We start from the raw sequence: 72,089 nt of genomic DNA on the forward strand, positions 1-72,089 counted from the left end.
TGTAACATCTAACGGTTCGAAACCAAATTATTCATGACCTTTTGATTATCACACCCTTTTATAGAGATGTGATATTACGACATACGTCGCCTTCTTAATTCGTCACCGAACCAACCAGCCTTTAATATTTTTATAACACAGTTTTTGGTCTCCTGTGTTATAAACCCGCCTCGTCAACTCGCAACACGCTCGACTCAGGAACAGATGGGTACGAGATATTAACTGACAAGTTTGCCGAATTGAAATCGAAAGGTGACATTATAGTTATAGGTGATTTAAACTCGAGGACGGGCGGCTATCTGATATCTATGAAGAAAATATAAGTTTTGGAAAATATAATATCATATAATCGGTATCAGATGTATGACAATGGAACACCTGTCGGTCCACAACATGCTTTTCAATCGTTCAAATCAAAGAGTAAATGAGTGGGGGCAACGACTTGTCAGAATGTGTAAACATGTGATTAACGACTTGGTTGGACTAAAATCTGAATTTAGATCGCTCCCATTAGTGAACTATGAACGGATTACATGGGTTTTAGATATTGATTATTTATCTTGCGTTTTATGTCCTATGTACTGCATTGCATATCTCCAGGACTGTGATTTTATTTTTAAAATGTCTCGATCGTCCTTTTGTCTTCTTATCTATATGTGACCCTACGCCTCAAAGCGGTATTAAGTCGGGATTTGGATACTGAAGAAAACCGGTTTTAAAGTGGGAATGGTCAAAATTATCAAATTTCAGTTTTTGGTTGTGTCAGAAACTACAATCATTTTTCTACATGAAAACATAATAATTAAACATAAATATTGAGGATAAGTGATATAAATTGCGGCTATTTTGTCTAGTGGTATGACACTCGCTTTCTGATCGGAAGGTCCTGGGTTAGAGCCTCGCGCTCGGCGCATAGTTGAGTCCTTAGAAAAGGCTCTTTACTCAAATTCTCTCACCGTACTCAGGTGTAAAATGAGTACCTGGCCATTAACAGCGTTGTCTCTGTTCGAAAAATTGTAATATCGCCCAGCAGGCGTTATGTCCCGTCCTACATGTTAAATGTTGCTGTTGACCAGGGACCCCTTGTAAAGCGCTTTGAGTATGTTTAGTGGATATTGCGCTATATAAAAGCTCAATTTTTTTTAATTTAATAAATTTAAAGTTTAAAAAAGCAACTATCAATGACACATTCAAAACGAGAGTTGACTTTCTCTCAGAGAGCAACCATTTCCAACACTTAGTAATATTAAGTCTTTTCCTCCACCAATACCATGTAAGATACCACAGCAAATGGCGTGTCTTTATTTATCTCAGAGAAAGCATGACTGTTTCCACAATTTCATGGTTCAACCAATAATGAACTTTGAAAACTGTAAACAAGTCTAGGGTATTCCCTGACAACTTTACAAATGAATGATTCTGATTGGTCAACGCTCATCACATGCGCCTGTTGGCCATTAAAATGCCCGGGCAATGTGTCATGACGTCAGCATGCGTGTGTTACACATGTGTGTGTTTGTGCATTGTGATACACACCACGTGCTATATTTCTTTGTCTAGCTGCATTGGTTAATGATCGAGGTGAGGGTCCTTTGTCCCTCTTTGTTTATTCATGAAATTATAGGACATGCTAAGACTTTAATTGGGTGGGGTTCCTGACCTCCTATAGTGGGCAGGGAAGTACCTACTGTCTTCTATCCCCCTATATCTGTTTTCCAACGAGCTTTCTGTCTTTGTCTTGGAATGAGATTACTTGCTTTTGTCATGGCCCTGACCGGATGCCCTTGGTGAGAGGGGAAACAGTCAAATGTATAGTTAGTTTTGGGAGATGATATTTTTGTCCTTGTAAATCATCTCTCTGTTATGTAATGTATTATGTTTTGTTTACATATCATAATATGATTTGTAAACATTTGAGTGTATTCCTCTTAGTGGGGACCTGTGCTTGTGACTGGATAAGACTTTTGGGTGATTCAAACAAAGTACTTCGATAGTGTGCTCTTGGAATCTACATTTGTTCCTATTTGATCCAATTCTTCTTTGTCTTACTTTTTCTTGGATGCTTTAATTGTAATTCTAGAACTTATTACTATCCCATTTTTTCCTTTTTACTGGCGCTGATATGACCTTAATGTGTTGCAATCGCCGTAAAACCCTAAAAAAATAAAAACAAAAGACTTTAATAGGTTGCGGTTGCCTAATCTTCCACTTACAGGGATTGATGTAGGATATGATAAACATTTAATTTTAAGAACAAAAGCAGAATAGTAAATAGAGCCTTCAACAATCAATAAACTGCCGATGTAAATACGTGTAACTAAAAAATGAAAAAGGTTAAATGTATGGATAGACAAACAGAAAGAGAGACAGACATATTAATGGATAAATAGATAGGTAGATAGATAGATAGATGAAAGGGAAAGAGGGACAACAAGAGAGAGAGAGAGAGAGAGAGAGAGAGAGAGAGAGAGAGAGAGAGAGAGAGAGAGAGAGAGATGTTCGTGTTGTCGTGCTTTCTTTGTATACTGAAAGAAGGGGGGGGGGGGGTGGAGTCTTTTTAGACATTCAACAATGTGGGTGAACGCTAAGAAAAACTTTAGAGATTCAATAACATGTTTTCATGTAAGTCATATAAGCCCCAATCCCTCCTCCTCAAGCTGTCATCTGACTCAAAATGGAAACAATGCAATGAATAATTTGACCAGCTATCTCTTTAATTGCAATCTCATTGGTCAATATGTTTCCAGTTTATTGACTATGACTTACTTTGAAACAAATAAATGCTTTCTTAAACTATCCCTACAATTTTTTGCTCCGCCTCCATCCCTTTCTTCATGTCTACCTCACTCTATCCGTCTCCCTTTTGTTTCTTTCACACATATAAACACACACACACACAAACACACAAACAGTTATACAGTCAGGCTTCAATCTTTTCTCTATTTCCCTCCCGCCCTCTTAATGCACAAACAGTCTCTCTCCTCCCTCTCCTCCCTTCGCTCCTCTTCTCTTCTCTCTCTCTCTCTCTCTCTCTCTCTCTCTCTCTCTCTCTCACTCTCTCACGTTGCTACGTGTGTGTGTGTGTGTGTGTGTGTGTGTATTTTACTCTCTCATTCTTTCTCTTCCTCTCCCATCCTGTTTCTTGATATTTCTTTCCCTGCCCACCCGGCTTCACATAGTTTCAAAACTGTACTTTGAAATTATAAACCCTTTTGGCATTTTGGAATCGTATTTTCTCTAATAAATAAGACAAAAATGTCACATCAATAATTCTTATTTCATTGATTCTTTATTTAAATATCAAAAATTCTTCAAAAAGTGAGGAATGTCATAAAATTGACGGCATTCTTTTTTTTTTTTTTTTAGTGTTTTATTTATTTTAAGGACATCTTACATACTAATGAATAACTACAAAAGTAATGATTGGATTATTTCAAACATTTGTATGTACATAATCAAATGTAATATTCTAAGCGCATGACAAATTCAGTGATGCCAAAAGTCCGGTCTCACCTGAAAAAAATCCGGTCTGGAGCAAAAAAATTCGGGTTGCGGGCAAATTCCGGTGAGGTTAAAATGTTGCAAGGATACCCCCCCTCCACTTTCCAGTCACTACTAATACAACCACCACCACATCATCTCCATTACCACTAGTACTAAAACCACCACCACACCATCATCATCGTCATCATCATCATCACCACTGCTACTACTATAACCACAACCACCATCACCACCACATCATCATCACTATTAGTATAACCATCACTACCACTACTACTACGACCACCACCACATCATCATCATCACTACCACTACAACTACAACCACCACATAATCATTACCACTACAGCAACAATCATCAACACCACATCATCATCACTACCACTACTACTACAACCACCACCATCACTACCCCTACTTCTACAACCACCACCACCACACTAGAATCACTATCACTACTACTACAACCACCATCACCACATCATCATCCCTACCTCTCCTACTACAACCACCACCACCACATCATCATCATCATCACTACTGCCAGTACTTCAACTACAACCACCATCACCACCACATCATAGTGATGATGATGACACACACACACACACACACACACACACACACACACACATATCAATAAATTACGCTCACTGGATTAACTTTCATGTTCACCTTCCTGTACTTGCCAATAAAAGCTAATCACATATACTTTAACCTCAAACTTAACCTCAAACTTTAGCCTCGTTAGTTTTTCAAGTTCGTGTTGCTCTACTTATCACTAGATGCACTTTTAGCACTCTCTCTCTCTCTCTCTCTCTCTCTCTCTCTCTCTCTCTCTCTCTCTATCTATCTATCTATCTATCTTTCTCTCTCTTTCTCAAACACACACACACACACACTATAACCATCACCACCACATTTTCATCACGACAACTACTACTACAACAACCACCACCACCACATCATCATTACTACTACAACCACCACCACTACATCATCACTACAACTACAACCACCACCACATCATCATCACTACCACTACTACTACTACTTCAAGAGCCATTATCACATCGTCATCATCACTACTACTACTACTACTACTACTACTACTACTACTACTACTACTACTACTACTACCACCACCACCACCACCACCACTACTACTACTACTACTACTACTACTACTACTACTACTACTACTACTACTACTACAACCACCACCACCACCCCATCATCATCGTCACTACCACTACTACTACAACCACCACCACCACATCATCATTACTACTACAACCACCACCACTACATCATCACTACTACTACAACCACATCCACTACTACAACTACAACCACCACCACATGATCATCACTACCACTACTACTACTACTTCAACAGCCATTATCACATCGTCATCTTCACTACTACAACTACTACTACTACTACTACTACTACTACTACTACTACTACTACTACTACTACTACTACTACTACTACTACTACTACTACTACTACAACCACCAACACAACATCATCCTCACTACCACCATTATTACAATCACTACCATTAGGATTTGGAGCTTTACTTCATTTGAAATAAGGAACTTTGGGACTGTATTTGGCAATGTGTTTATATATCAAAATATAGTTCTAATCAGTTATCTATTTAGATCTATACAATATTTAAACTCGATACCAAATACCATCCAAATTCCCTTTTTGTGTGCGGAAATTCCTCTTTCTGCATTGAACTTCCTCCGAGTGGTGCCTGAAATTCCTGTGAGTCAAATTGAAAATTGACGTCTCTGCAAATTTTACTATTCTCGTCAAATTTCCAATCCAGGTATCTAAGGAGTTATCTTTGCCCATTGATTTGACTGTGCGTGAAAATGGTGCCTCAAGTCGATTTTCTCAAAACTTGGTTTTTACACTCTCCCTACTTCAAACGGTCATATCTCGGCAATGAATTATCAGAATTTTATAAATTTGGTATCAAATTTTAAAGAATAAAATAAGCTATGATTGGGTATCAAAAACCCAAAATTGAAAAATCCGACTTAATACCGTTTCGAGGTGGAGGGTCACATATGAGTACAAGAAAGAGCAAGCTTGTCTGTCTGTGTGTGTTGACTACAAGGAAAACCAGACAGCTATCTGCTCTGCAAATTTTACATTTTTCTCCTTCTGATGAAAGACGTCCAGATTGTTTGTTTTTTTTTTTTTTGTTTTTTTTTTTGCGATTTAGGTCAAATAATATACGATTCTCTCATCTCTTTGTATTTAATAAACGAGTTTTTTTTTATCGTGGCCAATAACACAACGAGCTTTCGAGTATGCGTTATTGCACAAGCTACCTGCGGAGGAGTCGGACTGGACGGCCCCGTTCAGTCCCCGAGAAGTGGGTGCAGCCATTAGCGAAGTGAAGAACGGCAAAGCAGCTGGGATAGATGGTGTATATCCCGATATGGTTACGCATCTGGGCCCCAGGGCACGGGCCTGGCTAGCAGAGGCAATGTCTGACATCCTTGCAAACGGAAAGCTTCCACAAGTGTGGAAGCATGCGAAGATAGTTGCCATCCTGAAGCCAGGGAAGCCGGCGAAGGAGGCAGACAGTTACAGACCCATATCGCTGCTGAGCTGTCTTTACAAACTGTTGGAGCGTGTTCTATTAAACCGATGGGGGCCGGTCCTAGACGCTGCCCTGCCACCTGAGCAGGCAGGCTTCAGGGAAGGGAGGTGCACCACGGAGCAGGTCATTGCCCTTACAGAGCATATTGAGCACGGGTTCGAGAGAAAACAGCAAACAGGTGCTGTGTTTATAGACCTATCAGCGGCGTACGATACGGTCTGGTGCGATGGTTAATGCTCAAACTTGCAAAAATCATAAGGTGCAAAAAGACCTTGAAGTTGTTCTCTTCGATCTTAGGGGAAAGGCAATTCCACGTCGCGCTGGGAGACGCCACGAGCAAAGTTAGGAAATTGAAGAATGGGGTCCCTCAGGGTCGGTACTTGCGCCAATGTTGTTTAACGTTTACATTAGCGATATGCCGAACACTTCCTCCCTGAGGCTGGGATACGCAGACGACTGGGCACTCGTTACTCAGAGTAAAGTGTGGACCCGTCTCGAGAGCGCACTCAGCGAGGACGTCACCAGACTCAAATCCTACTTTGACAAGTGGTACCTGAAGATGAACACTTCAAAAACCGTGGCCACTGCATTTCACTTATGCAGTGGTTGGCACACCCGTAAACTGAATGTCCTAGTCGGGGACCAGCCACTCCCATATGAGCCGCGTCCAAAATACCTAGGGGTGACGCTGGATCGCAGCCTTACCTATCGGGTTCATCTCGAAGGGGTTGCCCGGAAGATAGAGAAGCGGAATAGTCTTCTGAGGAAGCTGGCGGGATCGACTTGGGGCGCTAGCCAAGCGCTCCTGAGAACATCCGCCCTGGCACTATGCTATTCCACCGCGGAGTATTGCGCTCCAGTGTGGGGTAGAAGCAGAAACGTTGAGAAGGTGGATGTAAAACTTCGCAAGTCGATGCACATAGTGTCGGGAACGCTAGCAACAACCCCTAGAGAATGGGGCCCGGTGATGGCAGCGATCCAGCCCCCCGATGTCCGGAGGGAGACCATTACGGGAAACTGGCTGAGTAAGATCAAAGAGAGAGGGAATGGGGATACCCCTCTCATGCGCATAATGAACGGTGCCCCCGTTTCGAGCCGAAATAAGTCCCGGCAACCCTTGTACGCAGAATCCCTGACTACGGACAGAGCTGCACATACGAGATGGAAGTCGGTTTGGACGAATTCAATCCCTCGTGGGGGCGGGGACCTACACTCCTCTAAGCTTGGTGAGAAGTTGCCAGGCTTTGATACCAGTAAGAGGAGACACTGGGTAGCTTCGAATCGGCTTCGGTCGAGGAGCTGCCTAACGGCCGGTGCGTTACATCAGTGGGGTCTAACTTCCTGTCCTTTATGTCCACGCTGTGGGCAAGAACCCGAAACGGCAGAGCATCTAGTCGAAAGGTGTGTTGTGACGATGCTACCGGGCGGGTTCGCGACGGTGCACGAATGCGGACCGGACTTTGCTGATTGGGTCGATCGTCATAACATAATAGTGTGAACCATAAGAAGCTGCTGCACAAGAAAAATCTAACGAGTTTAATAGATATAAAGAACTGAAAAAAATACGTTTATTTTAACCCTCCAAGTACGAATATTAGATATTTTGTGACCAAATAGTGTGGTATTAGAGGAGTATTTCACGAGTTAGGATTTATTAAATGAGTAATTTCTTAATCGCGCCAAATAACTCATGGCACGTTGATTCAAAGATAAGAAAATATATTGTGGATCCCGGAGCCAAACAGGCTGATTTACCTTATATTAAGCAGACCGTGAAACATTGTCTTTCCAGTATAGTGGTGAACATTAGTAAAGTTTATACTGTTATTGTTGTTTGTTTGCTAAATTTGTAGAAGATTGAATGATTATCAATTAAATGTGAAACCCAACCTTTATGTGCCAAAGAACTTCAAAAAACAAAACAAAAACACACAAACAAATGTTTGGTGTTGGAATTAAAAATGCCAAGATGACATCCATATTCCTTTCCAAGACTAATTACTGCGTATTGCATTTCTATCAGTATAAAATGCTCTATTTATAGCAATTACATAAATTCTGTTTTCTAGTAGTAGCACAGTAATAAATTGAAGAATTACAATAGCGAAAGATAGTTTTAATACCTACCCCTATCAGCAACCACCACGACCTTTCTCCACTCTTACAACCATCGTCAACCATCAGAAAACCCCTCCCACCCTGTTTCAAGACCCGCCCCAGTCGCAAACGAAACAACTTCATTGTCATTGTCAATTTCGTCGTCTAAAAATAAACACCGTCAACTCTCACGACATTCAACCGAGTTAATTTTTTTGTGTTGATTGACTCTTTGTCTGCAGAATGTCTGCAGACAAGGGTAGACGGCAAGAGAGGAAGAGGTAGACCAACAAGAAGCTGGGAACAAGATATATGTGAATGGCTGGGAATGACAGCAACTCAAGCAAGTAGACTGGCGGAAAACCGTAATCTGTTTCGCAAGAAAGTTCGGGAAGCAACGTCCTACGCAGGATCAGCTGACTAGATGATGATGATGATGATGATTGACTCTTAACACAAACAATCCAAGTACGAGTCCATCTCACTCAACACAGAAAAAAGATCAACGAAATAATGGTCATTGGTCACAGGAATGCGCGGTCAGTGGGAAACACGACTGCGGTGATAAATAATTATACTATTGAAAACAACTTAGACAATTAATTTATTTCGGAGTCCTGGCTCAAGAAAAATGATAAATATACCAGAAATGGTAAAACACCAAAAGGTTACTCTGAAAAGGGGAAAAAGGAGGTTGAATATTGATAATTTACAAAAGTAATATCGTCATTTAAAAAATGTCGAAAGTGACAAGTACGATTCATTCGAACATCTAACAATCGACGTTACGTTCGATGGTCAACATTATAAAAGTCTCCATACAAGTTGTGTTCTCTACCAGTGACGATCTGGGGACAGGCACGGCTGAAGCAAATCGTAGTGAAATCACACATTTACGTGGGCGACAAGCGGAGGGACGGTCGGTCGCTCGCAAATTCCGCCTTGATTAATATTTTTTTTCGAGGCGATGGCCTATCGGGGGCGTGACAGTATTTTAAAAAAAGTGGACAGTTTTCTCTCTCGGATTTTCTCTCCTTTGACGTCAGATTCATGATTAGCGTCAATTTTACAATTGGTTTGATACCAAGAACTATGTGTTTACTCCAAAATTGTTGAAATTAGAAAAAAAAAATTAATTAATAGTGAGGCTATGTGGTCGACAGAACAGTGCCCCTCTCTGTTCTGTGATGGGGCCTAGTGATATGACTCTCGCTTTCGGATCGGAAGGTCCAGGTTTCGAAATCCGCTCCGAGTGGCGCGGAGTTGAGTCCTTGGAAAAGGCTCTTTACTCACATTCTCTCACCGTACTCAGGTGTAAAATGAATACATGGTCGTTCATTGTCTTTGTCGGAAAGATTATAATATCGCCTGACAGGCGTCATGTCTCGTCCTTCGTGTTTAGTATTACTGTTGGCTTGAGACCCCTTGTAAAGCGCTTTGAGCACGTCTAGTGGATATTGCGCGAAATAAATGCTGTTGTTTTTTAAAATAATTTTTTAAAATAAATTTTGAGTCATCAAGAGGTAGATAAACAAAAGGTTCGTTCTTGATCACTGTAAAATTTATAATGGATTTCATACAAAATAAAAAATAGTTTTCCGATTTTCGTATTTTCCATTGTAATGACATAATACGCGAGTTATTATTATTATTATTATTATTATTATTATTATTATTATTATTATTATTATTATTATTATTATTATTATTATTATTATTATTATTATTATTATTATTATCATCATCATCATCATCAGCATCAGCATCTACTGTATCCGTCAGTTTAACGTTGCAGAGACTCGGATACAACGTTTCTCTAATGGACTTGACAGTATTCTTGATATAAATCCAATATAACAATAACGAAGAAAAATAATAAGGAGGAGGAGGAGGAGGAGGAGGAGGAGGAGGAGGAGGAGGAGGAGGAGGAGGAAGAGGGGGAGGAGGAGCAGAAGAAGAAGAAGAAGAAGAAGAAGAAGAAGAAGAAGAAGAAGAAGAAGAAGAAGAGGAAGAAGAAGAAGAAGAAGAAGAAGAAGAAGAAGAACAACAACAACAACAACAACAACAACAACAACAACAACAACAACAGCAACAACAACAACAACAACAACAACAACAACAACAACAACAACAACAACAAGAGGAAGGAGAACCAGAAGAAGATGAAGACAATTGGTGAAAAATTATAGTATGTTTATTGTCTGTTCCTTACCTCTGTGTAATTGTTTGAGGCAAGATCACAAATGGCTTTTGCATCGACACACATTGTCTTTGAATACTCAGCAAAGGCGAGTTCTAGAATGAAATAAAATACAACAATTACTAGTATTTTCATCAAAGAAACTTTCAGAAAAATTTGGAAATTTGATCAGCCCTCATTTGATCAGCCCTGTGCGGGGAATCCCGAGATGTACCCGCTTAACCTGCCACGGGCGCTGTCGATTTGTTTAATAAATAGTATTAATAATAATAATAATAATAATAATAATAATAATAATAATAATAATAATAATGATGATGATGATGATGATGATGATGATGATGACGACGACGACGATGATGATGATGATGATGATTATGATGATGATGATGATGATGATGATGATGATGATGATGATGCTGATGATGATGATGATGATGCACGCAACCATATTCCACTTTTGATCCAGGAGAAGAACAGACAGTTAAAGTAAATATTGGAAATTGTTGCTTAACAATTAAGACTTGGATGATGGAAAATAAACTAAAGTTAAATGATTCTAAAACAGAACTTTTATTGATTGACACCAATAAAAAAAGGAGAAAAATAAATCTTGATAGAAATGACATAGGCGACTGAAATTTGAATATAGATAGAGCAATATGCAACTATAAGAAATCTTGGCTCATTTTTTGATTCTGATGCTTTAATGCAGAATCACATAACAAAAACCTGCCAATCTTGCTTTGATCACTTAAGAAATATTGGTAAAATTCATCTTCTTGATGAGAGCACAACACAAATTGAAATTGTTCAATCTTTGGTACCCAGTAGGTATGTCTAGTCTACTGCAATTCATTGCTTTTAGGTGTTTCGGCCAAAATGATACAACGTTTGCAAACTTTTCAAAACGGAGCGGGAAAACTGATTAAAAAGTCTAGTGACCATACAAAAGAAATTATATAGTTGATAGTAAGTGAAAGTATTGTTTTTAAATCTTGTAGTATTGTTGAAAAATTCATAAATAATCACGCTCCAGAGCGTATGAATAGTTTCGCTTACAGAATACGCCTTATATCTAAATTTAATTTTAAGTTTATTTTATTCCAGTTTTGATCTTAAGTTCAGACTGACAACTATCATTGTAAAACTTTTTAAATATTATTTCATTTTATTATGGTTTTGTTGTAATTAATCAATTCAAATGTGGCTTTCGTTAGATTAAGTTATTAATATTAGTGAGTTATATTGGTGAAAGTATGTGTGTGTATGTTCGTGTGGAGTGTAAATGTATCTGTGTGTGAGATTGTGTGCATGTGCATGTGTTTGTTTCTTCTTGTGCAACGGCAAATAATGATTGTTTTAATGATAATGAATAGTGTAAAGCGACGCTGAGCGCTTCTGTGTAAATTGGGCGCTATATAAGTAATTTGATATTTATTATTTATTTATTTATTGTTTTGTGTGTTTTATATCCGGCTGGCGCACTTTTGGTAACTAAAGTCTGGCTTAGATAATTTTGTTCTCATGCCATTATACGTATAATATATATATATTATACGTATTGGTGATTAAACCCAGTGATCAGTGCCTAGTGTAATTAAATTACAAGAACTCGTACATTCGAGACTTGTATCCCAATATCGAGGCCTACGATGTTTTAACAGTTGTGTGTATTTAACCAATAGAGTTCTGCCCAATCAAAACTAAGAATGTATGACACACCCTTAAGCCCACTCAGACAGATATAACAAGCTGTTTGCAAACAATAGAATGGAAAAGCTCTGTTTTTGTTATTGTTTCTATTCTATTGTTTCCCCATCGTTTTGTGTTTAGGTAAACACTGTAAGACTGTAAACACATAGTTTTCTGTGATGATGCGATTGATCAGGCGTGTAGAACTTATGAGTATTTTCCTCAAACACTTACCGTCGATGTTAATATCGTGTAGTTTGCTTAATTTAGCACTAACTACCATTTGCTTACATTCGGATGACTGTCCGAGGTTTGTGGTTGTGTTCCTTTCTGCCTGGTGTCTTTACAGAACCCGCTGGACTTTTTTCACGCATCCTCTGCCCCCCCCCCCCCCCCCCCCCCCCATCCAAAAAAAAACAAAAAAAAAAAAAAACAAACAAAAAAAAACACAACAACTAAACATGCCAGAATCCGAGCGTGCCGAAATCCAAGGCACATGGGAGGTAACAACTTATTACGGAGATAAAAATTCGACCTCCCAGCTCCAGCGTACGGCATTGCAAAGCATCCTATAATCCAGTGCTAGAATTCAGCGAGGACTGTAAAGTTTTGCTGCTTTGAAGAAATCATCAAACTCTTTAAATACTGCATTTATATGGATTGTCCTCATTATAGCTTTCATTGTGTTGGGAATGAAGTACACTCGATAAGAAACACATTCCTCTAATATTATTACAGATTACCAACCATGCAGCTTATCATCATAATTCACTTGACCTAAATTAGATTATCTGACACGTGAGAAAAGACGCGTAAAAGTGGCCCCTCCAATTGTCACCAACAATAGCTTGGATTACGCACTCGATTCATGATATGAACTAATGGATGACAAATTTCAAATTGACAAAAACAAAGTTTATTTATGAGTTGAAATCAGTTGTGATTATTTGCAGGACTAGCGGAATCATCATTCATAAATCACAAATTCAATGGCTGGCCAAAAGAAAAAACATGTTGCTATTTGTGGAGGAGGTTTGGTAAGTTAAACAATTTTTGTATTTACTTTGCTTTGATAAGAATGATGACGATGTTGAAGATGACGATGATGATGATGATGATGATGATGATGATGATGATGATGATGATGATGATGATGATGATGACGATGATGTTATTAATAATAATAATGATGATGATAATAATAATGGCGATGATGATGTTGATGATGATGATGATGATGATGATGATGATGATGATGATGATGATGATGATGATGATGATGATGATGAGATCTTATCTTACCTGATGCTGAATATATAGTCATAAACGAGGGTGAATTAAAAAGTATTGGGACTCTGCTTATTATTTTAAAACAAATTGAACAATATCATGTATCATACCTCAACAAATTAAAGCTTATATGCTACTTCTCAACATAGTCTCCGCCTCTCTCGATAGCCACACTCTATCTTTTTGAAAGGCCATGTATTCTGTCCTTGTAAAACTGAGTTGACTGAACATTACGCCAATTTTTCACAACTGTCTTGGCTTCTCTTTCATCTTCAAAGAGATGTCCCCTCATTGCCTCCTTCAGTGGGCCAAATAGATGGAAACCCGAAGGTGTCAAAGACTGGTGAATACAGAGGATGAGACAGCGTTGTCCATCTATTAACTCCATTTTCCCAACACTTGCCAAATCCAGTCTAAATCGTCGAATTCTTGCTTTCAGTCGCTTCAATGTCTATTTGTACCTGCTATCTCATCAGGAGAAGTTCTTCTATCTGTTCTGATCAATGCTTCTGTCTGTATTTGATTCACTGAGTTGACACTGTTTGGACGGAGACCATCACGAGATTGTCTGATAAAGACATGGTTGAGGGGATTTCAGGTTAGTTGTTGGTTGCATTTCATTGTCTTCTAATTTAATTGACGAGATGCATACCAACCTAAAACACCGCCTCTACAAAATGCCCGAGCTTTATAAACTTTCCCAAGGCATTTAAAATGTCACTCGATGTTACTTCTTCGGAAACAAGAAATTCAATGACAGCTTCCAGTCGCTGACGAACATTCGTGGAGGCAGCCATTTTGAACTGCCATAATTTTGTCAAAATTTGGCAGAATTAAAATTTCCAACTTTTGATTTAAAGAGTGCATGTGTAAGTTCAATTGAGCCAAATATGACGACGTGAAAAAGAAATGAACTTAGTATGACATTTGTCCCATTACTTTTTGACTCACCCTCGTATTATCCTTTACATGCTCTATGCAAAGCTCATAACAACAACTATCAAATAGCATGGTGTATAACACAATTTTCATCGATAAGGCGCCAAATACTGCTGTTGCATATATGATAATTGGCAATTTTCTATAGTTTTGGAACTATATTGTCTTTTGAGAGGTTCGCTGATTTAGAATCGGTAAACTTTGCAATATTTGAATTATACGAGTACATTGCACATGTTGCTTTCATTGTCAGGTACTTCATCTGTTTTTCTTACGGAAACAATTAAATAGTTTGGTCTCCTTTTTGAAACGTCAAATTTATTTTTAAAGGGATATATGAGAGTTTTCTGATCTCTTGTATCGAATGCCATTTATAGCCGAGGATAAAGCGAATCATTTTGTTTTTGCAATTGAGTGAGCAGACAATATCTTTTGAACCTTTGAAAGTATTGTATCTGTCCTCCGATCACTTCGGAATGCTGATAGGACACGTTCATGATGTTGTCGGTAGGCTGAGATTGAAGTCAACGACCTTTTAAAGTATTTTAGATAAGAAATTGTAGTGTAAGATAACCCTGTGATGTAGAGACATGTAATATTTACACGTCTGGTATAGTCTATTGAAATTGAAAAACCCTAAAACTAACGCAAAATCTAGATATTTTATTACATATGTTATAAAACAAACCATACTTGTGTTTGGTTGTCAGACCTGCATACATGTGCCTCTTAGGAGGTCTGTAGTTGTCAATACATGTCTATTTGCCACTCGCTGCAGACGGGAAACATGAGTTTTTGTTGGTGTTTTTTTTTTTTACTTTTGACATAATATGCCACTTTCGAGCTATCGACAACTTTGGTTAAAAAGGAATGGTCAATCGTAACTGTCTCTAATTTTCATTGTTCAATCTGTGGTATCGACCAGAGCGTAGATTTTGAATCTAAAAAGGATTGTCATCGATTTTTTTTTACCAACACTCGAATACCTTACAAATTATATTTTACATTGTAAATTGCGCATGATATTAAAATTTAGAACAACATCCGCAGCCATATTACAAAATCTGAATGTATTTCAATTTGTTGCTTGTCTTAACTTTTTAACAAAGGCAAATACACCTAATACTTATTTGAAGCTATTTGAATTAAACTTTCCATAACTTTTTTACACAATAAAATTAACACCGTGTAATTTTGGACTTTGACGAATGACATTTCGAAATCCAATGATTAGATAAAGAGGTGTTCATTTTTAAAAGCAGCTTAGTTGTAAAGCGGAAATTTTCTCTGAGGTCATGTGATGCCATCGATTTATATATAGTAACAGATAGGCTGAGCAGCGGTACGGTAACATAACACACTGGGGACGCACGCCATTAGCTCTCAGACTCCCATTCGCTTCGTTCATGTGCGGCTGTTAGCAGTCTCTCTCTCTTCTCTCTCTCTCTCTCTCTCTCTCTCTCTCTCTCTCTCTCTCTCTATCTATCTATCTCTCTCTCTCTCTCTCTATCTATCTATCTATCTCTCTCTCTTCTTTATCCCTCCTCTCTTTATTTCATTCTTTCTCAATCTCTTTCGTTATCTTTATCTCTCTTTCTCTCTGTCACTCACTCACTCTTTCTCTATCCCTGTCTTTCTTTCTTTCTTTCTCTCTCTCTCTCTCTCTCTCTCTCTCTCTCTCCCCCTCTCTTCTCTCTTTCTTTTTCCTTTCTTTTTTCTCTATCTATCTATCCCCCCTCTCTCTCTCTCTCTCTCTTTCTTTCTACGTTCTTTCTTTGTTTCTATCTCTCCCACTTTTTCTTTCATTCTTTCTCTATTCCTTTCGTTAACAAAAAAACCCATGGGATTAACGAACACAAAAGCTAAAGAGATACGGTAAGCGGCAATGACAAACAAGGGTAATTCCCGAAAGTGGGGGTCTTATCGTCAATGGCGGACACGCGCAGTGAAGTTATGGGATTTGGTAAGAGGTAGAATGGGATGGGCCTATCTTTTTTTTTATACACCTACATCGTGTATGTAATAATTTGTTCTGAATTGTATAAAATGAACTGAATGTTAGTTTAATTGTCGCAACCATTCACTTGTATTTTGTCTTCCAGGTTGGTGCATTATATGCTTGCTTCTTGTCTAAAAGGGGATTCAAGGTTGATTTGTATGAAATGAGACCAGGTAAATTAACCCGATCATTCATACTATGATCCATGTTCATATTATGAAACTACTATTGTTTATGTCAAATATTGTTAATCATAGTAAGTTTATTTTGCATAAGACAATTTACCACCACCTACAATACAAATCCACTGTTTATAGCGTCTCATAACTTAAAAAGAGTAATTGATGAATTACTACAATATATACTATATTAAAATATTCACGATCGGTTATACCGATCTATTCATGCCTACTAATGTTACTATAAAATAGATCTGTACACAATTCAATATCTAAAACGTATTATAAGTTAGTTACAGGATATCAGGTACAACAGTCAGGAATTCTATGAAAAAAATGCATATAACTCTCTTTTCAAATGATGGTGCTTATTTTCATCAAAGATACTCCATGCATTTGTCCTGTTTTGTAAATTCATTCCAAATTAAAGTCCACATTTGTATTCATCTACTAATATTCCTCTGCATAATGCTTAATGATAATTGTGTAACATTTCATAAACATGCTTTGTGAAACATCATCTTATACACACAAGATGCCCAATAATTTAGTGTTAATTTATAAATACTTTTGTTGCAAAAAGTTTAGGAACAAACTCAATATTTTAAGAAAAATGTATCTAAAAGTCAGAAAGGTAGGAAAAAACAACAAATGATAGATTGATGTTAATACCTTTTACGAATAATACATTTCATCATTGTTTAGTATTAGTATTCCCCACTTGACTTCAATGACAGCTTTTTGCGTATTCGAGGGACAGCAAGTTTGGTGGAATCACTGGTCGAACGTAAGAGGCGGGGTTCTGAATATCTTTCAATTAGTTCCGAAAGGTAGGAAGGGGCAGTTCTTTCAAGACATCCATACACTAAAACACAAGCTTTGAATTTAATCCTTTTCTCAACAGGCAGCCAATGCATTTCAGAGGTCTGTTTTAAGTGTTATTTCTATATAGGACGAATTTTATTTCATATTCAGAGGATTTCTTATCACTTTGTGCTGCTTTTGACGAAATTTCGTGGATTTTAAACAATTTATTTATCAATATTTTAAAGTTTTGTAAATTTTTGCAAGGATTTTATCATCTTTTAAGACCATTTTTGTTAAAGTTTTACGATTTTAAGGGGAAAAAATCGAGTGAGCTATTTCAATCTTATTACAACGGTCGATGATGAACATCGAAAATGACAATACCCAATTATTGTTATAACTATTCACCCCTACGAACAATACGACACACAATTGATAATAATAATAATACACCGAATTTAGAAATAGAGCTAGTTAACATTTTGAGATCTTTTGAATTATTCAAGGCATACAGAAAAATAACAAAAAGAGGAAATAAAGTCGGACGGAAACAAAAACGAAAACAAAGAGAAGCCAAAGAAAACATCAAAAACAACTCAGTCAAATTAAACTGCAATAATTCAAGACTCTACTAATAACAATGACGGAAGGCAACTGAAAACCACCGTCACTAACAAACTTCCCAGGACATGAGCTGTCCCGAACACGTTGAACGTTTCAAACTGGTGCGAAATGAAACAATCACATTGGCCACATGGAATATACGTTCATTAAACCATTTAGGAAAATTTGAAAACGTTATTCAAGAAATGAAAATGTACCTAATTAACATCCTTGGAATCTCAGAAACGAAGTGGAAAGGAGAAGGGTAGTTAAAGAAAATGATTTTATATTGTATTGTGCAGGTGGAAAACATCATGAGAAAGGAGTTGGAATTCTTTTAGACAAATCAACATGAAAGTGCTATTTAGATTATGTTGCAATCTCAGAAAGAGTTATTTTAGTAAAGTTGAAAGGAAACCCGTTTAATGTTAATATATACGACCCACCATCAGACAGTGACGAAAACACAATTGAGACATTCTATCGAGATATGGAACAGGCATTAAAACAATGTAAAAAATTTGTGATTTCTATGCAAAGGTTGGTAACGAGAGAGTTGAAAATATCGACTAGGTACTAAAAATGATAGAGGGGAACGACTTGTCGACTGATGCAGATTGGAAAACCTTACTATTGTCAATACATGGTTTACAAACCACGATAGAAAGAAGTGGACATGGATAAGCCCAGGTGACCTTTTAAAAATCTGATAGACTTTATTCTGGTCCAACATCGATTCAGAAATATCGTACGCAACGCAGCAACTATTTCAAGCGCATATTGTAATAGTGACCACCAAGCTGTCAAGGCCACGCTAAAAATAAAACTTAAACAAATAAAGAAAAAGAACGTGGAACCAAAACTGCAATTAGATGTATTGAGAATTAAAGATCAAATAAAAAATTATTACAAAGAATGCGTGAAAGAAAAAAGTGAAAACTTGACCTCAGATATAAACATAGATGAGTACTGGAATCAAGTATCGAACTGCATCACAGAATCTGCAAGAGAAACTATTCCATCTGTGAAAAAACACGAACCAAAACAAAAATGGATGGATGACAAGATCTTGAAAGTGATGAATGAAAAACGAAAACTAGAACGCAACAGAAATGAATATAAAGAAGCTAATAAGATTATAAAACGTGAGTGTAAGAGAGCAAAGGAAGATTATATTATATAAATGAATGTCACAGAAATGAAAGACTAAAACAATCTAACACCAAACAATTCTACCTGACAATACAAGATCTAAGTGGAAAACGACCAGCCATGGCAAGAAAATGCGTTAAAAACGCAATCGTAATATACTTATCGTCAACAACGAAATTTTGGAACGTTGGGCAGTATACATAAAAAAAATATGTACGCGGATGACAAAAGAGGGACGTGCTTGGATAAAGACGACTCTACTGTGAACACGGGTCCCCAGGTTATGCGAGAAGTAGAAGCTGCTTGCAAAGTGCTGGAAAAGGGAAAAGCGGTAAGCCAAGATAATTTCTCAATAGAATTGACTGACGCCCTCGACGATATATGTATAGATATTCTGACAAAAGCCTTTAATGTCATTTACGAAAAGGGTGAACTGCATAATGTTTTAAGACAATCGGTATTCATTACCATTCCAAAAAGCAAGGAACTCTTGACTGTGACCAACACAGCATAATGAGCCAGGCCACGAAAATTATACTAAGAATACTTGTGAAAAGAATGAGGAGCAAGATCTCTCCAGAGATAAGTGTCGAGTAGTTTGGTTTTGTTAAAGAAAAGGGTGCGGTAAATGCAATCTTTACATTGAAAACAATAATGTAACGGTAAATCGAAAAGCAAAAATCACTTTATCTATGCTTCATTGATTATTCCAAAGTTTTTGATTCAGTACAACACGAAACGCTCTTCAAAACCTTAGAAAAGATCGGTGTGGACAGTAAAGACCTTCGACATGTGAAAAACGTATACTGGAATCAAACAGCGTGTGTAAAAACGTGCAAAATTTTTAGATTTTAGACACCTACTGGTGTGCAAAAGTGAAGAAATGGGCCTGAAACTAAATGTAAAAAAACACGAATGCATGGTGGTCTCAAAAAATGACAACAACACGACCTTCCACTTGTCAAGCAAAGGAGAGACCATCAAAGAAGTAAAGAAATTTAAATATTTAGGCAATATCATTACCCATGACGCACGTGACGTAGAGGATATAAAACAAAGAATAGCAATAGCAAAAAACGTGTTCCATAAAATGCGACTAGTTGTGTCAAACAACAACCTAAAGTTGAAGACCAGAATGAAAGTAGTAGAAACGTATGTTATAAGTACCCTTTTATACGGTTATGAAACGTGGACGCTTGACAAAGAATGTACGAGGAGGTTTGAGGCATTTGAGATGGATGTATAGAAGAATGTTGAGGCTATCATGGACAGACAGATATACGAACGAGGAAGTGTTGGAGAAGGTGAGAAAGGGAAGAATGTTGATCGATACCGTCAGAAAGAGGCAGTTACGATTTCTAGGACATGCGTGGAGAAGAGACGGAATAGAAAAGTTGGTAACATCTGGGATGATCGAGGGAAAGAGAGCTAGAGGAAGACAAAGAATGACATATCTAAATAACCTAAGAATGGTTAAATGTGATTTAAAAAGCAACACAGATTTCATGCGCACTGCAGAGGATCGTTATTCGTGGAGACAGCTGACCGGCAACGTGCTCAATAGCACAAACCACAATGGATGGTGATAATCTTTTTTACTTCGTGCTTCAATGGGAATAAAACGCAAAACACAATTAAATTAATGAAGGTCCGAGATTAATTACCAATATTCTAGACAGGTGAAGAGAGAGAATGTTCACTGTCTGTAATGACATGATCTATTGTGTGGCCATGGTTGTTTGTACTACCGCTTACAAGTTGGATAGGGGTGTTTGTATCAACAAGCTCTCGAAATACTTTGGATTCATTTCTGTTTCCGAAATAATCAATGTTAAAATCACCCATAAAAATATTATGCTTTTTGTTTATGGATTGAATAGACATAAATTCACCAAACTCTGATGGAAAATCAGTTGTTGATATTTTATTTTGTTGGCTTGGTGGTGGACGGTAAATACATTGAAACGACTTTTAAAAATTACTTTCATGAATGACAAATCCAGCGTACTCAAAGCTTCTAAAATCATCATGGTGGAATATATTTTTAAAAAGCATCATATTGGAATATATCTTATCAAAGAGTGACATGTTGTAAATGATTGCAATTCCACCACCTTTCTTCCGAATGAGTGGAAATGATTTAACACTAAAGCCTCCGGGTGTAATTGCTTTCAGAACTGGGTCATCATATGGTTAAGCCATGTTCCCAAGATCACAAAAATAGTAATTTTGTGATCTTCATTTATGCCGATTATATCTTGAGTTTTATTATGGCACCATCGAAAATTTAGTTATCCGATTTTTATACTCGTATGATGACTACGGGCAGGTTTTTGTTGTTGTTGTTGTTGTTGCTCGAAGCGGTGCTGTTGCTGCGATTTGTTGTCACGGTAGTTGTTCATTTCATACTGTCTGTCACGGACAGTGTTGACATTTGACAAAATAACAGTGAGGAGTATTTATTGAAGTGATGAAATTTGATGGGGGAAAAGTGTTGATTAATTTAAGTGAGGATCGAGGTCGTGCGGGGAGCGGGCGTGGGGTTGGCCGGTGACCAATGACAGTGGTGATATGATAGGACGTTGTTTTCGTCTGTTCATAAAATTAGTCTTATAAATAGATCTATGTACACGGTAGTTGTTACAAGTTGTAAAATAAAGCATCTTCTTTCGTCACATATCAGGACGGGCCGTTGAAGTCGCCCGCTTATAGGCCCGATATCCGGATGTTCTAAGGGCGGTCAACCGGAATTACTCCTTTACCCCGATATGCCTCAAGCCCCCTACCAATGACAAGGTAGGTGATCAATTGGGGGTGTTAATATGGCCGACCGGAAGTCCAAGCAATTTTTATTGATATCTCTGAAACAAGGTAATATTAATCTGTTGCCGTCTTTCAAAAGACATACAACACGAACATTGTCATGCATTTACTTACAACCACATTCACTTTTGTTTGTTTTTCAGGAAAGAGTAAGTAGGGTGACCATTATGTTGAGCCATATTACTCACAAATAGTTATTACCCCGTGCGTGGTGATACACGAACTCACAACGAAAAGAAATAGATAAGGGAGGGTAAAATACGGCCTATTAGATAATCCGAGTTCAAACCCATTTATTGACATCTTTGTTCCTAAAACTAGAAACTTAACTCCTCTTGCTCACATTATATGAGGTGTACAGAAGAATTAGTTCAGTGGTATAAAATATAGGATTGTGTAATGGGTTACACACGTGTCGTTTTGTGGTCTTATGGTATGACGTTCTCTCTCAGACCTCTAAGTCTCTGGATCTATTCCATTTGTGGGCGGTGCAACGTTGAGCCGTGAAAATGTCTCTTTACATAAACGCTATGACCGAAAAGGTGAAAATGATTATCTGGTCTGTAACAGCTTTGACTTTGTCGAAACACAATGGAAATCGTGACTTGCAGGTGTTTTGTCTCGTCATAAATATTAAGTGTCGTGAGCTTGGAACCCTTTGTGAAGAATTTGGCGTGCATTTAGTTGATATCGCTCTATAAAAAAGTTCAAATTATTTTTAGAGTTCGAATAATCATATATACCAGGTATTTACTATATCAGGTAAGTAGTGCTTGGAAAAATATTTAGGGTTTGCTTGGTGTCTCTTTCTTTCTTAAGGAACAATAAGAATATAAGATCATAACAATTTGGATTGTTTGAGCTTATGATACAAATAGATGAGCTTATTTATTTTTACTCTTTAGATATCAGGAATTCAGAAGTTGTCAAAGGAAGGAGCATCAATCTCACCCTGACACATCGAGGAATTGAAGCTTTAAAAAGTATTGGGATTGAGGATATTGTAGTTGAAAAGTGCATTCCACTGTATGATCGAATGATTCATTACAAGTCTGGAACGAGACGTTCAGTACCATATGGCCTAACACAGGAGGTAAGATGGAAAGTTCAATCTTATCCTTTTCTTTGTTAATAGGAGAAATGTTTATGCCACTTGCTCTGTATGCAAATAAAAGTCGATTGGAAAATCACAAATAGCCCATTTTGATTCTGATGTATATAAAATAATGAAGATGAAATAATCATTAAAAGCATTGATAGAAACCTTCCTTTGCATACGAACTACATTTAGTAAAAAACATTAATGTTTCCACGTTCAGTGTTTTTTTTTTTTTTGGTTTTTGTTTTGTCATAGAAGCCAACGGTCCAAAGTTATCCCATTATATTTAGATAATATATCAAATACAATGAGAATCGAAAATGTTTAATATTAATTTCATTGGTAGTAAAAAGTACTCAAATTTGCAAATTAAAAATTGTATTGAGTAACATATATTATAGAACAAGTTCACGGTCTTTCATATTTTAAAAATATTCATTCATTGAAAAGACTCGCAAAGTCCCAGGGTTTAGAGTTTTTGCCTGATGAGGGTAATTTAAATCGATCGATATTTGAACGGTGAGTTTTCTGAACACATTTTAAATCCAGAGGTTAAAGCTTAAATTGGAGATGTCAAGCGAGATTTGTCACAAATAAATATCATTTATAGAACGTATTCTGTGATAATTCAGAATTAATTCCTAAAGTATGGTTTCTTTTAATTGATACATATCTTGTCCTCAGCATTGCGCATTGTCCATTACACGGAAACTAATTAATGGAATTCTGCTCACCTGTAAGTAACAAATATATGTCAATATTTATTTCAAAGTTAGTATTTTTCTATCTAAATTTGAGACGTGAAATGGTTCAAAACGGGTGTGGATGGTTACAGGCAATGACGAATATTGTATGAGTCATCATCATCATTGCCTTTTTCACCCTGGGTCAGGGTATAGGCCATAGACAAACAGTTTCCATCCTTCTCTATCCTGAGCTATCTTTTTAATCTCATTCCAGGTCTTACCACTTCTCTGTGTATCAGCTTCTTTAATTCTTCTCCATGTTCCTCGTGGCCTTCCCCTTGATCTTCTGCGCTGAGGGTTCCAGTCCAATACTTTCTTTGTTATAGTGGAGTCGTTCTTTCTAAGCGTGTGTCCAATCCACCTCCATCATCTTCTTCCTATTTCCTCTCCCACTAGTTTCTGCTGTGTTCTTTTCCATACTTCTTCATTTTTTATTCTATCCATCCATTTTATTCTGAGTAGCTTACGCATGCACCTGTTTACGAAAATCTGTACCCTCCTTATACATGCCTGTGATGCGTTCCAAGTTTCACATCCATGCAGTAGGACAGACTTCACATTTGAGTTGAAAAGTCTTAGCTTTAGTCGAAGGGAGATATCTTTAGTTCTCCAAACTCTGTTCAAAGATGTGAATGCAACCCGTGCCTTTCCTATTCGTGCTTTCTCCTCTGCTTCCGTGCCTCCATCCTTGTCAATTATACTTCCGAGATAGCAGAAAGTGTCTATTTCTTCGAGTTCCTGATCTTTTACTTTGATCTGCTCCCTTTGACGCGTACCTATCCTCAAGACCTTTGACTTTGCAGGGTGAATTCTTAGACCAATTGATTCCGAGAGGCTGTTTATAATTGTGGTTTTTGCTTGCATCTGGTCCTGGGTGTGGGACAAAAGAGCCAGATCATCTTCAAAATCCAGATCATCCAACTGTGTCCAGGGGTCCACTGTATCCCATGTCTTCGTCCTTTGGAGGTTTCTTTCATTAGCCAATCAATGGCAAGGATGAACAGGAATGGTGAGAGGAAGCATCCCTGCTTGACACCAGTCTTAATTTCAAAGCTGTCAGTAAGCTGATCTCCATGTACAACCCTGCAACTTGATACTTCATACATTTCCTTAATGGAGTCCATAATGTGCCAGAATTTTCCACAATGTTGCTCTGTCAATACTGTCGACAGCCTTCTCGTAATCCAGAAAGTTGACAATAAGAGAAGAGTTCCATTCTATAGACTGTTCCACTATGACTCGCAGAGAGGCAATCTGGTCGGTTGTTGAAGGGTTTTTCCGAAAACCTGCCTGTTCGTCCCGCACTTTAGCATCTGTTGCACTCTTAATTCTCTCTAAAATAATACGGTTGAAAACCTTTCCTGGGATAGAAAGAAGAGTGATACCTCGATAATTATTACAATTACTGAGGTCCCCTTTCTTTGGAAGCTTGATAAGATGTACTTCCTTCCAATCCTTTGGGAATATCCCGTCATTCCAGATACTCTCAAATAGTGGGTGCAGGGCCTCAGCATTTCTTTCAGCATCAACTTTTAGAGCCTCCGGTAGAATCTGGTCTGGTCCAGCAGCTTTCCCCCTTTTCATCTTGTAAATGGCACCCACAATCTCTGCTATCGATGGTGGATCACAGCTAATTGGTAATTCATTCCTTGCAGGCAAAATTTCCGGTTGGTTGTCTGGTGGTGGTCTGTTCAGAAGGCAGTTGAAATGTTCCCTCCATCGATTCCAGCAAGTGTCTTGGTAGTTTGATAAAGGATCCTCATGTATCCTCCTGTCGCTGCTGCTTCTGCTTTCTCTGCAAGTCTGTTCATGAATGCTTCCTTGTCTTTCTTCACAGATCTTTTGACTTCCTTAGCTATGACTCGATACTGCTCTTGTGCATCCAGTCTTGAATTCCTTGTTCGGCTTACGTTCACTTGTTCCTTTCTTGTTCTCCTCTTTTCAATAAGGTCCAAGGTGGTTGGACTTATCCATTCTTTATGTTCCGATTTCTTTACCCCCAATACCTCGTGGCAAGTTGTTATATAGACTTCCTTGATCTTTGCCCAATGTGACTCTACATCTATGTCCTCCTCGAGCTCAGTAAGCGGTTTGAATCTATTACTCAATTGTAGTTTGAATTCCTCATTCTTTTCCCCATCAAGTGCATTCACCTCGAATTTTCCTCTTGTATGTGATCTGATCCCATGTTTTCTGAGTCGGAGCTTAAGCTTTGCCAATAGCAGGTGGTGGTCTGATCCAACATCTCTCCGTACTGTCACATCTTCCAATGAACGTCTGAATCTTCGAGAGATACAAACATGATCGATCTGATTCTCTGTCACACCATCTGGTGAGACCCAAGTTGCTTTGTGGATCCTCTTATGGGGAAAACTGATCCTCCTATCACCAAACTGTTGAATACACAGAAATTTGCAAATCTCTCACCATTATCGTTCATTTCTCCCTGCCATGACGTCCCATGATACCTTCATAACCTACGTTATCCTGTCCCACTTTAGCATTAGCATCTCCCATCAATATGTTGATGTCTTTCTTTGGCAACTTGTCAATGACTTGTTGTAGCAGACAATAAAATGTATCTTTGTCCTCATCTGTTGCATCATTTGTTGGGGCATAGATCTGTACAATGTTCATGCTGATCTTCTTGCTCCGTGTTGTAAAGGACGCCATGATGATCCTTTCTCCGTGTTGTTCCCATCCTCTCAGTGACTTCTGGGCAAACTTGCTTAGAATTATTCCTACTCCCTGTGCATGAATCCCGTCCCCTCTCCCTGAATACAAAATCTTCTCCCCAGACTTGAGGTGTTTCTGTCCGGATTGTATCCAGTGGGTTTCGCTTACTCCAAGTATATGCAGCCTGTATCTTCTCATCTCAGTCACAATTTGAGAGCTTTTTCCTGCTTCATACATGGTGCGAACGTTCCACGACGCAATCCGAAGCTGCTTGTTTGGCGAAGACGTCATCGGGTCAGCAGAGTCCTTTTTTCGGCTTTGTCTGTTGTCCTTCATAAATTCTGTCATTCCAGAAACTCTTCGGTCGCCCAAGCTAAAAAAAAAGGATTTGGTTTGTCTGTCTGCGTTTCTGTAACGGTTTGAGTTTAACGGAAAGGGGTGTTAACCCTTTGCCAACCCCCAACCTGGAGGACCAGGTGACTCAAAGATGGGGGAATCACACACCATTAGTCGCCTTTTACGACAGGCTGGCTTGGCGTTGGGCTATTCTTGACCCTCTCAGTTGAGGGACCCCGGACACCGCACGGGGAAATTGTATGAGTGCCAGTACAAAAGTGAGAACGTCAGGCGACTTGTACTATATGAAATTGAAACTTGTCCCATATAGCTTTCTAGGGGAAGAAGTGAAGCGTTGAGCATTGGACACGTGGAAATTCTCTTTATAAATAATCACATTTAAATTGCGTGACATGGCCTGACTAATGGTAGTTTTGATTCATTGTACTATTTTTTTTCTAATGCGAAGTTAATTTATATTTAATCCCAGTCATACAATAGATTGTAAATTAGATAGTTTAATTAACCATTTGTGCACCAAAATTGGTTTTAAATGTAATGTAACCTATTGTAGACCCTTATTAATTAATGTAGATATTATAATATGACCTGAGCTATAATAATGCAACGTACAAAATGAATTTTGTTTGTGATTTTAAAATAATGATAATTTTAACATCTGTGCTTATATCCTAGGTGCCGAAAAAGAGAGCAACGTCACAATCCACTTTTCTCACAAAGTTGTCTCTTGCGATTTAGAGATGGGAGAGATCGTCTTCCAAAAGTAAGTAATCTTAAAGGTGTATTGTGAATTATAAGAAATGAGAAATTTTAAAGACATGAAAGGCGTGGAAATTAGAGGAATAAATATCCACAATATTTGATAAGCTGATGACAGAGCAGTGATCGTTGAGACTGAAAAAGAATTACATAATATACTGAATATTGTCGCAAGAGACAGTAAAAAGAGTGGACTAAACTTAAATACAAAATAAAAAAACTTCCTGCAAGCTAACATCTAATAGACAATCTGCTCACGTTTGCAAATATTGCATGACAATAATACTCTTCAAATAAAACAAGTCAATAATTCCAATTTTTGGGGGGATATCAATCAATATAATATAATAGAACAAATATCGCAAAGATGATATAAGAATCGCCCTTTTTGAAGATGCTTTAGATAAATTAACCCTAGTCTATCTAGATAAAAACACAAGAGTTAAAATAAATACCAAAATACGTGTATTGAAAACAAGACTTTAACATAATGCGATCAGTCTTCCAATACGGATGTGAGTGTTGGAAAAGCAACAAAGAAATAGAAAGACAGTTGGAAGATGCTGAAAATGGTTTTTAGAAGAATCATGAGAATATTCTGGACAGAAAGAGTGACAAAAGAGGAAGTATAAGATCAATGCGCAATGCTGAGGACGCTATCTCTTCAGAACCATAACAGAAAGACAATTAGAATTCTTAGGTCATAAATATATATACAGAAAAAGCAATAAAGAGATAGATATCTTGTTAGGGAAAGTCGATGGCAAATGAGGCTGAGGTAGACAACGTACAGTTATTACCTCTGAACGCTCGGGAAACGAATGGAGAGATAAATGAAACAAGAATCAACTGTCCTGAGACAGAGGATAGGAAGTATTGGACTACTATGAACGCCAATGTTTATCTCCGGTTCGGCTTGATGATTTGAGCTTGAGCATTTATAGAGCAATACCCACTAAAATTCTCAACGCTGTTTAGAAGAGGCCTCTGGAACAGCGACACATAGCATGTTGGACGAGACTTGACGCTATGAAGCGATATTACAATTGTTCCGACAGAGATAACGCTGTAAACGCCTAGGTACTCCGTTTACACCAGAGTACGGTGAGAGAATTTGATTAAACAGTGTTTTCTCCTAGGACTGAACTATGCGCCGTTCAGAGCGGGATTCGAACCCAGGATCTTCCGATCGAAAGGCAAGTGTAATACCACAAAACCACACAGCCGCACAATAGAACCTTTGTTGTTTGTGCCAAAGCAAGATAAGAGAGAAATCTCAGTTCGAAACTCACCTCTCACCAGGGTGTCATAGCTGTCACAACCTGATGATGGTGATTCAGCGTAGCCACACTTTGAGTAAAATAATGGAATTGAAGCGTTTATGTTATATTGAACGATATGACCATTTTTAGCTTGTATAGCTTTCATTTGATCAAATACGTCTGGATATTTTTGTAATGCCAGGTATATGGAATGAGATGGTCGTTTGGATAAATCATTACACAGGATACAAATTGGAGCCCCTCTGTCATTTTCTTTTTTCAATTGAGCAACTACATCGGCTCACATTTCTGCGCTGGACTGATTGATGCCTAACTTATTAGGTCTCTTGCCGAGATAGATGTCGGCATATATAAGGGAGCTTTACTCTTTATTATTATTCTTTTGTGTTGGAATTAAAATTCTTCTTTAGCCTTACAATGTGCAGGATATAAAGTTGATATCACAATTATCATAATCAGCATCATCATCATCTTTAAGTGGTGCCGAATCAGATCAGACAGTGGCGATCATAGCTCCCCAATCTTCACTATTTTATAAACAAAACATAAAATAGCAGGACTAATTTTGTCCTTTAAATGTCTTTGATATGAAGAATACAAAGTGATTTATCAACAAAATCATCAACGAATCAGCATTAAATCAATGAGAAAGCAAACATTACTGGACAATGCTCTGAGAAAATACGACTCTCGGTCGATCAAAGTTTTACAGCCATCCAGAGAACATGCATTCTTGGTTTCGAATATAATATTATTCCACAACTTAATGGTACGAAACCTTAAAGATTCTTGAATAAATCATTAGTATTGCATCTGGATAAGTAAGGTTTAAGTTTATCTTTTCTTCCAAACGTCACAGTAGAGAAGTGATTGTCTCAGAAAGTCGATATCTTCTGTTTCATTTATCGCTCCAGTTCGTGTTCAGAGACCTGTGATATTACCTGTTCTTTGTGCTTCTTTTTTTCCTAACAAAGTCCTCATTTTAGCTATTACACGAGGAAATTTAATTATGTTTTTGTTATGGTTCTAAGACGTCTGATGCCTGATAGATCCAATACTTTCTCGTTTGTCATTCTTTCTGCCCAGGATGTCCAATGACTCTTCTTAGTGACAATCCCTCAACTTTCTATTTCAATTGTGATATATATTTAAATACAGTAGACTACCGATATAGGATATAGAATCTTTTCAGTGAACGTAGTTTGGGTGTTAATTTTAATATTTCTGTTTTTAATTAATATGTTTCAATTTATTAAATGCATCTTTTGAAAGGGCAATTATTCTTGATATGATATCAACTATCAAATCTACATTTATATCGTATTTCAGCTTAAAACCAGATAAATCCTATTCTTTCCCTTTCCCCCTCAAAGATTAATATGAGACATTGATGCTATGCGTTAGCTAAAATTAAATACTGACAACATCCGCCAGCCGGATATAGTCTGATTGATAGAATTTAGTAAAAACAAAAACAAAGAGCGAGCTGGATGACGTTAATTTCGTTAAATGTATTAATATTTGTCTTCTTTTCTGTCAGTGAAAAAGGCCACACTGTGACAACTCGTGTTGATCTTATCGTGGGCGCAGACGGAGCATATTCTACCATTCGTAAACAGATGATGCGTTCATGCCGAGTTAACTATCAGCAAGAATACAGTCAGCTTGGCTATATGGAGCTCTATTTTCCTCCTGGTCCGGATAACGAGGTAGATCATATATGATTTATTTATAGTAAAGTAGAATCTAAAAGGAACTATCACGAAGCCATGCTGGTACCACCATTCATGTAGCATGTAGATTGTTATCCTATTAAAGTGGACACGGATTACACTCCTTCTAAATGCTTTTCCCCCCATATTTTTCCTTTTCATCTTTCATAAAAGCGGCTGTTTGATTTACATCCAAGCGCCCGAAGTTTTGTCTTGCAAGACATTAAAACCCTCCAAAATTAAATATTGTCTAAAATGGTTTGTTGCTAATGCCATTCTGTATAAAATATGAATAATATAAGTCCAGACTTATAATAACTGGTAGGCGGATATCAGACCAAACAGTTCGTAATGACTTTAAGCTGTTTGCGGTCCCTTTCTTACACAAAGATACAGTGACGCGCGACCTCGCTGAAACAGAGAAAATGTTCTGTTGACACTACGTTATTATTGGAGACGAGTTCTTTTCAGCCATGAGTCTCAATATACGATAGAGGGAGGTGGATATACCGGAGAAGGAATGAACATTATGCTCAAAATCGTATTGATGAAGTTGTTCAGTGAGCAAGGAAGTGGAGGTGCCATCAGTAATTCTAGGCTTCCTATATTCAATATTCAGGGCCGTGTTAATGCTGAACGTTGCATTGGCGAAAACCTTCAACCTCAAGTCTTTCCTCCTCTGAATACTTCACGAGCAATATCCATGCACGACAATTTTTGACCCCACCCATCTTTTGACGCAAAATAACATTGCCTTTAATTCCTGGCCATCAATGTCAACGAATCTGAACTCAATAGAGTAATTATGAAAAAGACGCGTCAGAAAAGTAGTTATTAGTCCTGCCAGCACTGCAGAACTACTTGAGGAATTGCAGGTGAATTGAAACATCTTACAGCTGTTAATTTCAAATCTGTTGCGATCCATGCCAAGACGATTTCAAAGTGTGATTAATACAGAAGAAAGACACACAACATATTTAGTGATTTAAAATGGGGCCGGACAGCTTAATTTGATATTTAAATGTTAAAATACAGAGCTAAAAATTTATCAACTATTTATTTGAATCTCTTTCATACTCATCGGATTATCAAAAATGCATTTCCAAAATCAAAGAAATTGACAATTTATTGAGAGAAAACCAATTGCATCTCTTTAAAATAAAAACAAAAACTGTATAATATATCTACCTTTTGTAAGTACAATATAACAACGTTCACTTGCAATCTATTTATTTATATTCCACGTCCAGTTTCCAATGGAAAAAAATTATTTTCATGTTTGGCCAAGAGGTGAAATCTTGGTAGCTGCTTTCCCCAACCTGGATAAGTCCATTAGTGGAGCGCTGGTTATGCCATTTGAGATATATGACAAAATAAACACAAAAGAAGATGTTATTACTTTTTTTAATGAGATGTTTCCCGACATCGTGCCTATCATTGATAAGTAAGTATAAAATGTTGTTATCGATTTGAATAAATCAACTTTACATAATGCTTTTATCGGTACTGCTACTGTTAAAACCCTTGTGGACAGACTATATTTAAGGCAAAGAAATTATTTCACACCTACAATCTACTGAGTAATGAATGGGTAGCTAGTGGAATGTACATTGAGCAATCAAAAAGTATTGCAAGTTGGAGAAAAGCTCAAATAAAACTTGATATAAAGTGTCGTATATCATGCCTCTAATTAAAACTAAACCTCATAGAAACAACTTTCTATTCCTTAATAAAGTCTTCCTCTTGTTTACTCATTGATGTCTGCCTAAGTCAGTTTACGTATAGATAGGATGAAGATGACCTCACTCTGGTCGTTGTTATTGGTTGTTTTGTTTTATTCTTTGCCATCCATGTTTTTGAGTAATTCTCACTAAACTGTATTAACCAGCCAATAAACGTTCAAGATTACACATAGTTCTGTGGGTTGGTCCGCCATATTTCCGGATGGCGATGTGTTGATTTTCTTCGCCAAGTGCACACTATCAATATCTATATCGGCTTTATAAAAGTTTAAAGGCTTCTTGTAAATTTACGTTATAACAGCGAATTTGACGTCACTGTCTTCTACAAAATGTTAAATCTATCAAGGCGGACGAAAAAAAAGCTACAACAAAAATCTGAAAGTGACATTTTTATGAAGTAGATGTGGCAGAATATACCTGTATAGGGTGAGAGAATGTGATTAAAGAGCCTTATCCAAGGACTCAACAATGCGCCGCTCAAAGTGGGAATCGAGAATGGGACTTTCAGATCCGACGACGAGTGTCGTACCACTAGACAACATAGGCGCAATATATTATTATTATTATTATTTATTATTATTATTATTTTTATTATTATTATTATATTATTATTATTATTATTATTATTATATTATTATTATTATATTATTATATTAATTATATTATTATTTATTATTATATTATTATTATTTAAACTATTATAATATACATGACATTTATAACGCGCATTTTCATCACTGGGTGATGCTCAATGCGCGAAACAATAATACAATGACATTATTATACAAATGAAACATTATACAAACTACATCAACATAATATTATCATTATACAACAATGTAATAACTAAACATAAAGTCATTAATACAAGATATGTTATAATACATCCACATGCTATGTCAAATACGGAAATAATATAAAATAATGATATAATAACATAAACTAAATTAACATTCATATTGGGGTCAAATTACAAAGATGCATTAATCAAGATGTGTTCTAACAAAGAGATTGTGTTTTAACTTTGATTTAAATATTGATAAGGACTGCGCTTCTCTTATTCTTTTACGAAGAGAGTTCCAGATGGAAGGTCCGACGTGACTGAACGATCTGCCGCCGTAAAATTTATATTTATATTTATTTGTAACAATTAATTTTGTAGAATCTAGTGCAGAACGTAGACTCCTCGTTGGCTTATAAGTTTCTAAAAATTCAGTAATATACAATGGTGCTTGATCATTAAGGCACTTATAGCACAATACTGCTAGTTTGAATTCGATTCTCACTTTAACTGGTATTATTATTATTATTATTATTATTATTATTATTATTATTATTATTATTATTATTATTATTATTATTATTATTATTATTATCATTATTATATTTTTTCTTTTAAATATTAGTTATTTATCATCATTATCATTCTTTTTATTATTGTTATTATTATTATTATTATTATTATTATTATTATTATTATTAGTATTATTATTATTATTATTATTATTATTATATTATTATTATTATTATTATTATTATTACTATTATTATTATTATTATTATTATTATTATTATTATTATTATTATTATTATTATTATTATTATTATTATTATTATCGTGGGCTAGCGACTTGTTAACGACACTGCATTAGAACTCTAGGCTCCTGAATTCGATGCTACTTCAGGGAGCTTTTTCTTTTTCTTTGGCAAGACAATCAACCTCAACTGCTCTTGGGTAATTTCCCTCAACATGAAATATAATACTTGAGAATGTATATAGCGCAATATCCATTAAAAGTGATCAAAGCTCTTTAGGGAACTACTAACCAACACCAACACTTAACATGTTAGGACAAGATACGTGAGTTTTCCACATGGTTGATAACTCGTGTCCTTTTTTTAAAAAAAACTCTGCAGAGAATTCTTAACGGAATCCTTCTTGGCAAGAAAAGGCCAACCTTTCTTTTCTATCAAAGTAAGTTAACTATTGTTATTAGACTAGATATTATATATATATATATATATATATATATATATATATATATATATATATATTATATATATATATATATATATATAATATATATATATATATATATATAAAGGTTGTTTTATATGATATATTTTTTACAATGACTGCAACTAATACATGGTTTATTTCTATATTTTACCAGTAAACGCTGGTGATACCCATTGATAAAACGTAAGTTTTATATGATAAATTTTAATTGTCTTAATACAGAAATGGATTCAAATTTCCTATACAATTTTCCATTTCAGTGTTCACCTTATCATTACAAAGACAAAGCAGTTTTAATTGGAGATGCCGCGCACACTATGCTTCCGTTTTATGGACAAGGAATGAATGCTGTAGGTTTTATATGAGTTTATTTCATTTTTCTTTTTAAGCAAGATTTCTTTCTACTAGGATCCTTAAAACCACTTTACAAATCACATGTAAAAAAAAAAGTAACTAATTCTGATTAAATATATATGTTCCAGAAGTTTTAAGAATATAATGAATGATATTGATAATGAATTAAATGATAATCATAACAATAGTAGTAGTAATAGTAGTAGTAGTAGTAGTAGTAGTAGTAGTAGTAGTAGTAGTAGTAGTAGTAGTAGTAGTAGTAGTAGTAGTAGTAGTAGTAGTAGTAGTAGTAGTGGTGGTGGTGGTGGTGGTGATAAAAATACTCCCTTTCGCGCCGTCGCCAATGATTCCATGAAGGAATATAGATAGTCCATCAATAAACTTCTGATGTTAATAGGAATGACCCATGTTGTCTAAACTGTTCAAATTTGGGAGTTAATACGTTTGTTTAGCTTAAACGGCAGAAATTCAGGTTTGTAAAACAATTCTTCACGGATTTTGATGATTGTGTGGAAAAAAATAAATATGCATGAATTGATTTGATGATACCTGTCCATTCGGAAGAATACGTTTTCAACAGAAAACATATGATTTTGGTTATAATTAAGCTCATTTTATCTTATCTGTCCAATTGGAAAAAAAGTTTGTCAACAGACCCTAGATGATTCCAGTCGTCTGCTAAACAAGGATTTGACATCGTTTTTGATTCGACAATCTCATGTAATTTTACTAAATCGATTCTTTTCCCCTATTGTGTTTAGATTTCATAAACTTATATACCACGAATATGACTGACCATCTTTCACTCACTTAACCCGTTGTGTTCAGCTGTTTTTAATTTTGGAACTTCAGTTTTATTTTTAAAGGGCTCACTTTCCCCCACTTTTCTTGCTCTCAAGAATGTCAAAATTAGTAACTAGATCGAACCATGGAGATAAATAGGTAGCAGAATAATGTCAAAAACAGTACCTAGTCTAGATTGTAACAAGATGGTAAATACAACAGCAAAGACAAAACCGTCATCTAGTATCAGACACCGATCGCATCCGTAAGCATTAGTTGTAGGCCGTGAAGTAGAAACTCCCCCCCCCTTCCAGAAATGTTACTGTATTTTATTTTATATTTTTCTTTTATAGCCTTTAAGATAGTCCGTATAACATTAATCATGATAACAACAATAATAATAATAATATTTAATAATAATAATAATAATAATAATAATAATAATAATAATAATAATAATAATAATAATAATAATAATAATAATAATAATAATAATAATAATAATAATAATAATAATATAATGATAATAATAATAATAATAATAATAATAATGATGATGAATAATAATAATAATAATAATAATAATAAATATAATAATAATAATAATAATAATAATAATAATAATAATAATAATAATAATAATAAATAATAATATAATAATAATAATAATAATAATAATAATAATAATAATAATAATAATAATAAAATAATAATAATAATCATGACTTATCATGAGGTTTACATTAGGGTACCAAATCCATCTATAATTATCAGATGTACCAATAACCATAATAACAAACACAATACGAATATTAATAGTGTATTTTATTCATTTCTGTGTGCAATAATTTATAAATTTTATTAATTTGTACTGTTTTCTTTTTCTCTAAGGGATTTGAAGACTGCCTCATTTTAGACGAAATGATGGAGAAATTCGACAATGATTTAGGTGTGTATCAAAATGGAGTTTGGCCTAGATATCTCAAAAACGTACTAATGTAATGTGATAATCAATTTATACAGCGGGCAGAGTCCACAAAATGCTCTAACGCCCTACACATACAAAGACAATAGGAAAAAAAATGCAAATAATATTACTACTCAAAAGCCCGCCTGGATAGGAATATTTTCAAAAGTTTCCTAAACTTACTGAGCTCGGGGGCGTCTTTGATTTCTGTATTTATCTAATTTGTTACATACTATTGGGAGACATTTTTCAGCTAGAGATTTACATAACATGAAAACATTCACATAGACTTAGAACGGATCACTAATCTAGCTGTCCTATTTTGAACTTTCTGCATTCTATCGGTTATACAACTTGGAGCGCCAAAGATAATATTATCATTGTAATTATAAAGTCGGAATATCAGAAGGATATAATTTACTAAAACGTTTGTAGAATTAGGGTTGATCAAATTTCCAAATTTTCTCAAATTTTCTTAGATGAAAATAGTAGTAATTGTTGTATTTTATTTCATTCTAGAACTCGCCTTTGCTGAGTTTTCAAAGACAAGGTGTGTCGATGCAAATGTCATTTGTGATCTTGCCTTAAGAAATTACACAGAGGTAAGGAACAGACAATAAACATACTATAATTTTTCACCAATTGTCTTCATCTTCTTCTGGTTCTCCTTCCTCTTGTTGTTGTTGTTGTTGTTGTTGTTGTTGTTCTTCTTCTTCTTCTTCTTCTTCTTCTTCTTCTTCTTCTTCTTCTTCTTCTTCTTCTTCTTCTTCTTCTTCCCCTCCTCCTCCTCCTCCTCCTCCTTATTCTTCTTCTTCGTTATTGTTATATTGGATTTATATCAAGAATACTGTCAAGTCCATTAGAGAAACGTTGTATCCGGGTCTCTACAACGTTAAACTGACAGATACAGTAGATGCTGATGCTGATGATAATAATAATAATAATAATTATTATTATTATTATTATAATATTATATATAATAATAATAATAATAATAATAATAATAATAATAATAATATATAATATTAATAATAATAGAATAATAATAATAATAATTAAAATAATAATAATAATAATAATAATAATAATAATAATAATAATATAATAATAATAATAATAATAATAATAATACAATAATAATAATAATAATAATACATATATAAAATAATATATAATAATAATAATAATAACAATAATAATAATAATATAATAATAATATAATAATATATAATAAATAATAATAATAATAATAATAATAATAATAATAATAATAATAATAATATAATAATAATAATAATAATAATAATAATAATATATAAATAATAATAATAATAATAATAATAATAATATATAATATATAATAAATAATAATAATATAATAAACCATCATAGAAATAATAATAATAATAATAATAATAATAATAATAATAATAATAATAATAATAAATAATAATAATAATAAAAAAGAAAAAAGAAGAAGAAGAAAAGTAACAATAACAACAATAATAATGTTATATATAAAAAAATAATAATAATAAATATAATAATAATAATAATAATAATAATAATAATAATAATAATATAATATAATAATAATAATAATAATAATAATATATAATAAGATAAAATAATTTTAAAAAAAAATACTAATACTAATACAATAATGATAATAATAATAATAATAATAATAATAATAATAATAATAATAATAACAATAATAATAATAATAATAATAATAATAATAATAATAATAATAATAATAAAATTAATAATAATAATAATAAATAATAATAATAATAATAATAATAAAATAATATAATAATAATAATAATAATAAAATAATAATAATAATAATAATAATAATAATAATAATAATAATAATAATAATAATAATAATAATATAATAATTATAGTAAGTAACATATAATAATAAAAACAATAATGATAATTAATGAATAAATTAATAATAATAATAATAATAATAATTAATAAATAATAATAATAAAATAATAATAATAATAAATAATAATAATAATATTAATAATAATATTATTTATAAAGATAAATACTAATAATAATACTAATAAGTAATAATAATATAATAATAATATTTAAAATAATAATAATATAATAATAATAATAATAATAATAATAATAATTAATAATAATAAATAATAATAATAATAATAATAATAATAATAATCTACTCGTTTTAATAATACCGTTTGGGGTTAACATGTTCCGTACCACCGACTTGTTTTTATGGCTGTATAACCCACGTTAAATGTTTGACAACGAGAGCAGAATTACTGGCAAACCTAAAAAGATTATAAAGCTACCGTTGATTAGATATTGATTTACGAGTAATTTGTAAACCTTTTTACAAATAAGGATACTTCTATCACCCGGTGACATGAGGTTAACAGTTTTAAAAATCCAACTCAAATTGAACAATCGTTTGTTGACGATTATGCAATTCGCCTGTGAGTTCGAAATTCATACATTCGCCATGTTTCGTTCTGCGTATTAATCGTTGTTGTTTGTTAAGGACCCCACGTAAAGCTCTTTACAATCTTATTTTATTTTTACTTTTCTTTTTTTTTTTCAATTCTATAAAATAATGAATCATCGAGACCTCGGAGAATGTATGCAATTGCACTTCAATTTTTAAACTTTTTGTCCCTGACTTTTTTTCAGATCCAATCTAAATCTTACTTCTTGAGAGGAAAGATGAACCAGTTCCTTACGTGGATGTTTCCTCGCACTTGGATTCCTTTGTATACGATGGTATGTATGGATGTTACTATTAAGTGAAGTGTATTTGATCAACTATCAATATTCTGATGTAATTAATGATACAAAACACTTTTATTCCTTTTAGTCTTGAAACTTATTCTTCATGAAATTAAGTTGATCACCAACTTGTCCAGAAGTCTAAACTATTATAATCCTTTTATCAAGTTAACATTTCCCGGCCAAAAAGCTAAATGTATTGTCAGTGGATGACAGTTTGATAGTAAAGATAGAGATGTTTTCATTGCGGCTTTGTGATCTATTGATATGACCTGTAGGTTCCTGGTTCGAGTCCCTCTGTGGGCCACGCAAAGTCAAGTCCTTGGAAAACGTTCGTGACTCTCATTCATTATCTTGCAAAATCGGGTGTAAAACAAGTACTTGGCTGACGATATCCTCTGAAAATAGGCACTGCAGTAATGCCTAACAAACGTCACGTTGAATACTATGTGTTAAGTGTTGCTGTCGGAGTAGGAAATCATGTATAGCGTTTTTAGCATGTTTATTGGATATAGAGTTATAAAATAGATGAAAACAAATGAAATTTTGTTCTTTCGTTCAGGGTTGCGAAGAGTACTAAAATGTATGTTTTAAGATAATTAAATATAATTTTGAAAATATGCTCGTGAAGTATTGCAAAGTTTAAAAAATTCAACCAATTAGAATACGAATTCAGAACAACATGAAACTTGAAAGTTAAAGCAAAGGGCCACTTGATAAGGTAGCATGTGTAAGTATCAGGAGTCTGCCTATTAGGTTATATGGAAATGAATCATGATTTGTTCAAACCCAAAGGGCCTTAGCAGTAAATCAAATCAATACTGATTGAGGAAGCTGTACTCGTGAACCAGGAATAATGTGTAAGGTAAGGTACTAGATAAAAATCTTGAAAATGTTTCCCATATATTAAATTTTGATTTAATCCAATTAAATCCAGCATTGCCACAGCTTCAGTGATGAATTGACCTGAACATTGTAATAATCGACGTGTTTTGTTCGGCTATTCAGATAACTAAGGGAGCTTCTACGAATATTCATCTATTTTTAAATACACACATAAAAGATAATAACTTTTATAGATATATGACTTATATGAATGGTAATGTAACTATAGACAATACCATTTAATTATCATTTTTTAAAAGATGACTACATTATTTTCATCAGGGAAAATATTGTATTTGTACCGTGTTGATAAATAGATGTTAATAATGACGGATTTGTTCAAAGCATCACGTCTGTTTTTTTCTTTATATCTTGTCTAGGTGGTTTTTACCAGGATGCGTTATCATCATTGCGTTGAAAGGGCTATTCGGCAAGACAAGGTTCGTAAATAGTTTTTTTAAATCACAGGGTGTGATATATTAGAACATTATGTTACGACAAGTGACTATGATATCCCATAATAAGCAGAACAATAGATTGTGTTATTCAAATGATCCATGTCATATTCGACGCTGTTTTGGGCATTATTTTCACATCGCCTCATTCAAGTTTGATGTTCTGAACTCGTGCATAAATTATGTAGTGATGGATATAGACGTCTAGATAGAAAGAATGTTGGTACAAAAATAATGCTCATCATAGGTGACATAGACCAAAACATAATGATAATGTTGAAGTAATGGCAATACAGTTTTGTTTTTACTTCGTGCTCTTAACCGGATTGTGGACGAATAGACAAAAAAAATAATAACAAAGTATTCGGAACAAGTTTTCTCTTTTTCTTCCTAGTTCTCTAAAGAAAATAGTTTATAATTATAATCACAATACAGAGTATCTTATGTAATAAACTCAAATTTCTGAGATATCGATTCGAGAGAATATGATTTTTATTGATTAATGTATTGATTAATTGACTTTTGACACTCTTGAGTTTATTTTCCGATCTACCTTTTTGTGTTACAATCGGAATATGCATATTTTATTTCGAAATGTTAATATGTTTTCCAAAGTAATTATGCCTTTTTAAAATTAAAATCATTTCACAGATTCTGTCCGGAATTGCATCAGTGTCTGTCTTGTGTGTTGGCATCATAGCCTATGGTATTTACTCAGGGAAATTAAACATTGGCTCATCTGTCACAAATTATATTACACATACTGCAAGGAGACTGATATGATAGAGGAGAAAATTTAGATGTCTCGACAGTCACTTCGACACCACCATGATCTGATGGAAGTTGAATACGAGATTGAAGGGAGTGCAATTTTTATTATGTTCCTTTTGTTGAAAAGAAAAGCGTATTGAGATAACTTAATCTAATGCCCGAAAATGTCTTGTGCTGTGTTTAAAAGACCCAGAATGATATTTTTAGCTACCAAAAGTGTAAAATGTATAAATTATATTTTTTTTAACAGAATGAAATAAAATATTGGAAGAAACACATTAACAAACGCATAAGTTAACAAATAAAGGCGTGTGCCCACTCATCCAAAGTATTGCGGTTCATGTGTTATTCTGTCCCTGCGGTTTTTTGCCATTTCAAACACCAAATTTTGCCAAAATTTGCCATACAAAATGGTCAAATTTGCCATCAAAATAGCAAAATTTTCCAAAAATTTTCCGCTAGTTCTACAAAAATCAAACAACTAAAACAACATGTACGGTAAAAAATTGACACAAATAGGGCATTTTGTAGAATATTGATGTCACAACATGTCAACATGAATTTATTTACATTTTGAATGGTTTGAAATAATATAATAATAATAATAATATAAAATAATAAATAATAATAATAATAATAATAATAATAATAATAATAATAATAATAATAATAAATATATAATAGCCATAGTAAGTAAGTAAAAAAATAGAAGCAAGTAATCAAAATATTTTATCAACTATTTAGCTTCTTAAAATTTGGGAAATCAAAGTGAACAATCGCATAAAAAAAATTCAAAATTTGAAAAACTAATTAAGGAGAGGATAAAAAATAACTATTCACAAGGAAAGAGAAACAAAATCCATTTACCAATGGGAGCACATTAAATTTGTATTCTCTACTTACTATCCAATTTTGAGCATTACTATTATTGCTTTATATTTGAATTTAGGCCTAATGGGTTTTTTAAATTGAAAAACATGGAAAATATCATGAAAAATCATACTCATATCATGAAAACTAAGTGCAACTTGTGGCTAAAAATGAAATTGCATTTCATGAAAAATATTTTAATAGAACACATTTTGTGTACATAAATGATAAATAGGATAAATTTCTTAGGATTGCCAATTTTGGATGCTAGCGTTGAAAGTCGCCGTCTTTTCACTATTTTTCATAGCTTTTGTTTTGTTTTTTTTTAAACAAAAAATCGTCAATTTAGCCTAAAAACGGCGGAAATTGCGGCTTTTTGCGCCCAAATAAAAATTTGCCGCTTTTTGCGGTCAAGGGTGAAATTTGCGGCCGCGAAAAACTGCGGGGACAGGTTATTTAAGGAAATTTACAAGATAATTATGGAATCACACGTATTTGTAAGGGATCTATGAGTACTTGATTTTTGTGGAGGCACAGCCTAACACAAATAAATATGGAGGGACATAAAATTATGGAATAATGCTTAAATAATAAAAGACAACACATCAAAATAATAACAAGAAAAAAAAATAATACACAATTTATACGAAACTTATAAGAGGAACAGGAATGTTGGCCTCAATTTCCTATATTTCACACCCTATTTCTGAGGTTGGGATGTAAACACACCCAAGGGGAATGTTTTTAATTCGTAAAAAATCGAGTTTTTGGAATAGAAAGCTGATTTTTGGTGAATTTTTCTAAAATAGTAACAACATATTCAACAATCATGCATCTCAGGTGCATATTTTACGCACAAAATTAGACTACCCCTGGAATTTGAGATTTCATGGCTCTGGGGGGGGGGGGGTGTTTATGCCCCATAACATCCATATAAAAAATATGTGGAAACTCCCATTTCTTAATTTGGGGTGTGTTTACATCCCAGTGTATTTACTTAGGGAATGATGTTAAAATCACTATAGGTATGTCATATATGAATTAATGATATACTATTACCAGATTAGATATTAAGAATCTTTCTTCTTTTTCTCAATTTTCCATCCCTGTTCCAATGCTATAATATCAATGAAGGAAAATGCGGTATTATTTTGGCTCTAGTTAAGACTTTGCTGGAGATGGCTCAAAGCCTTTCCCCATTTCATGCGCTGCTGGCAAAACTATCAGGATCACTTGCTATCTAAATAAACTATTATCGCGTGAAATTGATTAGATCGCAGTGCAAAGTTTGAGAGATGGCTTTGGTTTGGGATAATTTTTTTATATCGATGAAACCCTACTTTTATAATGTCAGACTTTTTCCCCTCTTTCAACAATAGATATAGTACCACATGCCAATGTCAATGGTAAAAACAATGATATCAATGAATGAACTTAATAAAACATTCTTTTTGACAATCTGTATTTATAGTTTGGTTTTTCATATTTTTGAATTTGTACACATAAATATCAGTCAGTATTATTTCAGGAGATAATGATCTGTATTTATTTTTACAATGAATACATACCAGTTGGATGTGATGTGTGCAGAGTAATACTCCAATTTTTAGCAAGACTTCCTTACTTTGTTGCCTTTCGTTCTTGAGCACTCTGTCATTTGTCTGAGCTTGTCAGTTACCTTTCCAAGTTCAGTACGTCAAATAGAATCCAGATTCTGGCCTGCCATTTGACAATTCTCATTCTACCCATCATGTGTCAATGACTACCTCTCTGGCCAATGACTTGTTGACAATACCTCTGTCAGTTTCTGTCATCATTGAAAACAACTCTGTACATAATTTGTGTTGCAATTGCTGAGTCATCCATCATGTTATAAAAGACGAAAGCTATCTTCGAGTCTTCCTTTAACAATTGTAGCTGTGTTAAATATAATCAAACGTGTCTACTCCACTTTTTGTCTTGTTGTAATAATAATTTTAGGCTTACCCTTTTGGTCTGTTTCATTCACGTCTGAAGCATTTTTTATTGTACTAAGTACAAGATGGCTTTTTTTTTGTTTAACTTGTGTGTGACAAAGCTTTCTTTTTCAGAGAAGGCAAAATTGCTATTGTATTTCTTGAGATCTTTTTCCTTTTTGAAATGATGGAGGTAAGAAGTTCTTATTCTTCCTACTGTGCCATTATTCTCTTTGATAGCCACTCTGTGAGTTCAATGTCTGGAAAGAATTTGTCGCAGGTCACGTTCTAACTGACTTCAACTAATCAGGACCCAAACTATTTGACGTCTTTCTCCCCTCTCTTTCCTTTCCAAAATATGGTATTCCTGGAGGGGGTAGGAAGTTTGACATTTTTAGGCCATAATAATCGGGTTGACTTCTGTCACGTCTGTAACGCTCCGCCTGTCGGCTTCCCTTTGGATACCTTCTTGATTTTGTCATATCAACAAGCTCTATAATCATCAGTGAGGATTAACCAAAAAGCAGATGAGATGGAGTGTATTTTCTTTGGATATTTTGTATTTACGTCTTTGGAGGTTTGTAGATGATTCTGGTAGGTATTCTTCCAGTCAGAGTAACTAGTTCTTTAGTCAATACAGAGCCATCTTTGCCAAATAGGATGTAGCTCTAGATTGGCATGTTTTATTCAGAATTCTGGTCACAATTATCCTCCTCCTCACTCTCAACTTCCTGTAATACATTCTGTTGGTGTAACACTTCACGCATTTCATCCTCGTCACTGCTATTATCTCTAGAATGAATATATTCAGCTGAATTGTCAGCATCCTCAGCATTCTCTTCATAGGCTTTATAATTCCAGTTGACGGGCTAAGGAACATTGGATAATTCTGGGTTTGAAAAAAGGATATAGAAAAGACGTACACATGTGTGAAAGCGTGAATAAAATATGATCTCAATAGAAAAAAAGGCTAGAATACCACAGTAAATGTATCAACAATTAATTATTACCACTGCTATAACAAGAACCCAATGTAGCAAACTACCATAGGTTATTACCTAATATCAATAATACGATTTTTTTTTAATTGTCGACAGAGGAAAATATCTTATGAATTGGATACGTATAATAATTATCATTAAGGAAAAAAGGGAAAAACAATATTTAGCTTACATACCAGGTTGCATGCCATGATCTATTGTACCAGTACCATCGTCCTTCTGAGTCTCGAACTCACAGTGGTTGAGCTTTTAGCTTTTATATAGAGCTTTTATATCGAGCAATATCCACCAAACGTGCTCAAAGCGCTTTACAAGGGGTCTCCAACACGTAACATAAAGAATGAGACAGGACGTCTGTTAGGCGATATTACAATGTTCGGACAGAGACAACGCTGTTACTCATTTTACACCTGTTTACGGTGAAAGAATGTGAGTGAAGAGCCGTTTTCAAGGACTCAACTATGCGCCGAGCGAGGCTCAAACCAAGGACTTTCCGACCCGAAAGCGAGTGTCATACCACTAGACCACATAGCCGTTGAAAAAGTTATGGCTTTCACTTTCATCATTCAATCTTGATATTCTCCTTTTGATGTTGAAAAATGGTAATAATCTTATAAATAATGATGTAATGTTCAAACTACACTATTTCTATCTGAATAAAACCCTATCTGAAAAGAGACTTTTATCTCAAAGATGTATTGAATCCCTTAATCATTTTCATATGTTTATGTATTGATTTGAGTAAATAGCAGCATTACGTGGCAATAACAATAACAATTGTAAAATGAATAAAAATGCTTCAACACGGTAAAGCCTTGGAGTTGTATTATTTCTTATTTTGTAAGAATTTATAATGACAAAATTCAAATAAAATAAATACAACTTATCCAGCTAAATGGCCGATGACTCCATACATGAAAAACTACTGTTTTCCATCCAATGGCACATTGGACAGCATAAATAGGAAAAAAGGAACCGTATTTTTCAAAATTGGTCAAATATAGCCAATAGGATGTGAATGGCATGCTTTGGGGACAATCTAAAGCAAATATAAAACCATAATACCATGAAAATCCAAGAATTACATAGGAATACATAATATGTATTTACACCCCATATCAAGAAATCAGACTTTCCTCATATTTTCCTATAATATAAAAGTCATGGGGTGTGTTTACACCCCCAAACCAGGAAATCAGATGTTCTTTGCTACCTCAGAAATAGGGTTAAAATTAAAAGACCTCTGACCTAAGCAACCTGCGATATGATATGACATGATATGATATGATACGATATGATATGATATGATATGATATGATATGATATGATATGATAACATATTAATAGTATATAATGTACTTTTATTTGATGGTGGTGTATTTTTCTACCTTGAAAAATGGAATATCACAGATAAAATCCCGACCAGAACTACTTTTAATGGAAATGCTAGAAGAGGATCGGACAGTGATATGACGATGACCTGACAGCATATTGCATGCCCATTAAGAAAAAGGTCAAAATACTAAAATACATAAGTTTTAAAGTCAATGGGAATAGCAAAATGAATGTCACAGTTGATAATGGAAGCAGCACACAAAAAGCATAAGAAATTTTCATCAAGTTATTCACGATTAATTTGTTTGAGGTAGGGGGAGAGGTTGATCTACTCCATTCATGGCAAATAGAGATATTTCATAATTTGTGGTGTTTAGAAGTAGCGAAATTGACGCTATAAAGCTCTTTGCAATTGTATTAGCCGTCATTTTTATGATTACTTTTCACAAAATTATATCAACCAGATTTTAAACGTTAAAGGCAACACATAGCTTTGTATTTATGTACGTCATATCGGACTGGTGATGTTGTAAGTATTTTAGCTAAACGAACATAATCAATATGTTCAACTGGAGGCCGCGATATATAGAGACGCAAAACTTCTAAAGTGGCAATGGGATTTTAATAGCAGACGTATCTATGCCAGATCGAGTCAAAGTCGGTATCACCCTATAAACTCATAATGTTTATATTGTATAATACAATTGAAATTTGGCATTGGATTTTACAGCTTTTATATATTCAAATGCGATTTATTATTTCAGACTACAAGCAATGTGTGTATTTGTACGATTAATATAGCGGGAAGATATGGTATTTTATTTAAACACAATCAATACACAACTGCCATGTATACCGACTTGACATTGAACAACTACATACTGAAGGAGCCCCGACGTTTCATGTCTCCATCATTTGAATATCCGTTTCAATTTTAAAATCGCAAGTTTATTTGAGACAAGATAGGTTTCTGGGGAAACTATGGAAAAAACAACCAAAGAGATCGAGTGTAAGAGGTAAATTGAGAAGTAGGATTCTTTAAGTCATCCTAATTGCTCACAATCGCCAACCAGGTGAAAACGGTTCTATCAACACATACGTTTTCGTCTAATCTGCCTACATGTGACATGAATTTAAAAGTTAAGTGCTTTATAGAATGTATGCTATATAGTACGTCTTTTAATTGCATAGATTCAAAGCCATCAATACATTTTAACTTAAAAGGGCCATTGTAATTAATGTTAAGTAAAAGAACATTCCCTGTTTTTAATATACAGTAAAGGAGACAATTCCCGATATTGTAATTCAAAAAAATTATAACATTTATATTAAGGCTATTTCAAGTCTTCTTGCCAAATATCGTTACAATTCTATCAGAATGTAATTCAGATATGGTTGGTATGCGTTTAGGTAAAACATTGACCTGCTCTGCCCGCCATATTAATTGTACCGACAAAAATTTTAAAGCGAACATTATGGTTAAAATATTCAAATTTCTGTATTTGGTTGTTTCAAAAACTACAATCATTTTTCTGCATAAAAACATAATGATTCAAAATAACGATATGTTATATAAATTTCAAGTTTTAAAATGCAACTAACAGTGACACATTCAAAACGCCAGTTGGACTTCCACTCAGAGAGCCACCCTTTTCTCCGCCGATAACATGAAAGATATTACAACAAAAGGCGTGTCTGAATCGACAGATACATGGTTCAACAATGTGGATGAACGCTAAAAATGTGGAGAGGAGAGTTGAATATAGCTGACGTTGACCACAATGAGTGGTAATCACTGGTGACATATTACAAACTCGAGGATGCAGCTCTTCGAAGAAGATTCGGTGACATGTTTTCATGTTAGTCATTACATACTAAGCCCCAACCTCTCCTCCTACTCAAGCTGTCATCTGACTCAAAATAAAAACAATGCAATGGATGCTTTGACCACTTCCATTTCTTTTATTGCAATCTCATTGGTCAATATGTTTCCAATAGATTGACTATGACTTATTTTGAATAAAATGCTTTCATAAATTATCCCTAAAAATCTTTGCTCCGCCTCAATCCTTTTCTTTAAATCTACCTCACTCTCTGCCTTCCTCTTGTATCTCCCACACGTACAAACAAACAAACACACACACACACACACATCTTACATAATAGTTAATAACTATAAAAGTAACAGTTGTTATATTTAAAAATTGTGTGTGCACATTATCAAATGAATAATTTAAGGCCGTGCCAAATGGTTCTCTCGTCAAATTTCCAATGTAGTAGGGGAAATTAGGTAAAAAAAAACCCCTTGAATTGTGCTATGTAAAGGGCGAAAGAGAGAGAGAGAGAGAGAGAGAGAGAGAGAGAGAGAGAGAGAGAGAGAGAGAGAGAGAGAGAGAGAGAGAGAGAAAGAGAGAGAGAGAGAGAGAGAGAGACAGGTAAGAATGTAAGGAAAATAGACAAATAAGAAATATGTTGAATTTTTAAATATCCGTAGTAAAACAACAAGAAGATGAAAGAGAGTATCTATACATATATAATAGGCTAGCACTATTCAGTATCTGATACTGAATAGTGGTTTTGCACTATTCAGTATCTGATACTGAAAAGAGCAGTATAATTAGGTGCCCCAAACGTAAACAATAACAAGTTGCTAGTGATTTTCGTTAGGGACCGGAAAAATTTACGCACAATATAGGTCTCCCAATTTTGTAGTTTGAGTTGTAGGCAATACACTTTCAGTATTGAAAATATGTTAACATAAAATCTAACAGTTGCAGAAATAATAATATAAGACTAAATTATTCTGAAAATCAGGCTCCGAATAATTCTCGTTTTGTTCACACCAGCACAATAATTTGCTCTGGTCTAAAAATAGACAGACTGTAACTTTTGATAAATTTTACCTTTTGTTCCATAAAATAACCATATCTAGACATTATTTGATGCATGATCGAGTATTTATGAATATGTGTTACTTTTGCCACCTAACAGCCAAATTTTAAAGGTTATTTTTTTTAATAATTTACATTGGAACTTGAGCTGTCAAGACAGGAACATGTGGTTTGCCATGTGCTTCTAGACCTTTGTTTACGTTTGGGGCACCTAATTATACTGCTCTATAGCGGTTTTGCACTATTCAGTATCTGATACTGAATAGTGGTTTTGTACTATTCAGTATCTGACACTGAATAGTGGTTTTGCACTATAATACGGTGGTTTTTTTTACGAAACCTGACAAAGTTACGGGAAGAGGGCAGCTGTGGGAGTGAATATGGGACTCAGAGAAGTGTACACCAGTGGGGAGTGAACCTGGGACTGGGTTTCGGCGGGTTTCCAAATAAAAAGCAATTACTTTTTTACGAAACACGACGACACCTGGCAATATCCGACAAAGTTATGAGAGGTAGGCAGCAGCGTGTGTGTGTGTGTGTGTGTGTGTGTGTGTGTGTGTAGGGGGGGGGGGAGGAGAGGATGAACCTGAGATCTTTATTGTCCATAAATATGGCAATTTGTCATTTAGTTACACTTGTAACCCATAGATACTCTCACCGTACTCATGTGTAAAATAATTACATGGCCGTTAACAGCATTGTCTCTATCGGGAAAGTGTAATATGAGTCCCATATTCACTCCCACAGCTGCCCTCTTCCCATAACTTTGTCAGGTTTCGGAAAAAAAAACACCGTATTATAGTGCAAAACCACTATTCAGTGCCATACTGAATAGTGCTAGCCTATGGGAAGTGTACACCAGTGGGGAGTGAACCTGGGACTCTGGGTTTTGTAAAAAAGCAATAACAATATGGGGGGGGGGATTACATTTTTACGAAACCCGACAATATGCGGCAAAGTTGTGTAAAGTAGGCAAAGCGTGGGGAGTGAACCTGGGACTCAATGAAGTGTACACCAGTGGGGAGTGAACCTGAGATCTGGTTTTCGGCGGTTTTCAGCGAGTATCACATAAAAGCAATTACTTTTTTACGAAACCCGGCAATATCCAACACAGTTGTGGGAAGTAGGCAACAGTGGGGAGTGAACCTGAGACTCAGGGAAGTGTACACCAGTGGGGAGTGAACTTGAGACTATGGTTTTCGGCGGGTTTCAGCGAGTTTCACATAAAAGTAATTACTTTTTTTAGAAACCCGGCAATATCCGACAAAGTTATGGGAAGTAGGCAACAGTGGGGAGTGAACCTGAGACTCAGGGAAGTGTACGCCAGTGGGGAGTGAACCTGAGACTATGGTTTTTGGTGGTTTTCAGCGAGTTTCATATAAAAGCAATTACTTTTTTACGAAATCCAACGAAACCTGGCAATATCCGACAAAGTTATTGAAGTAGGCAACAGTGGGGGGTGATCTTGAGATTCAGGGAAGTACACTTGTGGGGAGTGAACCTGGGACTCTGGATTTTGTAAAAAGGCAATACCAAGGGGGAGGGGGAATTACTTTTTACGAAACCCGCCACAACCCGACAAGGTTATGGGAAGTAGGCAGCAGTGGGGATTGAATCTGGGATTTGGACACCGATGAGGATTGAACCTGGGACTGCGAGAGGCTGATACCAGTGGACAGTGAGCTCAGAATGTACTTTTATTTCGAAACCTACTGACATTGTCAAAAGTTATGGGAAGGGGGCACCATTGGGCAATGAACCGGGATTCAGGGAAGTGCACACCGGTTGGGAGTGAACCTGGGACTGTGAGAAGAGGATATCAGTGGAAATGAACCTGGGACTATGGAAGATAGATACTAGTGGGAAATGAAGCCGGACTATGGGAGTTGGGTACCAGACGAGAATGAAGCAATTACTTTTTTACAAAACCCACCGAAAAACCATAGACTTAGGTTTACTCCCAATAGTCTACACTTCCCTGAGTCTCGGGTTCACTCCCCCACTGTTGCCTACTTTCTTTCCATAACTTTGTGGGATATTGTCGGGTTTCATAAAAAAGTAATTGCTTTTTTTTACGAAACCCAGTCCCAGGTTCACTCCCCACTATAGTGTACACATCCCTGAGTCCCAGGTTCACTCCCCACTGCTACCTACTTCTCATAACTTTGTCGGGGTTCGGCGTGTTTTGGCAGGTTTCGTAAAAAAAGAAACACCCCTAAAAATACCACCTGTATTCAGAAAATAGATGTCAATTGTAGTCTAATATTCAGTATATCTATTTAAATTTTTTTATTAAATTATTATTATTATTATTATTTTATTATTATTATTATTATTATTATTATATTATTATTATTATTATTATTATTATTATTATTATTATTATTATTATTATTATTATTATTATATTATTATTTTTATTATTATTATTATTTATTATTATTATTATTATTATTATTATTATTATATTATTATTATTATTATTATTATTATTATTATTATTATTATTATTATTATTATTATTATTATTATTATTATATTATTATTATATTATCTATTACTTTATTACTATTACTATTACTATTACTATTATTTATTATTATTATTATTATTATTATTATTATTATTATTATTATTATTATTATTATTATCACGTAAATTTTAATATAATACGGCAATTAATTCACGGAAGTACATCGCTCAAATAATAATGGCAGAAAGTCTGGCCACATATTTATAATGAATCGGGTTTGTCTTAGATGACCAAACAAACAAACAAACAACAACAACAACAACAACAACAACAACAACAACAACAACAAATGAGACAAACAAAAAAAAAAGCAAGATTTTTTAAAATAATAAACAATGGAAGAGCACATCAATGAAAAACAACAACGAGATTATAACACATAAAAGATATTCGTAATAAATCGATAACTGATTAAATTACTCGAACTACTTGATTAAAAAAAATAATAATCATAATAATGATGATGATGACGATTACAACAACAATAATATATAATAATAATAATAATAATAATAATAATAATAATAATAATAATAATAATAATAATATATAATATAGTAGATAAGTAAAATAATAATAATAATAATAATAATAATAATAATAATAATAATAATAATAATGAAATAATAAAAGAACAATAGTATAATATCAACATTAAAGCATATTACAAGCAAATAAAATTATTAAAACAAAAGTTTAAAAAATATCAATAGACAGAAGGATTTTTTAAAATATTGGGAAAAAAAAAAGTTATCCCTGCCGGGATTTGAACTCTCGAACCTTAAGCTCAGAGTCAAACAGCTTATATCCACCAAGCCATGGTGTCACTGAACATTTAGTGACATTTAATCATGTCTATTTAGATATTTAAAAATGTATTTGAATGCCATTCTTACTTTGATATTTTGAACTATGTTAATTGCACCATAGCAGAAATTTAAAAGTTACGATCAAAATATTTTTACAACTTTGAATCGGGCTGTCAGTTACTGCACGTGTTTAATCTGGAACTTGGTCAGCAGTTCAACCGAGATTGTCGCACTTTTCACTCTATAAAAAAGAGTTCCTTGTGGATACTGAATAGTGGCAAAGCAATATTCAGTATCAGATACTGAATAACCACTTCCTATATAATAAGAGGTGAAAACAAGAGATAGCATGTAATAGTTAATAAGATAAAATATAGACTAAAGACTAAATCTTTGGTTGTTGCATCTCGTCTTCGAAAATGAAAGTAATATATTAGTATCCCCCCCCCCCCCCTTTAACCCCCTAAGCAAATTAAATGAAATCTGAAGATTCCTAGGACAGAACAGTTCCAAATTTCTCGCGCTCCGTCCCGTCACATTATTTAAAAATGCGGTTATGTGGTCTAGTGATATGGTACTCGATTTCGAATTGGAAAGTACTTAGATCGAGTCCTCATCTGAGCAGTGCAGAGTGGAGTTCTTGGAAAAGGCTTTTTACCCTCTTTCTCTCACCGTACTCAGATGTAAAATGAGTACCTTATCGTTAACATTGTTGTTGTAACGGAAAAAAAGATTGTGATGTCGACTCACATGCGTCATATCTCGTCCTACATATTAAGCGTTGCTGTTTGATAGGGACCACATGTAAAGTGTTTGAAGACGTGTAATGGATATATTGCGATATAAAAATGCTCGTGTATTTTTCATACTTCAAATACACTGAGCCAGCATAGCCACATGTGTAAAGTCGCTGCGCGACAGCTATGATATTGTTTAGACTATAAGACCCTTTACTCACATTCTGTCACCCCACTCATGTATACAATAAGAAACAAACAGATTACAGTGTTGTCCATGTCGGAAAATATTGTAATATCGGACGTAATGTCTAGTCCTACATTTTATGAGTTGCTGTTGGGTAGGGATCACTTGTAAAGGTATTTGAGCACCTTACGTAAACTGCGCTACATAAAAGCTCGTGATTTTAAAACGCTCCAATATGCATCGCCACGGCGTTAATTGGCTGAGCAATAAGTATGGTAAAGAAAGATCGAACGAGTGATATGACTCATATCTCTGTTATTGTTTTTTGCCAGCCAGTCTATGGGTATTTCTCACTAAAACGTATTAACCCGACAGTACACAGAAAGGTTAGGCACACATTGCTTTAGGTGTTGGTTACTTATTTCTGGCTGGTAGAATGTTGTGGGCTTTGTTGTCGTATCCCACAGCGTCAACAGTGGAGACAATTCACCCCTCGAAGTGTGAATTGTATTAATCTCTAGGATAGCCGAAAGTAACCCCTTCACCATCCCTATGGAATAGAAATTTATATCACATGTTGTATCGCCAAAACAGTTTACTGGCCGTAAATCGATTATTACCATCTTAGATATGATTTATCCAGTATACTGTGTGATAAACAACATGAAAATACCATTTTTAAATCTATAATTTCAGATTAATAAAGAACAAGATTAATGAAGACATATTTAAATGAAAAATATCTAAACAAAACTGATGAATTATAAAAAGGGCTGCAACTTTGTTATATTTATATGAAGGTAAGGGGAATAACCGGTAAAAAGCAAGAATTACGTGTTTGTTGTGTGTGTGTCTGTGTGTGTGTTCGTGAGTGCTATGTAAAGGACGACAGAGAGAGAGAGAGAGAGAGAGAGAGAGAGAGAGAGAGAGAGAGAGAGAGAGAGAGAGAGAGAGAGAATTTATGGAAAATAGACAGATAAGAAATATGTTGAATTTTTAAATATCCGTAGTAAAACAGCAAGAAGATGAAAGGGAGTATCTATACATATATAATAAGAGGTGTAAACAAGAGACAACACGTACTAGTTAATAAGAGTAAATATAGACGGAAGACTAAATCTTTGGTTGTTGCATCTCCTCTTCGAAAATGAAAGTCATATTATAGCCCTCCCCCCACCCCTTCATCCCCTTCACCCCTAAGCAAATTAAATGTAATCTGAAGATTCCCAGTACAAAACATTTCCAAATTTCTCGCGCTCCGTCCCGTCACATTATGTAAAAATGCGGTTATGTGGTCTAGTGATATGGCACTCGATTTCGAATTGGATAGTACTTAGATCGAGTCGTCCTCTGAGCGGTGCAGAGTGGAATTCTTGGAAAAGGATCTTTACACTATTTATCTCACCGTACTCAGGTGTAAAATGAGTACCTTATCGTTAACATTGTTGGTTGTAACGGAAAAAAAGATTGTGATGTCGACTCACATGCGTCATATCTCGTCCTACATATTAAGCGTTGCTGTTTGATAGGGACCACATGTAAAGTGTTTGAAGACGTGTAATGGATATATTGCGATATAAAAATGCTCGTGTATTTTTCATACTTCAAATACACTGAGCCAGCATAGCCACATGTGTAAAGTCGCTGCGCGACAGCTATGATATTGTTTAGACTATAAGACCCTTTACTCACATTCTGTCACCCCACTCAGGTATACAATAAGAAACAAACAGATTACAGTGTTGTCCATGTCGGAAAATATTGTAATATCGGACGTAATGTCTAGTCCTACATTTTATGAGTTGCTGTTGGGTAGGGATCACTTGTAAAGGTATTTGAGCACCTTACGTAAACTGCGCTACATAAAAGCTCGTTGTTTTAAAACGCTCCAATATGCATCGCCACGGCGTTAATTGGCTGAGCAATAAGTATGGTAAAGAAAGATCGAACGAGTGATATGACTCATATCTCTGTTATTGTTTTTTGCCAGCCAGTCTATGGGTAGTTCTCACTAAAACGTATTGACCAGACAGAACACAGAAAGGTTACACATTGCTTTAGGCGTTGGTTACTTATTTCTGGCTGGTAGAATGTTGTGGGCTTTGTTGTCGAATCCCACAGCGTCAACAGTGGAGACGACAATTCACCCCTCGAAGTGTGAATTGTATTGATTTCTAGGATAGCCGAAAGCAACCCCTCCACCATCCCTATGGAATAGAAATTTATATCACATGTTGTATCGCCAAAACAGTTTACTGATTAATTGATTATTACCATCTGAGATATGATTTATCCAGTATACTGTGTGATAAACAACATGAAAAGACCATTTTTAGATCTATAAATTCAGATTAATAAAGAACAAGATTAATGAAGACATATTTAAATGAAAGATGTCTAAACAAAACTGATGAATTATACAAAGGGCTGCAACTTTGTTATATTTATATGAAGGTAAGGGGAATGACCGATAAAATGCAAGAATTACGTGTTTGTTGTGTATGTGTCTGTGTGTGTGTTCGTGAGTGCTATGTAAAGGACGACAGACAGACAGAGAGAGAGAGAGAGAGAGAGAGAGAGAGAGAGAGAGAGAGAGAGAGAGTGAGAGGAGAGAGAAGAGAGGAGAGAGTTAGAGAGAGAGAGAGAGAGGGAGAAAGAGAGAGAGAAAGAGAGAGAGTGAGAGAGAGAGAGAGAGAGAGAGAGAGAGAGAGAGAGAGAGAGAGAAAACATGTTATATTTTTTTAATATCCACGACAAGAGAGCAAGAACAAAAATAAAAGAGAAAGAGTTGGAGAGAGATATAGAAAGAAAGAGATAGAGACGAGCGAAAGGGGGAGGAGAGGGGGAGGGGAGAGAGTGTGAAACTGCTTGTGCATTAAGAGGTAGGATGAAATAGAGTAAAGATAAAACCTTCATAAATGTATGTGTGTTTTCGTGTCTGTGTCTGTGTGTGTTGTGTGTGTGTGTGTGTGTGTGTGTGTGTATGTGTGAAAGAAACAAGAGGAAAACAGATATTGTAATATCCGATGACCCCACGCTTCAAAACGGTATTAAGTCGGGATTTGGATAACGAAGAAAATCAATTTTAAAGTGAAAATTATGGTCAAAATATTCAAATTTCCGTTTTTGTTGTCTCAGAAACAACAATCATTTTTCTACATCAAAACATAATAACTCAACATAAATTTTGACGATATGTCACATGAATTTAAAGTTTTATAATGCAGCTAACAGTGACAATTCAAAAAGCTAGTTGGACTTTCACTCAGAGAGCCACCATTTCAGAGGCTTACTAAATAGTCTTCACAAATAAAATGTAAGATATCACAACAAAGGGTGTGTCTTTATATACCTCAGTGACTCGCACGGCCTAATCGATAGTACATGTGGATGAACGCTAAAAATGTGGAGAGGAGAGTTGAATATAGCTGACGTTGACTACAATGAGTGGCAATCACTGGTGACATATTATAAACAACTCGAGGATACAGCTCGATGAAGAAGATTCGGTGACATGTTTTCATGTAAGCCATTACATACTAAGCCCCACTCTCTCCTCCTACTCAAACTGTCATCTGACTCAAAATAAAAACAATGCAATAATGATTTGACCAGTCCCATTTCTTTAATTAGCAATCTCATTGGTCAATATGTTGATTGACTATGACTTACTTTGAAACACAATGCTTTCTTAAACTATCCTAACAAATCTTTGCTCCGCCTCCATCCCTTTCTTTATATTTACCTCACTCTCTCTGACTCCCTCTCGTTTCTCTCACACATACAAACTCATATATACACTCACTCACACACATACGCTCCCTACTTAAACAGTTATATCTTGGCAATACATTAACGTAATTTTATACATTGAGCATCACAATTTTAGGCTTAAAATAAACTTTGCCTGGGTACCAAGCCCACCCCCACCCCCCAAAACAAAAACAAAAACCAAAAAAAAAAAAAAAAAAAAAAAAAAAAACATGAACTAAATAAAAGCTCCGACTGAATACGTTTCGGGGTGGGAAGTCACGTCACGTCTCGACCTATATTTCAAACACTGTTATTGGTTAGGGATGCCTTGTAAAGGATTTTGGTACGTGACAAATGCGTGTATAAAAGCTCAGTTGCACATTGTTTTATGTGTTGGTTCCTTATTTCCCGCCGACAAAATGTTTTGCGCTTTTTACCCCGCTCCCCCCACCCCCTTCCCAATTAATTGAAATAAAATCCGAAGAATTCCTGGACAGAATAGTTTCAAATCTCTTCCGTCCTGTCCCATTATGTAAAAATGCGGCTATGTGGTCTAGTGATATGGCACTCGATTTCGGATAGAAAAGTAATTAGTTCAAGTCCTCCTCTGAGCGGTGCAGAATGGAGTTCTTGGAATAGGACCTTTACCCTCTTTTTCTCACCGTACTAAGGTGTAAAATGAGAACCTAGCCGTTAACATTGTTGGTTGTAACGGAAAAAAGATTGTGATGTCGACTAACATGCGTCATATCTCGTCCTACATATTAAGTGTTGCTGTTTGATAGGGACCCTTTGTAAAGTGTTTGAAGACGTGTAATGGATATATTGAGATATAAAAATGCTCGTGTATTATTATGTTAATCAGACAATAAACGTTTAAGATCACACATAATGTTGTGTGTTGGTACATTTTATCCGACTGTCGGATTTTGTGAATTTATTAACTAAACGCAAGGCATCAATATTCGGAACATCATGAATGGATAAGTCCAACCACCTTGGACCTTATTGAAAAGAGGAGAACAAGGAAAGAACAAGTGAATGCAAGCCGAACAAGGGCTTCAAAACTGGATGCACAAGAGCAGTATCGAACCATAGCTAAGGAAGTCAAAAGTTCTGTTAAGAAAGACAAGGAAGCATTGATGAACAGACTTGCAGAGAAAGCAGAAGCAGCAGCGACAGGAGGACACATGAGGATCCTTTATCAAACTACCGAGACACTTGCTGGAAAATATGGGAAACCAGAGAGACCAGTCAAAGACAAAGATGGGAAAACTATTTTTGGAAAAGAGGCTCAATCTGAACGATGGAGGGAACATTTCAACTGCCTCCTGAACAGACCACCACCAGACAACCACCAGTAACAAGCCAGAAATTTTGCCTGCAAGGAATGAGCTACCAATTAGCTGTGATCCACCATCGATAGCAGAGATTGTGGGTGCCATTAACAAGATGAAAAGGGGGAAAGCTGCTGGACCAGACCAGATTCCACCGGAGGCTCTAAAAGTTGATGCTGAAAGAAATGCTGAGGCCATGCACCCACTATTTGAGAGAATCTGGAATGACGGGATATTCCCAAAGGATTGGAAGGAAGGACATCTTATCAAGCTTCCAAAGAAAGGGGACCTCAGTAATTGTAATAATTATCGAGGCATCACTCTCCTTTCTATCCCAGAAAAGGTTTTCAACCGTATTATTTTAGAAAGAATTAAGAATGCAACAGATGCTAAACTGCGGGACGAACAGGCAGGTTTTCGGAAAAACCGTTCAACCACCGACCAGATTGCCTCTCTGCGAGTCATAGTGGAACAGTCTATAGAATGGAACTCTCCTCTTATTGTCAACTTTCTGGATTACACGAAGGCTTTCGACAGTATTGACAGAGCAACACTGTGGAAAATTCTGGCACATTATGGACTCCCTGAAAAGATAGTAAACCTCATTAAGGAAATGTATGAAGGATCAAGTTGCAGGGTTGTACATGAAGATCAGCTTACTGACAGCTTTGAAATTAAGACTGGTGTCAAGCAGGGATGCTTGCTCTCACCATTTCTGTTCATCCTTGCCATTGATTGGCTAATGAAGGAAACCTCCAAAGGGAGAAGAAATGGGATACAGTGGACCCCCTGGACACAGTTGGATGATCTGAATTTTGCAGATGATCTGGCTCTTTTGTCCTACACCCAGGAACAGATGCAAACAAAAACCACAATTATAAACAGCCTCTCGGAATCAATTGGTCTAAGAATTCACCCTGCAAAGTGTCTTGAGGAGAGGTACGCGTCAAAGGGAGCAGATCAAAGTAAAAAATCAGGAACTCGAAGATATAGACACTTTCTGCTATCTCGGAAGTATAATTGACAAGGATGGAGGCACGGAAGCAGAGGTGAAAGCACGAATAGGAAAGGCACAGGCTGCATTCACATCTTTGAACAGAGTTTGGAGAACTAAAGATATCTCCCTTCGACTAAAGCTAAGACTTTTCAACTCAAACGTGAAGTCTGTCCTACTGTATGGATGTGAAACTTGGAACGCATCACAGGCATGTATAAGGAGGGTACAGATTTTCGTAAACAGGTGCATGCGTAAGCTACTCAGAATAAAATGGATGGATGGAATAAAAAATGAAGAAGTATGGAAAAGAACACAGCAGAAACCAGTGGGAGAGGAAATAGGAAGAAGACGATGGAGGTGGATTGTACACACGCTTAGAAAGAATGACTCAACTATAACAAAGAATGTATTGGACTGGAACCCTCAGGGCAGAAGATCAAGTGGAAGGCCACGAGGAACATGGAGAAGAATTAAAGAAGCTGATAAACAGAGAAGTGGTAAGACCTGGAATGAGATAAAAAAAGTTAGCTCAAGATAGAGAAGGATGGAAACTGTTTGTCTGTGGCCTATACCCTGATCCAGGGTGAAAAAGGCAACGCAATGATGATGATGATGAAGGCATCAATATGCATGGGAAACAAACCCGTAATAATAGTCGTTTTTGATCTTATCCGTCATATTATTGAGTTATGTCCCTTGAGTAGCACACTGCTGTTACTGTGTTGTTTAAGTACGTGAGTACCATCCATAGACTAAACACGGCGAGCACACACTACACAAAACACGAAACAAAAGAAGCTAACAACAAGAAATTATAGTAACACTTCCACACGGCACAAAACTAGTCTGTCTTCATTTGCTCGTTTTTTTTGTTGGTGTTTTTTTGGTCAAGATGGACGCCTACAAAAAGAAAGTTATTGAATTTGTGAGAGACCGACCCCTTCTTTGGGACCCAAAGAACTCAGAATATATCACATCAAGGATCAACGAAAACAAGTCTGGGAAGATATCGACATGAAATGTTTAGCCTACCTGCCGCAAACTTATGTTTAATAAGAATAAAAATGGCGATGATGACAATAACGATGATGATGATGATAATTTTGATAACCTGTTTATTGTATTTAAAAGACGGAGGTAATTCTAAATTGGCAAAGCAACGACAAACATTGGGTGTCTCCCATTCCTGAGGTTTAAAAAAAAAAACAAAAAAGAAAAAAAAAACAACTAAATATTTTAATTGCAAAGGTTGTTTCCCTTTGAGTATATTACTATCTCTTTAACATAAAAAACCCCCAAAAACTTGAGCTTATACAGGGCAAAATATCCACTAAACGTGCTCAAAGCGCTTTACAAGGTCAATAGCAACACATAACATGTAGGAGGAGACATGACGCATGTCAGGCGATATTACAATTTTTTGGGACGGAGACAACGCTGTTAAAGGCCAGGTACCTACTCATTTTACACCTTGGTGAGAGAATGTGATTAAAGAGCCTTCTCCAAGGACACAACTATGCGCCGAGCGAGGCTCAAATCCAAGATCTTCCGATCTGAAAGCGAGGGTCATACCACAAGACCACATAGCCGCACAAACTTAGAGGTAAGGTTTGTTTAATCTCTGATTATCAAGGATGTTATTCGAATGGACTTCTGGGAGTTGACACTATCGAGGCCTTTTATACTGACCACTGCCCACCACTCATTATCAATAGTTCTTCTGGAACATATGCTCTCTTTTAAGCGAGGAATACAATAGATGCCTTAAGTGTGTTTTTGTGACTACAAACGAATATCATGATTGGTATATACATATATATACGAGATGGCAGTTTGACGTCATTATTTGGTTTTTGCACCGCTTAGTGAGTTGTCGTTAGTAGAGCTCATGGAAACAAATTACTTCATTGGTTGAACTATTGAATACAACTCACGATTTGTTTTCTTTTGTGGCAAAAGACTGGCATTTTGACGTAATTTTTTGGTCAGTAGCAGGCCATAATTTTACGAAGGCCACGATTTAATATGTACATTCTTATATATTTTATATTGAGGTATTTATAGGTTATATAATGCTGATTTCTGTGTATTTTGAATGTCACTACTTTAATCCATCTCTGCGGGGTGGGGGGGGGGGGGGGGTTAATCACACGTTGCTTTTCCCATTAAATTGAAGCCTCAGTGTAACACATAAAGACGTGTCATGCAGTGCTTCATCTCTGCCATAACAAGCGGGTGAGCCACGTATATCAAAGTGGTGTGATCTCAAAATCGGATCTTTTGCGAATCACTGTGAATTTCTCGACAGAGAAATTGACCCCTTCCTCTATCCCTTTCTTTTCTCCCCTGACGTTCCAACCACCTCACACTTACTTAATGATGCTGTGCGCTTAGCTAAAATACCGTACGTTGACAGCCGATATAACCTAACAACACACAAAACTGTGGGTAACCTTGAATGTTAAATATTCTGTAGAGAAGTCTGGTTATTACAATTTAGTGAGAACTACTCATAAATGTGGCTGCTAAAACAACAACAAAGACCTGAGTGACGTCAATGTCGTTCCTTCTACAGCTCTCAATAACTGCTGGTTCCTTTGTGACATCTTGTTGCTATGCTTAGCAACCTATAAACAGGGATGCCTGTGTTTGTTTTTGTTTTATTGCTTTTTAAAAAAAAATATAATCTTATAGTGTAAGTCACGGTTATTCAAACATCCTGCACTTAGTAGACGAGTCAAATAAACATTTCAGTGGTTTCATTTTTGACTCGAACGTTTAGAATAAAATATATTTTGCCACTTATATCAACCGCGAACAGACTCTGAGGGCCCATGATCCTCACCTTGCCAAAAACATGGGATTTAGAGTTTTTGGATAGATGAATGTCATTTTAATTGATCGCTATTTGAAGAGCGAGTTCTCTGGCCAAATATTTTGAAATGCGTATTTTTTTCTATTCTCCAGAGAACCGATGTGCATTTGGAAATGGAACTTATAAAACACTAAGGTAGCATAGAGTAGGACAATTTTTCTGACCAAAAATTTCAAAATTTTAAAATAATAATAATATTATTTCTTGTGCGGCTATGTGGTCTAGTGGTATGACACTCGCTTTCGGATCGGAAGATCCTGGGTTCGAGCCTCGCGCTCGGCGCATAGTTGAGTCCTTGGAAAAGGCTCTTTACTCACATTCTCTCACCGTACTCAGGTGTAAAATGAGTACCTGGCCTTTAACAGCGTTGTCTTTGTCCGAAAAAATGTAATATCGTTTAATAGGCGTCATGTCCCGTCCTGCATGTTAAATGTTGCTGTTGACCAGGGACCTCTTGTACAGCGCTTTGATAACATTTAGTGGATATTGCGCTATATAAAGCTCAATTAATTAATAAAAAGTCATTGTTGAACTTTGAGGCAATGTAAAAACAATAAAGAATCCTTGTATCTGTCTGTTCTCGCACGATGAGATCACTGGGGTCACAGCTGATATCGAGACGAAAACGTGATTAAAATTGATGCAATGCGTCCACTCTTTCATCTATCCTTTATTTTATTCTGGTACTCCTTTAGTTACTTCATTTCATGTGATACGTTTTGGTTAAAAAGGCAAAGCGAACACATTTCTTTGAACAACTGTTATTCACTTTTTATTCTATTTTTTTTCACAGACAAGTACAAAACAGTCATTCTGCATTAAGTATGATTACCGAACGGAACTGGGTTAACCTAGAGTTATTAGATTTAAAATGTAATAAAGAGACATAATAAACGTTAATGTTATGATTCTGTTATATTAACAACGATTTCATTTCGATTAATTCTTATACGCAGGTTAATACAGTTTAGTGAGAATTAATCATAAACGCTGATGGCAAAAAAAAAAAACCAACAAAAAACAATAACAAAGACCTGCATGACGTCAACTTTGAACTATCCATAGTAAAGGTCACACATTTTTTGAGCTTGTTGGTAAGATTAGTCTGGGGCGCCGAACTGATGAGCATTTTCTCTTTTTGCATGCTATCAATAGGTAGAACGAAATTAATAATAATAATAATAATAATAATAATAATAATAATAATAATAATAATAATAGATCTTTATTGTCCATAAATATGGCAATTTGTCATTTAGTTACACTTGTTATAATGTTAAACGATAACTAAGATTGAACAGATATTTCACTCCTACTTATTTTCTCCTCTCTCTCTCTCTCTCTCTCTCTCTCTCTCTCTCTCTTCTCTTTCTTTCTTTCTTTCACACGTGCGATATACACAACATAAACATATTCATTTCGTTTTCAATTTGTTACGATTGTGGCAATTCGACACCAAAAATTATCATCATTATCAATTGGTCAGTTAATCTTACATTAAATAAATTAATCAGTTAATCAGTCAACGAATCAATCCTTGGTTTTTCTGTACCATATGAAATATTCAAAATTTTTATTGCTGATGGAACGAACGTTGATTTATACTTGTTAGTTCTACATTTAATCTGACAAAACCTTCTCCCAGATGGTAAAAGACTAAATTCATGGTATAAAATATGTTTTTTATTGTTGGTAATTGAGAATGCTTTCCTTTCTATTGCTTTTCCATGAATTCTTTCTACTCCATCAAGAGGATGGTTTATTATTTTTGATGCCTCTTTGATAGATTTTGAAATTTTTGATTTATCTTTAAGTCGGCATCCTCCAAACCATATGGTGCAGCCAAACGCAATTACACTTTTAATCAATGAGTCATAAACTCTTAACATAGTTTTCTTCCTTACTTGAAATGTTCTCAATTTCCTTAGGATGTATAATCTTTGAGCAACTTTCTTAGAAATTATATTAATATGTTGAGAGAAATTGAGGGAACTATCAATGGTTATTCCTAAATATTTAAAATAGTCATCTTTACCGATCGCCACACACTTTAAGTCGTTTTTATTTTTTTAAGGTCACTCAGTTCTTTGTTGTTGTTTTAGACAGCCATGTTTGTGCATTTCTCACTAAATTCTATAGATAGTTCGAAGATGACGTCACTAAGGTGTTTGTTATTGTTTTTTGCCATCCGCGTTTATGAGTAATGCTCACTGAACTGTATTAACATGACTATAAACGTTCATGGATACACACAGTTTTGTGTGTTGGTTCGTTATAGATAGAATGCGCTTGGCCAAGGAGTTCACAACATTGCCATCCGGAAGTATAACGGACCAACACACAAACTCTGTGCAACCATGAGCTTTTATAGTCTGGTTAATACAGTTTAGTGAGAACAACTCACAAACGCGGATGGCAAAAACAATAACAAAGGCCCGAGTGACGTCATCTGCATACTATCTATACTTCCAGATGGCAATGTTATGAGCTTCTTAGACAAGCGCATACTATCTATAAATCAGACCAGTAAGAGTTACAGTTACACATAGTTTTGTGTATTAGCATATCATTGCCGGCTGGCGGATTTCGTGAGTGTTTTACATAAACGCATAACATCAATTTTGTGTCATCGTTTAACAAAAAAAGTATATTTCTTATCAAATCATTTGAGTAAATCCCTTTCGTCGAATATTATAAGGAAGTGTCAGACTGCCAATAAGGATGTATTCTCTCATACTCTGACAATCCACGTTTTGGTCAGAAAGTTCGCCCTTCAAATATCAATGGATTAAACTGACTCTCACATTAGCAAAAACTCTCAAACCTGGGACTTAGAATTATTCAGGCCAAATTTTTAAATACGTGTTTGTTTTAAAGAGACGACAGTTTTGTTCTTGCATCTACCTTTCATTTCCGATGAAATTGTCCCATTTATCTTGCTTTTTTCAGGACGGTTCAAGTTATCTAAATGTTATTATTTCTAGAGCTGAAATGACTAAAAGATATTGTGCCAAACGCCGTCAAACCTCTAAAAACAAATATTGTCATACCTATTTTCCCCTTAATAAAACCGTATTATTTTGGGTTTTCAGGCGGTTTAATAAGCTCACATTCCTTTTATCATATTCTCTTGCAAATTATTGTCATAACTGCTATCATTATTCTGATGCTGTCACTGTTCATTGTTATTATACTGTAATATATAATGACATCCTTGTCACGTTTATTGCCTCCTTTGATTATTTAAATATACATGAACAAATCATAATCTTTAAACTACATTTTACATCTTACAATAATTTGACAATGCCGAGCTAAGTATCAATATAAAACATTCTCATCATTCGCTATCAATATTATACTTAAAATATCATTATACTTTGTTTGGCGAACATTAAATTATTCTTTTTATCGTCCTCCAAATTGTTTGAGCTTATAATCTACGATACGATATCTTGTATTGAAACGACATGGAAATGGCATTATTCTTATTCAAATTACAGGTTGTCAATTAATCGATATCGATATTTATTCTATTATTCAAGAAAAGTGCCGAATTATAGTCGTAAGAAATCGATAGAAGCGATGCCTCTGGGCGATACCACAATTTTCTTGTCTTCATAAAAAAACTATCATGTTTAGTTTTCGATATTGTACATATCTATCATTTATTTTATGGCGCCTTTGAGTATTTGTGAGGGATTTTAAAATGCTCCCTGTGTTAGCCAATGTTGCGATGAAATAGATACTAGAAATTTACCTTTGTGTCTATATTATGAACTTTTATTTGAATTAACATGTCACTTTAAGAAGAATGAATGTGTTTTAGTCAAGATTCTTAAATCTGAAGTTTTGTAACTCAAATCGATTTCACTTTAGATTAAAGCTTTTCATATGTAGTGCAATATCCACTAAATTTGCTCAAAGCACTTTGCAATGTGTCCCAAGCCAACAGTAACTCCTTGCAGACAAGATGACACATGAGGCCTGTGAGTGGATAATACTTCTTTTTCGACAAAAAAGCTGTCAAGTATTTGTTTCACGCCTTTGGGAATTGGGAAATGTGAGTAAAGAGCCTTTTCCAAGAGCTGCTGTTGGCTTGGGACCCTTTGTAAAGAGCTTTAATCACTTTTGCTGAATAATGCGCTACATAAAACCATAAGCTTTCTTTTCTATTTTATTTATTATATGTCCATGATAGCGGGATATCTTTTGGTAATATTTGAACTGCTGAAAAACGGAGATTTTTTATCTCTCGTGATCCCAAAGCCTTAAACCGTTACATTGTAGTTACGTTATAAATAATTTTCATCAAAAACCCGTTCTAGAAAGCCAAGTCATAATGTGTTCGACGCTATTATATGATAGGCCATGCATTATTTATAGATTATCTATCTTTTTAAAGTTAAATCATGGAAGGCCTACTAAATTATTATTTGAAGTAAATGTTGTGTTACTTTCAGGGGTTGGTTTGAGATAAGAAGGATAAACATCAGGGCCCATTCTTAGGTAGATTGACTAGAATTAGTCCTTTACTGACCAGTTTTGTAAAAGACTTGATAGCCATAAGCCTGAGAGAAGCAATTGACTAAAAATCGCTCCTTTTAAGCTTTTACTAGTCTCTGATAAGGTAGGCTATTGCCTCTTACTGGGTGTGGTAAGGATGTTGACAAAATCGGTTATTGTGTGCTGGTACGAAATCAGTCTTCATACTTTTCCAACGCAAAAGATTTAATGAGCACCATATTATACAGTTTCATATTTGAACTTTAACCTTAGTTAATTAGTCATAGCCGCATGTTGTGTCTAGTTACGTGATATTGACTGTCAACACACGCACAAATTGAAGATGGAAATAACACAAACAAAAGAGAAAGTGACTTTCAGATAAATCAACACAATTTTCATATTATTTCAGTCGGTTACAATGCCAGCAGAATAACTGGTGTCTCCATTTTAATTTCTTATCGTATTTTTTTTTGTTATTCGAAGCAAACCTTCCAAGTCTCATGTGAGATTTTCAAATTCGTTTTTCTTTTTTTCTTTAGTTTCTACCCACAACAATGTATACTTTCAACATTCTGTACTTTTCTTACAGTTTTTAAACCAATGCCAATAGCAACAGGAGAATTCTTGCCTCTTTTATTCGTAACCGACATATCGAAACTCTCTCAATGTCACAAAATATGACTGCTATCTAGTCGACGATAAAGTATCTTAGTCACTGGTCGAGTGTGTGACTAACGGTACAGTTTGACCCTCACAAGTGGCTAAAACTTAGGCCTACGTGGACGAGGACTTGCTTGGTAGGGTTATATAAGAAGTGAATTTTTGAAGTCTTTTACTGAAGTCAGAGATAAAGTCTTTAGTCCTCATCTATAAGAATGGATCTGGGACTCATTTTGATCCATCTGCATTAAAACGATTTTTTGTTAGCATAGGGGTACTAATGAGGATTTATTTTTCAATTTCTTCTTAATTTTACAAATATATTTTCAAAGGCCATTTGAAAGAACTGTTCGACCAGCTTCACTAAAAAAAACCCCACTAAAATGACTGAATATGTTTCATAGAGAGCATTGCATTCAAATTTGTTTGGAGGAATGGCATTGACATGCGATAAAAATGTATTAAACATACAACACAACAAGGAAAATAGGTCTAGAGTTATTATGAGAGACTCTTCCCCGCTCCGGGCGTTTTATTAGATCGAATTTTCTAGCAAGTGTGATATGAGAACTGTCCATTTTTGGCCGGCTGCCAAAACAATAGTGTCATCACTGTAGAACTTTACGATTATCTTTAGCGTGTGTAATCATTGTGAGCTGAGCCAGTGCACCATAGTGACCTCTGTATCGATGCAACGTGAATAGGTAAAATACTTACCAGTTCTGCCCACCATATCAACAGCACTCACACACACAAAGCCCTGTTTAACCTTTACGTGTATATGCTAAAGGGACTTAAAAGAGTGCACGAATCCTCCAACTCCGTCTAAATGCAATAACAAGGAGCCGAGTCACGTTAACTTCATTGCCTAGATTTTTTATCATTCACTAATAGTCAGGATGAATTCAACGAATTTCAGTGAATGTCATATAGTACACGAGGGCTTGCGCACCACCGAAATCTTGATATGTGTGAGTGACAACTTCTTCAAGCCCATAGTGGATGACTACACAGTATTTATTTTCCAAATCGTTGTCAACGTATTCCTGAATGGTACCATCAGTGTTTTCGGCATTATTGCAAACGTCTTCAACATCCTTGTCTTCTTTCGTCAAGGCATCTTCACCGAATCCGGCACCGCTGGGATATTCGGCTTAGCCGTGTCAGATCTGTGTTGCGTCGCCAGTATGCTCTGGCTGTGTGTCATTGAATCAGTCGTACTGGCCAAACCTCAGAATCTCTCCTGGGATCCTGACGCAGTCAAAACAGTCACAGCTTTCTGGGTACATATGATGTTTGTAACAATCACTCGAGTAGTCACAGTTTACATCGCTCTAGAACGATGTATCTGTGTTATCTTCCCTTTTAAAGTCAAGAGTTTGCTTAATCCGCGAAGAGCCATCATAATCATGTCAGTGGCGTCTCTGGTAGTTGGCTGTTTTTTCATACCATGTTTCATGGCCTTCCAGTTGACATTCATCCTAGATCCAGTCACAAACTCTACTCGTCTCGTCATGGTAACTAATGTTAAATTTCAATCACTGGCTTTAGATAAAATGGTTTATGTTACAGGCTATAGCTGTAACATATTCTCCGTCATGGCTGTATTCGTATGCACCTTGATCACAGCTATCCGTATCAATTTATCAAAAACTTGGCGAGAATCTGTATCGACTGGAAGTTCCTCAGCAGGGGACAAAGACATGCGAAAGTTAAACGAACCCATGTCGAAATCTAAAATGCAAAAGGAAGCAAAACTCATTCGAATGATAATAATGATATCGATAATATTTTTAATTTGTTACCTGCCTTTGCTTGTTTATCTAATCATGATAACCGCCGACAGAGATCTCGGCTTGAGGGGAAAATACAAAAACTTTAGCAGGGTCATGTATACATTGTCATTTCTCACGGGGACCATCAATTCCAGCATCAAAATTATCATCTACTACACTATGAGTACTAGGTACCGAGATGAGCTTAGAACTCTGGTGGGATTAAAGACAAAATAAGTTGGTAAAGATGACATGCGTTAAAGTAAAATTTTATCCACCGTCCAAAACTTTTTGGTATAGTGTTACATGCTGGAAATTTAATTTATGAATAGAAATAGTAGACTTGGGTTAAATAATATGTTTCTATTGAGGAAAATGTAATTTCGTAAATTTCGAAAAAGAACAATTTTATATTTCTGATCTATTTGTTTTCTCGTCACTTTTCGATATAATACCATTTTGAAATGATGGGCCACATGTGCTCATCAAGACATCAAGGTAACCAACGTACGAAAATATGTGTAACCTTAATGGCTGTTAGAGTTAATTTGAGAAGACAAAACAACAACAAACAATATTTCGACGTTAAATCCATTCATTCTACGGTCCGAAATGAACCTGGTAATCCTTCTCCACACAAGATTAAACTTTAAATCATTAAAAACACGGAGAACGACAAATCACAAAGTATAGGCACTTATGCATTTTAAAAAGTGGAAATGAAGTTAAACTGAAACAAATCCTTCGGGCCATCAACAGTTAAAATTGGACCAGTAATAAAGACTGTAGAAGAGCCCCATATTTCCAGCTATTCTTGAGTGCGTTGAGCATGCCATAAAAGTATTCCAAATTTCGACTTTCTCAATTTATTTAAATTGTCGAACTTTGTTTCTCTTGAAGCTTGTAAAGTCAATGTCAGCTTCTTCCGCAATAGTTTTCTGTCATAGATGATTAAGCGATAGGATGTAAACATTCCTAAATTTTGAGGCATGATTGACTTATGGAATTATGATATGTTGTGCCGTGAGATTTGGGGATCGTTTCCATTGGTAATACTTCTCACCAAAACGAAAACAGACCATTCAGTATGTAAAAAGTTATGATATGAACAGTTAGTGACTTCATAGATTCTTCGTTTCCGGTGTGTAACCAACCGTCCGAAGGACTGTATACATACTTTATATAATCAGCATGTTATGGCTAAGAAAATAAAGGCTGATTAATGGAACGTAGAGGACAAACTTTTTGACAATGAAAGCTTATTGAGGTTAGGAACTGAAGATGCGATTACTTTAAATCTAGAGGACTGTTACACACAATCTTTATCCAGTCCCCCAAAGGACTGGTCACACACTTCCAAGTATTTTTAGCGACAAGCTGTAATGTATAAATGTTGTTCTCTATCAATGTGGACATTGCAAAAATATAATATTACTCATCTTCACTGTCGTACACTGAAAAAAGATCAATAATTGGAGAAGAGGAGCGGTTTGCGTTCATATTACTTTTCTTTTTTTTTTTTTTCAATTTTGAAATCTGTGTTTATTCAACCAAATTAAGTATAAGACGTCAACGCATTTAATCCAAGGTTCAAAGAACTTAACTTTTGACATATGAGGTCAACTCCAGTAGAAGGTAGGTAACGTATCAGGCGATTGCAGTAAATTCAATGCTACTTATTTGTAAATGTGGATAGTAGAAAAGCAGGAACTTGTGCTAGAAAAATTCTGGAAAGTAATGCGGGATGCAGAGCCAGACAAAATAGACAGAATAACTTCAAGAGAAGGTCATTCTAGACTAAGAGATATTTTATCTGGTACTGCGCCGTGCACAGCTCTTTCAGAAATTCCTCTCACGGAGCCACTCTCGTTCTGGGAAATATAACGGGTTGCTTTTTTTCAACATAATGACAGCGATAAATCATTATTGGAAAATTTATAGTAATTATGGAATATGGAAATTTCAATGATTTATATTCAGGGGGGAAGGGGCGATATGCAAAGGTGGATAAAGCATTGCTCTCATTGTTTTTCCCCATTTAACAAATTAAGCAATCTATTGCACATTTTATGCCGTTGCAATGCGGCTTGAGCCTGGTTATCTGAATTTTTAAGATAAATCATTGAGACACGTTTTCCATTAGGTAAATAGGAATTTTTAACCAGCCAGAATGATGAGTGTTTTAGACAGTGACGGACAATTCAATGTGAATGTGGCGGTGCAAAAATGATGTCTACGACAATTTGAACAGCCTTAGTAGATATATTGAACAGCTAAAGTAGATATTCGCTCCAGGTGACTTTTGATGTGCGTTGGGCAAAATGGGACAGCTATAATGTTATAAATAAATCTGCATATCAACCAAAATAAACTTGGAATTTATATATAGCACTATCCACTGAACGTGCTCGATGTGCGTCCATAGACAACAGCAACATTCAACATGTAGGACAAGACGATATTACATTTTTCCGACAAATATAACGCTGTCAACGACCAGGTACTCATTTTATACCTCAGTATTATGAAAGAATGTGAATATAGA

General features: G+C 35.3%; 2 protein-coding genes across 2 annotated transcripts; both read left to right on the forward strand.

Annotated features, from left to right (window-relative positions):
* The first annotated feature begins 12,946 nt into the window (after nt 1–12,946).
* On the forward strand, nt 12,947–41,924 carry LOC144958337 (kynurenine 3-monooxygenase-like). The gene is made up of 14 exons (XM_078890260.1): nt 12,947–13,163; nt 16,458–16,527; nt 22,824–23,011; nt 23,702–23,753; nt 27,472–27,559; nt 30,379–30,547; nt 31,801–31,994; nt 34,210–34,267; nt 34,573–34,662; nt 36,341–36,398; nt 36,936–37,018; nt 39,114–39,203; nt 40,475–40,534; nt 41,201–41,924. The coding sequence occupies exons 1-14, from the start codon at nt 13,116–13,118 to the stop codon at nt 41,330–41,332; spliced, it is 1,380 nt and encodes a 459-aa protein (XP_078746386.1). The 5' UTR covers nt 12,947–13,115; the 3' UTR covers nt 41,333–41,924.
* Nucleotides 41,925–68,668: 26,744 nt separating this feature from the next.
* On the forward strand, nt 68,669–69,781 carry LOC144981103 (uncharacterized). Its single transcript, XM_078929273.1, has one exon. The coding sequence runs from the start codon at nt 68,669–68,671 to the stop codon at nt 69,779–69,781; it is 1,113 nt and encodes a 370-aa protein (XP_078785399.1).
* The last annotated feature ends 2,308 nt before the right edge of the window (nt 69,782–72,089 follow it).

This window comes from Berghia stephanieae, chromosome 1 (assembly GCF_034508935.2).
Source record: "Berghia stephanieae isolate SIO BIC M18660-M18661 chromosome 1, UCSD_Bste_1.3, whole genome shotgun sequence".
In the NCBI taxonomy this organism is placed as follows: domain Eukaryota; kingdom Metazoa; phylum Mollusca; class Gastropoda; order Nudibranchia; family Aeolidiidae; genus Berghia; species Berghia stephanieae.

Bases quoted from the DNA above. Each gene is read 5' to 3' on its own strand.
- LOC144981103 (XM_078929273.1), top strand. From the start codon at position 68,669: ATGAATTCAACGAATTTCAGTGAATGTCATATAGTACACGAGGGCTTG.
- LOC144958337 (XM_078890260.1), top strand. From the start codon at position 13,116: ATGGCTGGCCAAAAGAAAAAACATGTTGCTATTTGTGGAGGAGGTTTG. The intron at 23,012-23,701 runs GTAAGATGGAAA...TCTTGTCCTCAG, and splicing joins CATATGGCCTAACACAGGAG to CATTGCGCATTGTCCATTAC. The intron at 27,560-30,378 runs GTAAGTAATCTT...CTTTTCTGTCAG, and splicing joins GGAGAGATCGTCTTCCAAAA to TGAAAAAGGCCACACTGTGA.